At 40.1% G+C, this 71,092-nt stretch overlaps 4 protein-coding genes across 6 annotated transcripts in view; 3 read left to right on the top strand and 1 right to left on the bottom strand.

The window, feature by feature from the left end:
• Positions 1-187, top strand: part of GCM1 (glial cells missing transcription factor 1) — a 6,840-nt gene extending 6,653 nt beyond the window's left edge. Inside the window, exon 5 of the mRNA XM_056486375.1 lies at positions 1-187. This exon is cut by the window's left edge and continues 410 nt beyond it. Coding sequence (XP_056342350.1) covers positions 1-187 — 187 coding nt within the window.
• Positions 188-13,706: 13,519 nt separating this feature from the next.
• Positions 13,707-32,580, bottom strand: FBXO9 (F-box protein 9). The gene is made up of 13 exons (XM_056487774.1): positions 32,199-32,580; positions 28,849-28,926; positions 27,702-27,860; positions 27,227-27,284; positions 24,299-24,398; positions 21,057-21,187; positions 19,756-19,870; positions 19,118-19,236; positions 18,752-18,842; positions 17,710-17,805; positions 16,940-17,033; positions 16,087-16,241; positions 13,707-15,093 (listed from the first exon to the last, which is right to left on the bottom strand). The coding sequence occupies exons 1-13, from the start codon at positions 32,199-32,201 to the stop codon at positions 14,985-14,987; spliced, it is 1,308 nt and encodes a 435-aa protein (XP_056343749.1). The 5' UTR covers positions 32,202-32,580; the 3' UTR covers positions 13,707-14,984.
• Positions 32,581-32,621: 41 nt separating this feature from the next.
• On the top strand, positions 32,622-59,185 carry CILK1 (ciliogenesis associated kinase 1). 3 transcript variants are annotated; one of them, XM_056487773.1, is made up of 14 exons: positions 32,622-33,034; positions 38,416-38,596; positions 40,471-40,525; positions 42,026-42,147; positions 43,462-43,541; positions 45,927-46,059; positions 46,477-46,648; positions 47,216-47,383; positions 49,599-49,895; positions 50,961-51,151; positions 51,671-51,825; positions 53,148-53,279; positions 54,983-55,096; positions 55,557-59,185. In XM_056487773.1, the coding sequence occupies exons 2-14, from the start codon at positions 38,496-38,498 to the stop codon at positions 55,709-55,711; spliced, it is 1,875 nt and encodes a 624-aa protein (XP_056343748.1). In that variant the 5' UTR covers positions 32,622-33,034; positions 38,416-38,495; the 3' UTR covers positions 55,712-59,185. The 3 variants fall into 3 exon arrangements, with proteins under 3 accessions (XP_056343748.1, XP_056343747.1, XP_056343746.1); XM_056487772.1 differs by lacking the exon at positions 32,622-33,034 and adding an exon at positions 34,894-35,003; XM_056487771.1 differs by lacking the exon at positions 32,622-33,034 and adding an exon at positions 34,894-35,003 and having other exon boundaries at positions 38,337-38,596.
• Positions 59,186-60,386: 1,201 nt separating this feature from the next.
• On the top strand, positions 60,387-69,100 carry LOC130251608 (glutathione S-transferase 3). Its single transcript, XM_056488359.1, has 7 exons — positions 60,387-60,511; positions 62,669-62,775; positions 64,562-64,613; positions 65,307-65,439; positions 66,511-66,652; positions 67,655-67,786; positions 68,331-69,100. Exons 2-7 carry the CDS (start codon positions 62,689-62,691, stop codon positions 68,472-68,474), a joined length of 690 nt encoding a protein of 229 aa, XP_056344334.1. The 5' UTR covers positions 60,387-60,511; positions 62,669-62,688; the 3' UTR covers positions 68,475-69,100.
• Positions 69,101-71,092: the final 1,992 nt, after the last annotated feature.

The following is a 71,092-nucleotide window of genomic DNA, read 5'->3' as shown; positions in this document are numbered from 1 at the left end:
CCCGGCTCTGCCGCCCTGCGCCGCGCCTCAGGGCGGGCTCTGCGCCATGGCGAGCGGGGCACAGCCTCGCCCGCAGCTGCTGCCGCCTCCCCGGGAAAGCGGAGGGCTTAGGGGGGCGGGCGGCCACGGAGCCTGTCTCAACTACTGCAACAACGACGTGGTTTTTAACATGTACCCATTGCGGTGACTGGGTTCAAAAGTCCCTGCTCGCCCCTCCTCTGGCAATGGGTCCAATTCTCCACCCCTGTGGCAACACAGATGTGAAAGTGCTACCACAACAGGTCTCGCTTTAGCCCCCCTTGCAGGGCTCAGAAGGGGCTTTCATATCTGTTTATTTAACAGTCTTATTTCCCCTAGGTGTTTGACAGATGTAATAAAAGCTATCAGCTCTTACAGACTGCCTCGCTGCCGTTCTGGTTCGGTAGCATTTCAGCCCTCCTGGATACACAGCTTGTCCCAGCCTGTGGGACTGTGGAAGGTGTAGATGGATGATCTCAAGGATCAGCTGTCATGTGCGACCTTCTGCATTCTTCCAGCTTCTCCAGGCCGTCCCTCTTCAGACCTAAATCCCTACACTGCACCAGCCTTGCACACGTGTTGTATAGAGCTGGATGCAGGACTTCACATGGGATCTTGTGAGAATGGGGAGAATCTTCCTCCTCAACCTGTGGCCACATTTATTTTGATGCAGCCCAGCATACATTTGGTCTTCTGACCTGCATATGCACACTGCCATATCATGTCCAAAATACAAATTGCTCTAAGGCCTTGTCTGCAGGGCTGGATCCAGTTTCATATATTTAAGGTGCCTTGCTGCTTTTTCCATGCAGTTTTCATTTCTTTCATTGCAGATTGTAAAGAACCCTTCAGCATCCATTCCGTACATCCCCCTCTTTGCTGACCACTACCATAACCTGTATTTCAGCAGGACCCATCAGTTCCTTACATTTGTTTAAAAAACTAGGGTGCCAAATAGGAATTTTCTTGCCTAAACTCAGTGGCTCAGACACTTTTGGTAAAGATTCCTTTACCTTTTCCCATAACTGACATCTGCACGCCTTTGCTGCATGACTGGCCTCTGCTGCTCTCTGGTTTCAGGGGATTTCAGGGGGTTTCACCACCTTCCCCTGCAGAGGCAGGCACTGACACACACCCCTGCTGCCACCTCTGCAAGGAAGAGCTCAGTATGTCATGTATGATGTATGGAGCCACATTTCAAGACTGGTTCCTTTATCCACCAACGGGAGAAATAAACCTTTCATTGAGATGAGTCTGGGAGGACAGTATTACAAAACAAGTGGCAGTAAAAACTTCACCATACCTCAGACTGGGAGGTATCACATGTTCATCAAATAGGTTCAGTCTTAGATGTTTTTCATGGGGTTTTTTGGGTTTTTTTTGCTCCCCTAGTTATCTTTTTGGATTCTCTCTCTCTCTCTTTCTTTTATTATTATTTTTTTAAGACTTTGTAATATACTAGTTGCTAGGGAAACCACTCTCCTTGTGACGGGTCTAGTTCAGAGACATTTACAAGACAAAGATGAATTGTATTTATAGAGTGTTTCAAAATGTTTGTTGGAATTTGTGAAACTGGATGCACAGTGATTTGTTTTAAGTGGAAAAAAATCTAAATGTAGATCACAAAAATAACAGTGTACTATTGTACATGAAGGTCAACTCACCAAACTTTTTTTTTAGTCAGTGAATTACTCCCACTCTAATTCCAAACTTGGCATGTTTTATGATTTTTCAGGTCATTAACTCAAAGAAGGAAACTTTGATCAACATTTGTAACAACCTCTAAGACAGAAAAAGAAAAATTAATGGGAAGCATGAACTCTTGAGCTTCAGGAGGTGAGCTGCAGGGTTAGGGACAGGCAAGGCCCCCGGGGCTGGTGTCCCATAGCTGGGATTCCTCAAACTGGCCACACAGGTGAGGGACTGCACAGGGCATGGCCCCTGCCACGGCCATCTGGCTCTGTCTCATCTTGTCTCTCCTCTGAATTCCTTGCCTCTCTACTGCAGTGCTGCCAGCATCACCTCTCAGCAGCAGTGCCATTCCAGTGTGTGGCTGGGAGGCTCCTTGGTAATTGTTTCCACATCTAAGTTCTATCAGTTCCCCTTACACTCACCAACCACTTCCACTTTTAGAAACTTCCAGCAAAGGGGATTTGATAACCAATCCTGTTCCATGCCTTCTCTGTTCCAATCCCAGCTGTTAGCATTTTTTCACTCATCTAATTTTCTTTCCTGAAAATCAACAATTTCTTCAATTCTTTTAAGACAGGTAGCATCCAGTTACTAAATTTCAAGGCTTCCTAAAGGCCTATTACAACCAAACCTCCCTAAAAGGCAATTACTACCAACCTTTCTTCCTGCCTGAGAAAGAAGAGCCTTTTTGTTGGTTTGCCTTGGAGACTGAATCAAAAGGTTTCCAGAATGAAACCTATTCCTGTGATCTCAGCTCCCCTCTGTAGCTCCCTGCCATAGAAGAGCCATGCCTTCTTGCAGCTTCCATGCTTGTGATCCTGCACAAGCAGGACTGTCCCACAGTTTGGGGGGACCCCCAGCCCCTGTCCATGCAACGTTCCTCATGCCCAGTCTGTTTCCAACAGAAATACATTTCAGGCTCAAAGTTATTCATTGTTAAAAAGGAGGAAACAAAACCTTTATGATTTTTCTAAACACAGAAAGCCTTTCCAGATTTACAACCTGCTAGGGTCATTTTGACCTTTCCAAGCTCTTGGAGTAACTTCTGTGCTGGCAGCAACTCCCTCCACTTTAGGTACATTCAGCATGGTGGGTAAATATAGCATCAAGTTTATCTCTATTTGGCTTGAAATACAAAGATACTGATCCCATCTCTGACCTTCACAAAAATTAATTTTTCAGTGTCTTTGGGATATGTGAAAAGAAACATATATGTATTATTGCTTTAAGCCTATTTTAACCAGCTGTAAGGTACTGTGACCAGCTGGGAAGTGATAAAAATAGCAGAATCATAGAATGGTTTGTGTTGGAAGAGACCTTAAAGATCATTTAGCTCCAAACCCCACTGCCATGGGCCAGAACACCTTCCATTACAGCAGATTACTTAGAGCCCCATCCAGGCCCCCTCTAGGTACTGGAAGGTGCTGTAAATGTCATCCCAGAGCTTCCTCTCCTCCAGGCTGAACAGCCCCATCTTTCTGAGCCTGTCTTCACAGAAAAGAGATTCTAGCCCTGTGATCAACTTTAGTGGCCTCCTATAGAGTCATTCAAACAAGTCCATCTTTCTTGTGTTGGGAGCCCCAGACCTGGATGAAGCACTCCACTCTAAGTGGAGTCTCACAAGAACATAGTAGAGGAGAGAATCAGAGGTGAAAGAGCACTGGATGCATGATCCTCTGATCCTGTATTTTAGAAAATATAATGAACACTTAGGTTATTCAGATCAGCTTAATGAAGAAATGCCAATTGATCTGTGAGGATCCACCCATAGGTAGCCCTGTACCCTCATTCTCTTCTGCCAGAAAATGATTTTCTGAAAGGCCCAGGTACAGCAAAGCATTATGAAGCCAGCAGAGATGCAAGGAGGTCAGGATGTGGATGATTACACAGGCAACATGGTTTGTTCTGGCTTATTGCTGTTTGTGATGGCTGTAGCTACTGCCAAAGCTAACACAAATCCCCATGCATGGCATGGATGATCTACACCACATTCCTGAGGTCTTAGCTCTGAAAGCACTGCTCTCAGTATCTAAGGGCTAATTCTTTGGGAGCAATCTCCATGCTTGCTCTGAAGCAAGTATTTTTATAGATAAGGACTCTTTTGAAGCCATCAGAGCACTACAATGTTCCTCAGAATCCTGCATTAGGCAGGCTGTATCTTACAGAAACATAACTTTTATGTTTGGAGAATTTTGACTCATGCAGCATTTAAAGGTGAAATAGACATATAATGATAAGGAACTACCTGAATAGTACAAGGCAGAAATTGAACACCTGAATTTATTAGTGTATTTATCCTGAGAACATCAAATTGAGAAAGGGTAATGTTTTTGTATCAGTCACACCAAAGGGGAAATGAGAAAGCAGAACAGGGATTTGACCCACATCTCTCCAGCCCTGGAAAAATAGACTGTGCTTCTTCTGGCCTTCCTCTCCCTAGGATGTCTGCCTTTGTATGTGAAAGGAATTGCAGGTCAGACTGAGCAAAGACATATTTTCCTTTTCAACCCCTTGTACAAAGCTCATGCCCGTGGCAAGATTGGCAAGGCTGTGGACTATTTTCTACAATATGGTCCTAAATGCATTCTCTGTATTTTTCAATGAAACAAGGTTGTCAAACTTCTGGTGGTTGAAGAGATTCCAGCTGAGGAAGCTTTAGAGGATACACCTCAATTCATTGCAGAGAGCTTTTCTTTCCTTGTGGTCTTTGGGATACTTAGTAATCTGCATGTCTGGTACTCCTGGCAATTTGCTCTGCTTTCCCTCAGGGTAGTAATTTGAGGCTTTTTAATAATTATGGTCAAGGAGTCAGTGCTTTACTTCATTGCAAGTAATATGTAGAAGTGACCCTGTGGTGGATCTCAGCAGAGATATGACCAGGAAAAGGTGCTGTAGTGAATCAGGATCAGTCAGCATAAATTGCACAAGTCAGGTTCAACTGCTTTGGGTGTTTAGATGTGCAATTCCAGTTGGTATTCATGGTCTGCTTTGATTACTGATTGCATCTATTTTACTCTGACACCAGCAGACTTCCTTAATTTTTCTTTTAAATGAACAGCATCGTTTTCCCATCCTCCTCTGCCTCTCCTGGGTCCCCATGCCATGTAAATCCTCTTCCTCCCTGACCTGCTGCAGTCCCCAGGCACAAAGGGGTTTTTGTCTTTCAAAAGGTGGACTTCTCCAACACTGTTTATTTCCTGAAGCAAGGAGGACTGACCATCAATGCAGGAGAAACAGTTTAGGGAACACTTAAACAAACCCAACGCACATAAGTCCACAGGCCCTGATGGGATGCACCCATGAGCACATAGGAAGCTGGCAGGTGTTATTGTGAGGTCATTCTCAATAATCCTTGAAAAGTCATGATGATTTGGAGAGTCTGAAGACTGAAAGAAAGCAATGTAACTTTTGTTTTCAAGAGTAAGAAGGAGGATCTGGGAAACTACACACTGCCCAGCTACACCTTGAAATGTGCAAAGGTAATGAAAAAAATCCTCTTCATAACTCTTTGCAAACACATAGAAGACTAAAAAGTGATTAAGGCCAGTCAGCATGGATTTTTAAAAGGGAAATTGTGCTTAACCAACCTCAGAGCAGTCTACAGTGAGAGGGCTGGCTTGGTAGATGAGGAGAAAGCAGTGGATATTTTTTATCTTGTTGTTAGCCTGCCTTTCAGAACAGTCTTCTGAAACATCCTCAGAGACAAGCTGATGAAGTATGGGATTGTTGAGTGGACAGTGAGGTGGACTGAAACCTCTGCTATTTTGTGATTCTGGTAACACTTAGGATCAGCCATAGCTCTTCTCATATCAGAGCACTGCAGTCTCCAGATGTTTCCACTTGAATTAGCCATGTGCAGTGTGGCATATCCAGAAAGTAATCTGAAATGTGGTATATGAGAGACACCCTGGGGCAGCAGGACACAGCCTTTGGAGCCCTGAAGATGGCAGCATCAGCAGTGTGATTGCCACAAGCATGCATTGCTCTCCTTGTTGGATTATTTGATTTCTGTGAGCAATGTGAGATGATCTCCTGTACAGCACAGATAATCTCTTAGGGGACAGGGCAAGCGAGGAAGATCTTTGGCCAGCTTTTCACTCTGAGCTCATTTCTGCTGTTTCCAGTTAGTAAGTGAGGAAGCAGAACTGTCTTGGAGGGTGTGTCTCCGATGAGTAATTTTCATCTCTCCAAATCAGTTGTGGCAAGATTCAAACTTCACATCTTTTGGCAATTATATTATCAGTGATGTGGCTTAAGTATTGTGTTTCCAAGGGTTGTCTGATCTGTTTGTTCTTCTGAAGATGGACAGACATAAATAATACAGACCACAGCAAAAGAGTGTCCTCTTTGCTCAGTGCTTTCTGTGCCTGGTGGAAACTGTTAAGCAAAGGTCAAAGCCACATGTCAACTGGGCATCCAGCTCCTTTTTGCTTCTAGAGGAGATAGCAATTTCCTGTGGCAGGATCAGGTCCCTCACTCTTTCACCCCCAGCAGGACATGGCAGGACCAGCTGGGGGGACCTTTTGCCCCAAACAGCAGGGGAGGAGTGAAGGCACAAGGACATGCTGCTGATTCCTGTCTGCAGCCTCTCCCCTGGCACCTGTGGGTGTCAGGGTGAGGTGCTGGCAGCCTTGTACTGGACTCTAGCACCTACAGCAATGAGTAATGACTGCCACAAGAAGAGCTGTGACCAGCCTAATGTCTGTGGATACTATAAACATTGTGTGTCATGAAAAGCTGTTTGCCAAACATCCAGATTTTGTTTGCTCTAGTCACAGCAAGGACAGAAGGTAGCAAACCTTATTTTCAGTGCAGACCAGCAGTGGCTGTGGGAAGAGCAGGATTCCTGGGGGCAGGGCCCTCCAAGCTGACAGCAAAAGCAGCAGTACATTTCAGGGCTAGTTCATGTTCATTGCTTATAGACTTCTCTGATTCCCCACAGAGATGATGAGTGGGATTCCCTGCCTAAGAGGCTGGAGATGGTAGGACAAGGGGGTACAGATGGTATGACTAGAGACACACTGACTCCTGCACTCAGAGGAAAACCTAGGGGCAGGAAGAGAGCAGGAGAAAAAATAATTAATGTCTGATCTTGGGATGCCTGAATATAGGATGAACAAACAGACCTTGGCCAAAGTGAGTTAAAATAAAAAGTAAATGGATGGTTTACTCCACTGAAATCAATGATATCGGTCTCTGTATACACAGGAGAAAACTTTAGGTCAGACTGTAATCCTGCCCTGACCTTCCTGCATTTTAATGCATTTATTCACCCCACCAAGAAGGACAGAACATTCCAGAAGCCTCAAATACCTGCCAAGAGCCATGGAGAAATGAAAACCAAAACCTGTTGCTCTTTGCACAGATGGGTTAGTGCTTGGTGCTCCAAGGCAGGGAGCCAGTGGAAAGCCTCAGCCAATGGAGCAGGTATGGCAGCTCCCTGCTGATGGGAAATTCATGGCAGAGTGCAGGATTACCAGCACAGATCACCGTCACACCACTGGCATTACCGACAGTGACAGATCAAAGCAGTGAGACACACAAAGCTCACCTGAGGAGCATCACCCAGCAGGTTGCTGGGCTGTTGGTAACCTGCTCTCCTCTCTTCCTCTTGCTCAACACACAATGCCCCACTGGGAATCGGCAGAGGGAAATGTTTTCCTCCAGTTCAAGCAAGGTATGTTCTGGGGTTTTATTGTTGTGTAGCTCATTAGTTAATAATAGTTGTGTAGCTAATTTAACAGAGGTTTTGGTGTTACTTGACTTGCTCTAACTGAACTGAAGCACTTAGACTGAGTACTTCATTGCAATAATACTACTAAAACTCTTGTCATGCACCAGCCTTCTCTTGTGAACTTCCAGAAAATGCTCCTTCAAAGATACTGAATTATTTACATCTTAGCCCTGCTCCTTCCCAGTGCCTTGTGGAACCTTTCCTTGGGGACCAGAGGCATTTGCCTCACTTGTTAAATTCACTGTTAACATTCATTGTTCATGCCTTTATTACTGACAAATGTAAGCCAGATGAAACTAATCTCCATAACCATGATTTGCATGAGGAGACCACTCACAAGTGGAATTGTCTGTGTCCTTCCTGCAGTGAGTCCCAGAGCCACGGCGTGGGCTCCCAGCCCTGGCAGCAGGAGGAAGGTGCTGCTCCACGGCAAGCAGCAGCCAGGCTGGGGTGGCCTCGGTGGCTCGGTGAGGTTGCAGATCTCTCTGCACTCAGCAGATTTTGCCTGACCCTATGAAAAAAGTCTGGTTTGCTCTTTCCTGTAAAACTAATGTGTTGTCTGAAGGTCCTTTCTAGGCGTCCACCAAGGGAGTGCTTCAATATTTTCAAAAAGTTAGTCTCTTGAAAGCCATATTCTTGTAAGAGTAGAAAACCTCATTATTCAGCAAGAAGCTTAACATTTTTTAAGCAGATCTTTTTAACCTTGTCAGTGGGTTTTTCTTGGCCACCCACACCCCCTCAAACGACATATAGCTACTCTCCTCCAAACTGGATCACTCCTTCATACTGGAAACCTGGTGTCCTGAACTCCAGACAGCCTCCTCCCTCCCTCCTGTCATTGCACAGAGTGGATCTATGGTTTTCCACACTTATTCTCAAAGTTTAATTTTACTTTTAAAAGCTCATTCACAATTTTACCTACTTGATTAAAATCTTTGTCTTACATGGCAGAAATTAGGAACCTGGGCTTGGCTTCCTCTGCCAGGCTCTCCCCTGTGAATTCTTTGGGTTCTAGTAATGGAACTGTATTAAAGTATTATTAAGATAATTTGTGATGATATAAATAAAACCTGAAAATAGGTATTGTATAGTAGGGTTTCTTCCCATGGAGATACCAGAAATGTGTCTCTTTCCCCCACTGCCCACTTTCATCATTGGAACTTGGTGCAACTGAATCTTTGGTCCATCTGTCAAATTTATTTCAAAATTCAAGTTCAAAAGCTTTTGGTGGAATCTGTCAGACATGATGACTGCTTAACATTCATTTGGTTAGAGAACTGTATAAAAGGCTCTACGGAGGCATCTGGACAGGCTGAATTGATGGCCTGAGGCCAACAGTCTGAGGCTCAACAAGGTCAAGCGCTGGGTCCTACACTGGGGCCACAACATGCAGAGCTACAAGCTGGATTGTTCTGTTAGGTCTTGGAAAACCTTAACTTAGGCTTACTGTAAACCTGGGGTAACCTTTTCTCCGTTCAGGTGCTATAAATTTCAACTTGGTATAGGTCACAATTTTTCTATAGCAAACCATCTTCAAGGCCTGATGAGAAGCTGAACTGCAATTTTAGGTCAAGAAGATCAGGAATGCTGCTGTGCTGAAAGTCAGTGATCACCAGTTGATAACAGTGCACCACATTGTTATTTTTTAAAATTCCTGTGGACATTAGTAATTGCATGCTGACAATACACTATATGATTATGCTCTCATAAAAGACACTAATTTGAGTCCTTCAAGAAGAAAGAAGAAAAACTTGATTCACTCTGTTGCACACACCCAGACAAACATTCATGTTATTATCAGATTATTTTTCATGGTAGTTTTTCAGGTTCTACAGACTTTGGTTGGTTTTTATATGAAATGTTTAAAAAGGCACACTTTTTAAAGAGGGAGCAGGTTTCAAACAAAATTGTTGGCAACTGTGTTAGCCTCCTACAACCTTCCCCCTCTATTACCACTGGGAAATGTGGCTGACTTTAATATCTCTAAGTTTATTTTTCTCAGACTTTACTTGCCAGATCACCATCTGTCTAGACACTATCAATTACTAATATGTGTACTCAAGGCAAGTGTAAGGGTACTCAGTATTTTCCTTCTCAAAATTTTTGTGATTAAATTTACAGGGAGAACAGATCTAATCCACTGTATTCATGTTTGTCATTTAAGGCACATGCCAAATCATCCAAAACATTGATTCAAAGTACTGAAGTTGTGATATGTACCCTGGAACCTCAAAGGTCTTCTTGAAGGTTGTATAATAGGAACAATATTTTCCTTGAGTATTCCCTTCAACCCCCCAAAAAATCAGTGAAGGCCACTCCCATTGGGATAGTAAAGTAAGAAAAGTAAAGCTGATCCCATTGGGATCAGCTAGTAGAAAACTCCTAAAGCCCCTGATATATATACTCTCAATTAAAACTGGTTGTAACTGATTATTACTTTCATACACATTTATCAATTTTCTTTTATATGAAGACATTTGTGTATTTTACTTTACACTAAGCCACTGAATCCTGTTCCCCAACTCTGAGGTGCCTGCTCCTCAAGTTGTTTTGAAAGCAAAAATCAGCTCTTTGTGTGAACACTGTTTGACTCAGGCGGCAACAGAAAATGGGTTCTAGGGGAAAAGGAGGAAAATAATTTGTAGGTTTTTTCCTTGAAGTATCAACTGAGAGCTAATAAAACTTAATGCCCCTATAAAATATCTTAACTGGCTGTCCCAAGTTAATAAACTCTGAAGTGTGAAGTACTAGACCTAAACCAAATTTCTTATCAGCGCAGACAGAAAGAAACTGCCTGAATCCTTGCAGTAAGAAACCCCTACAGTACCCTCTTCAAAATATGAAAAAGGAATGCTCCTTTCTGCTCCTTAAAGACAGCATGTAATGCAACATCGAACTTTGGTGGAGATACACACCTTCAGCTCATGGGTTCACCTCTGCTCTCACTGAGGCAACCCATCATATCTGTGTTTACCAGTTTTACAGGGGTTCTGGGGAGGTATCTGTTGTTATTCCTTATTAAAGCTGTTCTATAACAAATAGATCCTGCAGGGCAGGATGTCCAAAAGCCCAAAAGCATGTCTGCTTAGCCCTGGCTGGGGGCCACCAACCTTGACCCAGCAAACTGAGACTGAAATGTTCAGAGCAGGGCAGGGACTGAAATGATGACCCCTGCTTTGGGAATGTACACTCTCCAAGTGGCACTTCTTTTCAGTGCATCATGCTCAATCATATAATTTTTCATATTGGCTGCCTCAGGTCCCATTAGGAAGCTATTATTCTGTGATTCAGATAATTAAAATCCCTTCTAAGAACTGGCTTTTCTGTTTATTCCCATTCAGTTGAGTTATTGTGAATGTCTTCCTAGTGCAGAAACATCAGGATATGAGTGCTTGCCTGGCTAAATGTAACACTTGCTTGGTCCATTTCCTCTATTTTTCCTGGAATGTTCTCAAACTTTAAATAAGTTGTAGGGGAAAATAAATATATTTAGTTTATGAAGTACAAATGAAAGCTTCACACTCTGGCAAGCCACCTCATGGCACAACAGCAACAGTGGGCATCATCCTGGGAAACACAGGAAGTTGCATCCCAAAGCTCTTGTTTATTACTAAGCTGCAACAACCTGCTGGGGCAGCACAACTTCGGGAATAAAGTAAAATTTAAAGAGGACAAAAATCAAGCAGGCAAATTCAATTGCCACAAAAAAAAAAAAAAAAGGTTGCAAAGTAAATCTGGCAGAAGATTTGTTTAAGCAACTTCAGCAATCTCTTACCGTCATGGTAGCAGAATTAATTAATTTTCTTAGTGTGTAAATTTAGTATGGAAATGTAGGGGTCATGGGCTTGCATGTAGGGGAAATTAATTCCTTCAGAAATAAAATGTGTGGAAAAAATGTCTACTCATCTTGGCCTTTCACATTAAAGAAGTATTTAATTTGGCAGGACTTAATAGTGTTAGTTTCCTTACCTCTGCATCATATCCAGCTGTTTCTCATAGAGCATTCTGAAGCTAAATTAATAAACGTCCTTCAAGTATCTTCAAAAGATGTCAAAAAACCTGCAGCTGCCAAGGAAGGATGCCAATCCCAAAGATGCAGGAATGTTGTCTTCAGATGCAGTCATGTCCCATGATTTTTTTTCTATTCATACTCTGAACATGTCTTCCATAAAGTTACTCTATACTGTGAAGTTAACATGTGTCTTTTACTGCCTTGAATGATAGGCTACATTACCAGAGCTGAAAGAAGTCCTAGCTAGAAAAGAATGCCACCTATATATCCTCAGAAGTTCCATTCAGTTACAGAGACTTGTTTCTCTTCCCAATCCTTTGTTTCAGTCAGTATTTTATAGGACTTCTGGCTTTAACAGTTTTTTTAAGGACTCAGGAACTAGACTCTGGACAGGCCAGAGGCAAGGCAAAGGTATTAATTGTTCCTTTGAAGCAAACAATTATGCATGTCATTTTAATAAGCAAGCTGCTAGTCTTAGCATAAAGGAAAAAGCTGGAATCCAGACTAAGCAATAATCAAATGGAAATCTTTGATTCTCTGCAGGTGTTAGTAATACTGAGTAGCATAGGTAACAGTAATTTTTGAAATCAAACTTTCACACATGTACAGCAGCCTTTGTGTTTCTCTCATACTGGACCATAGAAAAAATGGTGATGCACCTCAGTACTTCAGCCATTTTAAAGCCAACTAAAATTTCCAAATACCCTGACACACATTCCAGGGGAATTCTTTTGAATTAAAAAAGAAAAAAAAAAGCAAACAAAACAGATTCTATTGTTCTCTTCCATTAAAGAACCTCATGTAAACACCACATGTTTTTTATATCCTGACCAGCTTGGCTCAGGGCTATCAATTGACTCAGGAGCTAAACGAGCAGCTGGACAATTTCTACTGGCTGGTCCCTTGCTCAGGGCGCTGAATTACAAGGTCTTTTTACACAAAAGGTTTAACTGATGCTAATCTCCAATCAGAGTGAGACAAATCAGTGTAACATCTGAGCATCTTCTCTATATGAAACTCTGCACTCTGCTGTCTTTAATTCAATGCATACAAGAGATCTACAGCTCCAAGAATGATATTTCTGTCACCTTTTGTAGTCCCCCTTCGATTTTTATAGGTGAAATTGTCTCAACTCCTTCAGTAAACTTTTGGGAAAAAGAACTGTATAGGTGCACACCTTATTCTTTTAGTCAAGTTACTAATGCAATTAGTAAAGGGCAATTTCACAGCAGTAAACTGGTTATACCAACTAATGTCATTATATGATAATTACAAGGTCAATAAATCTAAATTATAGAAACACTATACAGAATGAAGGAAAAGCAACTAGTCACCAATTCTTTGCTGAAACGGGTGCTATTTTAATAGCTGCACATGAACAAACAGTATCTGCTCATTCATCATTTCAAAACATAAAACTAGCTTGACTCTTAAATCACTTAATGCAAGCATATTCATCACACCTCAGTCTTATATATAGAAGGCTCACATAATTTTTTTGGTGAAGGAATATTTACTATAATCTCAAAATAATCATTGCTTGAGAGTTCTATTGAATCAACATCTCTGTTTGTAATGAGCTATCTTTTCCTTACACTCACAATAATATATAGCCAAAGCAAGGAAAAACAAAAGGTCAGAAGAAGCAACTAAGTCTTGGTATGAATAAAGCTCTGAGTTAAAAGGCTCCTCTATCCAACTTGCTTACTGGACAAGACTGCACCTGAACTAATAATCACTATCATAATCTGACTCTTGTGGCAAAACTTAAGACATTTCACAGCAGGCAGAATCAGACCTTTACCTTTTACCCTCAACAAGATGTGTAGGTAATGAACAGATTCTCCTGTTTACAACCTTTGCAGTATTTCAAAACATGAAGCTGATATTCTAAGCAGTTGCTTTTCCTTTGAGCAATGAGAGCACAACAGACTCCTTATTAAACATTCTGTTGTATGAAGTAATAGTGAAACTGCAGTCTAAGGACACAGACCAAATAGGAAGAGCCTTATTACAGTAGCTAGGAACATCAGCTTTCAGATATACACATCCTCATTGAGAATTCATATACCTGAAAACTTCTTTACTTTTCTCAGATAACCTGTAAGTAATATAATAAGAAGTCATTAAGAGGTTAATTCTACCTGTCAATCTTGCCTGGCAGGTAGTTTATGCACGGTAGCTCGTAACTAATCACGATTAACTGTATGAAAATAAGGATTTCTTGGGAAAATAAGAAATTGCAAGGGATTGCATGTTCAAAATCATGATTTATTGATGTATTTTTTAATCATGTAGCTCCTTGCAAAGATACAGTTTATAAATTATAAAACAAGTATAGTTCTTTCCACAGCTTTCACATTTTAGTCCTCAAGTCCAGGTCAGTATTTTGAAACAAGAAGGTCAAAGGTAAATTATGCAAAATGGATTTAAAAAAAAAACTACACTAAAAAGCTTCAATTCTTCCAAGATCCAAGACAGACACATAATAAGCAGCATTACAATGTCTGCACTACACCCCCAAGCGATATATGCAGGAGAAGCAGCGTACAGTACCTGCACCAGACCTCAAGGAACACTTCATGATTAGCAGTACACAGCACCTGAACATCTACAGCAGCCTCAAAACTTATCATAGTAAAACAAATGCTCCAAGGGTTTACAGCACGTGTGGCAAGGTTAGATGACGGGTTGTAGCACATTACAGTCATGTCCAAGTGAGCCCTGCTTACCTGTGTATTCACACCAGGCCAGTGCACAAGCAGTACACACCAGCATTTCACCCCTGCACTGGGACACTCCTGCAAACGTACCTGCAAACTCATCCTACAGCACAAGGAAACAATTCATTGCCTGTATCCCTCTCCCCTCCACACACATCCAGTGGAAAAGGAAGGCTCCACTGAACTTCTACAAGATCAAATTACACTGATGACCAACTGACACCACTGCATTGGTGGGGATGTACCTCTGCAGTTAAATTTTGTATTTTGTGCTTGCTTGCACTTGACTTTTTCCTTAAGGTTGATGTCAACTAAATGCCAGATCTTAAAGGCAAACAAAATAAGTTTAATTTAAAGAAAAACATTTATTTGAAGTTCTTTTAAATCACACAGTTTAACAGATGACAACTTTCTCCCTTTTCACATTTCAAGTCTTCACCAGACACCACAAACACTGTCCCATGGACAGTGAGATTTTCCTATGATTCCTTTTGAATGAATCGGTATCTATGCAAATAAAGATTCACATTTTAAGCAAACTGATTTAAAAATATTTTTTAAAAAAACTCAACACAACAAAACAAAACTTTGTTATCAAATTCTTATCACAAATAAAAGGTGTTTAACACTCATAAGTTTGATCTCAAAACAAAATCCCAGTCATTCACAATCAAATAGAACATACTGCCTTCAGAAAATTTCCCAGAATTTTAAAATGCTCCAAATATATACACATTTATAACTTAAGTGCTTATTAGCTACAACCTTTTACTCATGCAAAAGTTGTGAGAGGACAAGGTGTTTCTTAGAGTGGCTTTTCTGAATATGCAGTAAAACTCTTCACTCGTGCAAAGAACAAAGGGGTGTACATTTTGTCAATGTCAAAAGTAGTAACAGCTGTCTCACCAGTCGATCTGCAAAGAGCATTGTAAAAGTTAAATTAGCACAAGTTGCTGTTTGAGTCCCTCATGCAATCATGTTCCATAGTACAGTGTGTGCATCAAGCTACAGCTGGAATAAAGTGTCTTTTGTAATGCTTTGTTCTGAAAGCATTTGAGTATTAGCTGAATCACACTATAGAGAATCTACTTCTTCATTCATACCTAAGAAACCACTTTGCCATTCCACTCTCATTATAAGGTCCAAGACCCGAGCAGTACAGAAACTTCACGCTTTCACAAAACCAATTTGTCTGTTTATGGAAGTTACCTATACTTCCAACCCCCAGCAGTTTATTTCCTGCATTTTATATTCTTACAGCTCAATAGCCGAGCTAGGTTTCTATAAAAACACTGAATATTAACAGCACTGGAAGACAAGGCCTAAATCCACCCTAACTGCCAACATCAAACATCTGGAAAGCCAACTTGCCAGCAATTTGAAGTGTCAGGAGCAAGAACAGCAGTAATGGTTCCTGCCTGGTTAGTGATCAGAACAGTTGGGCATATTCTGCACTGCTGAATTATATAGTTAGTAACATTAGAGTTCTCACATGGCAAGTACAGACATCTTTAGTCTGCACATCCACAGTGGAAAAGATATAAATCTTAAAGAAAACACACTTTCCACACCCCCTCACTAACACCACATTAAGTCATTCAACCCTGATTCAGTTCTGAAATCAAATACTCTGCATAAATCCTTTAAAAAGCTAAAATAGAATAGTTATACTACTTAGGAAACTTCCTATTATCATAAAACATGTTACTAAAATCTTGGGATTTCTTTACATAGAAGTTCATTATGGTATTTCAAATCAGGACCAGTTACTGTTTTCATGACATTTTGTTAAAGTCACCTATGTCTCAGACTCTTTACATTTTCTGTACTTAGTACTGGTCAAATTAATGTCACCTTTAATTCTACAGTTTAGTATTCTTTTTTGCTTTTGTTCTCCATTTACTCGCCTGCAAGTGATGTGACAAGAATGATGTATCCACACAAGTTTGTTGAACCTCTGGCGCCCACTAGAGCACAACTGCAGTCCTACATGGAAACTGTGATCTGTTTCTTGAGCAGGAACTCGGCGGAAATACCTGTATTTATGGTAATCAACTGGTTTCTGTACAGAGAAATAAGAAGTTCCATGACTTACAAAGGACACATTGTGCAACTATTTACCCCAAGTAACTGGGAGACCAGATAGATAAAACTCTCATACTTAAAAACAAGTACTACTGTTCCTTCAAAATACATAAATGTCTATGTTAATGATGGAAGAAGTTTCCACAGAAAGCAAAAGAAGCATGCAGAACACCACCCAACTGAGCATACTCACTGTAACACTTCTTACTCTTCACAAGTTTCTATTGACTAGCACTTTGGTAATCAGAAGAATTTGTAAATAAGTTGATCAAATCGTTCAGAGTTCAATTAACAAATACTACTTATCTAGTTTTACTAAATTATGTGGAACATAACTGCACACAGTTAAATCTATTCTCAGAAAATGACCTGTTCATTCTTCTTTCTTGTTAACAACGTTGACACCTAATAGCACCATAAATGGAAATTAAGCCTAATTCTCCCCTAAGGGGGAGAACAACTATTTAAATTTGAACCAGATGTTTATTTGTCTTAATAAATTATTACAGATTTGGGGACAAATGTAAGAGACATCACCATGCTTAATTATTTATACTTTATTTTTAAACTGTTTAAAAATTAAATTAATTTTTTAATCTTTTCGTGTAAGGCAAACATTCAGTCTGAGTAAAATCTTGTTGATCTATTTCTCCTCTATTCTATTTTCCTACCTACCTCTTCCTTTTTCTTCATTATTACAGCAAATACTTTGGTTTGATTGTCTGTTTCCTGGGATAGGCGATAATGGCCAAGCAAGATTGCATCCGTTCTGGAAAGTTAAAAAGAAGGATAATGTAAAAATATTCTGTGTCTCAAAAGTGTGATAATACAAATATCAGCAATGAAACAAAGACTGACTACATAGCATAATGATATAAACTATTTCTTATTTCCATTCAGTAAAGGCTCACTGATGATATTAAATCATGAAAACATTTCAGAAAGTTACTTCTAGTTTTCTCAAAGAGGACTTAAAGGTAAGTTAGTTGGTTCTATCTAGCCTACTGCTAAATATTTACAAATTTCTGGTGAGCAGCTCAAACCTGCAATTGTTTGAAGCTGCAAACAATTTTCTATGTTTTTATGTCAAAATATCAAAAAGTACTAATTTTGACATCTCACTGAAATCTTCACTTTCCTTCACTTAAGGAAGTGTAAGAAGGCAGTCAGAAAGGATTGTTCCATTTACTTGCCTTAAAAATTTTGAATCACATAACCAACAAAGAAAATCTAATTAAAATACCAGGACCCTAAAATGAAAGATATCTTTGCATAAAGATCAAAATTTTTTGTAGTTCTTAGGAGAGAATTATAAATATCTACAACACAATATAAATATCATTGTTTTGCTAAGCCAGGATATAGAATCTGAGACAAAAGTAAATAGAAATTGCTAGGTAAAAGCAAAATACAAACTGTAGATCCAAATACTTTATTTCAATAACCTTGTGTTTTTAGTCCGTAAGCGAGGAACTATAGATTGAGGATCTTCAGGAGTTGTTAGCATCATAACTTGACCATCTGGAAAGAATCTCAAATACCTGCAAAAAGATATTTACACAATGCAAACCTAGAAAAAGTATAGTTTTCCTGTTTCTTTGCTTTTAAAATCACAGGAAGTTACCCAGAAGGATTCAGTACTTAATTGGTAGTAGCATTTGAAAACACAAATAACAGAAAAAAAGAGATCAGAAATCAAAAGAGAGTTACAAATATTGAAAGAGGAAGTTATGAAGAGTTTTGTCACCTGTCAAAGCAAGGTGGCTACCCTGGGATCAAACTGACCTCAAGTTTCTCCATTTCTATCCACTGAGATCAATGCAACAAAACCTCAATTACAGTATCAGTACAGAATTAGCAACTTTATATCAACTTTTTCAGGTTCTGGAATCTGATTGATTTTTACAGTACTCAAGTACTGTGCTAATGTTTGAGACTATAGCAATAGCCACCTGGTTCAAAAGCTTCTTTCTATGAACAGCTTTCAGCCTCAGAAAGGACAGCAGAATGAAACAATTAATCTGGGAGCAACAAGATGAAAAACGACAAAAAAAAAGGCTGAGGAAACAAATGGCAAGGCATTTACAGCAGCCTCTTGATTTTTACAACTGATTACACATACACTAAATTACTAATCTTGTATAATTATGTATTCTCTTTGCTGAATTGTGTCATGTGTTCTCTGAGACATGTAAAGCAAAAGTTGTTTAAGGAAAGACATCTGTAGATAAGTAATAATTGTTACAAGTGTTCACGCTTTCACCATGTGACATGGTTTAAGCCAGGATGAAACATGTTTCTAAGCTCATTTCTAATTATCATAATTAATCCTATTTATAAAACCTGTTCTCAAAAAATACACATTGCTTTACACACTGTAGCAGTTCCATTCACTTTTACAAAATGATTATTGTCTGTGATAGCCAAGAGTGAATTTAAAGAACTTAAAGAGAAACATTTCACTCACTCATTGTACTACAGCTCTACCTGTAATATTCCACTTGGTGCCATGCTCTATAGAAACCATCAAGAGACTGTTCTCCTTGACGTATGTATTTTGTCTTGCTGACATACACACCTACAGAAAAGGAAGATATATGAAAAAAAACTAAGAACATAAAATATTTATGATGAAAAGCCAATAATCTAAAACTTTTGAGTAGGTTTTGTTACTTAAATACATGCAAGTTTTTATTTTCATCCCTTGTACCTTCCCCTTCTCTTGCAGATATTTTGCAAATTGAAGTGCACAAACAAATTCACATCAGGTCTAACAACAATATCATGAACATCAAACCCACCTGACTGTTTCTCTCACACACAGTTACAACTATTTCCAAAAATACAGCTTACCATCAAATCGAACACGAGGCCTTTCCAAAAACATGTCCCTCCAAGACGCATATGGAACAAGTTTATTGCAGCTCCTGCCCCATATTTTCAAACAGACCTGATGCCAGATTTCAGGATCTCTAGTGAAAATGAGAAAAAGCAAACCCCATAACTTTCCTACAAACACTGTTTAGATTTCAAATATCGAAGTAACACTCTCTTACTTAGTTTGGCTGCAACTAAAAAAGTCTTTCTTGAACAAAAATAACCCATAATTTAAAACCCTTGACTAATTTACTTAATTCTGGAGTATTTGAAAGCCTTTTCCTCTTCCCAGTGAAACTGAAGAACAGAATGTCATTTTCATCCAAGTACAGAACCACAACACTGCAGCATCGTGGCACTTCTCTGTGTGGCTGTATGAGGATGACAACATAACAGACCATATTTTGGAGACCTAATTTCCAAACAAGGTAGAGCAAATAATAATGCTAGATTTTTATTACGGTAAAGTCATCTATCTCACCTACCATTTAGTAGTGTATTCAAAAACTGATTAGCACTGTGAGGAGCTTAACATGAAAATGTCCATGGGAAGGAAAAGCAGGACATACTCAGTGCAAAGAGAAGTTTAACTCTAGGTAAATTATCTACAATACCTGGCACAAATGTAAAATCCTCGACAAACAAGAGATAATTGCTCCAATGATCTTAGATCCAAGTCACTTGAAACCACCCATCGGAAAATGTACATCAGTACTTCCATAGGCAACGCTAAAAAGAAAAGAAATCCTTGTTAGACGCAACCTGTAAACCAACAGGTTATTTATAATTTCAGGTTTAACTTTTCACTTTCTATTAAAAAAAAAATCCTACTTTTCACATTGTATGTGAATGCCAGAGAACAAAAAAAAAATTAACTTAAAAGGTCACTATAGATTAGATGCAATGTCCATAAAGGATCTTTTTCAGCCTATTAACTTCTGAAGGAGATAAGACTTTTTACATCTTTCCATTCTGCTAGAAGAAAGTCAGTAAAAAATATACTGTAACACCGGCTGAAAAGCAGAATATAAATCTAGAAAGAGACCAACATTGCTGCTCAATGGACACATCTCCTGAGACCATTTTAGACTAATGTCTGCAACATCTTGCCTTTACTGACAAAAAAAAGAAAATACATTTTCTCAAGAGTACAATGCAACAGTTATTAAAATATTTTTTAAATCTCTGTTTTCTTTATGCTTTGGTTTGCTGCACTTATTTTATTTTCTTTTCTTGACCAGAACAAAGGAGGCCATGATTTCAAAGTGGAAGTGATAATTTAGGATGCAGAACAAAGGGGCATCTGTTTTTAAGAGAGATCATAGCTCATATACACTCTCTACAATTTAGATCTCATTAGGAAGTCTCAGGATAACTGTCCTAGAACTGAAGCACTGAAAGTCATTAACCTTCAAAAGACCTTTTAGCTTTGTTATATAGTCTTTCTGACCCTGAAAACACACTTGTTGCAAAAATCTCACATAGACTCAGATAAAACCAAGAAATGTTAAAATGCATGGTCTACAAAACAATTGTCTCTTACTCACATTCAAAAATTGTAATAATTGTATTTGCAAACCAAACCAAAGAACTGGAAGGAAAACTGGAATATGCTTACTTCAGCAAGTCTTAGAAGTTGCTTCTTTTAGGTATGCCTCTGATCCTGAAAATTCTAATCAGAAATACTACATGGAAAAAGCTTATGCAATAAAGACAAGATCTTGTATGAAGACAAGATTTGTTTACTTAGTTGGTAATTTTTTCTCCTTTGTATGTAACTACAGAAGTAAACAAAGAGATAACGTATGCACTTCTTCAAAGGTGGCTTTTGAATGAATGAGACAAATGTTTTAATAAAGTGAAATGTCTATATAAATTCTGCCTCTCAAATCTTACAGCATATCTTAATTCTTACCTGAGATGTGGGTCTGGCTGACATAAACTTCAGGCTGACAAAGTTTGACTGAAGATTCCTGAAGAGTTAACTGCTGCTGGAAATCTGTCAGGAGATCTGCCATTTTGTCATCCTCTTTGGTATCCTCAACACTAGAAAAGGGGCAATGCCAACACTGTAATATTGGACAAAACATAACAACAGATGTCCCCATCTTGGCATCAATCCACTGCCTTACTCTCATTCAATGGAGTTGTTTCCTGTACGTTTTTAAAGCAATCTCATTTCATCATACAATAAAACAACTACTGAAATATGGTCATTAAGATGTTGCTGGTATGTAAGGGTTTTTTCACTAAATTTCCATCCCAGTGTTTTTTTTTTTTTGTTTGTTTTTTTTTTTGTATTTGAGAGTTTTTTATTGAAGTCACTGAAAAACAAATCTCGTATTTTACTTTGTCTAAGATATGGCATATGCAAGAAATAAAATGTTGTTAATGAAAAGTTGTATTTTGTAATCCATCTCATGATGTAAGATATTGGAAACAATTCAGGATTATTTTTCATGCTTGTGTTATTCACTAAAGAGTGATCCTTGGTGGGTTTATTCAAAAGTAATGAAGGAAAACTGCTTCTTTATCTATTCTGTAAATAGGCAAAAATAATAAATTTCAGGAGTCAGAAGAAGATAGCAAAACAGAAACAATAAGCTTGCTACTTATCAGAAAATTTGAAGGATTATTAAGTGATAAAATAACATTACTACATTAAAAAAAAAATCTAAATTTAAGTCATATGCCATAATACAATCTTTTTAATAGCTGCCTGCTTGCTTGCCCCAAATAACCATAAACAACACAGAACTCCTTGGGCACATCACAGAACACTTTCTTTCCCCTGACTTGGTATATGAGCTAATTAAGAAACCTTCCAGTCACTTTTTAACACTATTCAATTCTACTCTAAACAAGCTAATACAATGAGTTGAGAATATACACAAGCACCTAGTAGACCTACCAATGGATTTTGAAGTGTCAAAGAGAAGACAATTATGTTTGGGCCTGTCCTAACTAAGATTACAATAAGGTGTTGCACTGAACATACCTTCCTTTATTTTGGTGAGTATTATGGTCAGTCCCAGTACCTACTGGCCATACTGTAAACTGTTTTTTCAAAGCTAATTGTGTCATTTGTTTTTTCTTATCAAGACTGTATGAAACACCTACAACAGTAATTCAGAAAGCACAAACACCACAACTAAAATCTTTCCAAAACAATACATCTCTACAAACACTGCTTTTAAACAGTAGAGCAACAATTGAGACTACTGGTTTCTTTTCCCTCACTGACACAAAGTACTGGGAACAGTACAGCAACATTTAAAAAAACACATAAAAATCCACAGAATTGTAGAATCATTTAGGTTGGAAAAGACCTCTAAGATCATCAAGCCCAACCATTAACCCAGCACTAAACCATGTCGCTGACATGTCACATGTCACATGTACACATCTTTTAAATATCTCCAGGCACAGTGACTCAATCTCTTCTCTGGGCACCCTGTTCAAGGGCTTGACAACCCCTTCTGTGAAGATTTTTTCCTAATATTCACTCTAAAGCACACCCTAAGGCTATTTCTTCTTGTCCTGTCATTTGTTATTTGGGAGAAGAGACCAACATCTACCTCAACATACCCTCCTTTCACGTGATTGTAGAGAACAGTAAGATCTTCCCTGGAGAGATCTTCCCTGAGCCTCCATTTCTCCAGGCTAAGCACCCCCAGCTCCCTCAGCTGCTCCTCACAGGACTGGTGCTCCAGACCCTTCCCCAGCTCCACTGCCCTTCCCTGGACTCTCTGCAGCCCCTCAGTGTCTTTCTCACAGTGAGGGGCCAGAACTGGACACAGCACTCGAGGTGTGGCCTCAGCAGTGCTGAGCACAGGGGACAATCCCTGCCCTGCTCCTGCTGGCCACACCATGGCTGATACAGGCCAGGGGCCACTGCCCTTCCTGGGCACACCCTGGCTCATGTTCAGCCAAATATAAACCAGGACCCCAGGGTCCTTTTCCACCAGGCAGCTTTCCAGCCACTGTGTCCCCAGCCTGTAGTTTTGTGTGAGGTTGTTGTGACCCAAGCACAGGACTCAGTACTTGGCCTTGTTGAAATTCACACAATTGGCCTTGGCTCATTGATCCCGCATGTCCAGATCTCTCTGCAGAGCCTTCCCACCTTCCAGAAGGACCCCTCCTGCCCAACTTCAGGTCAGAGAGTCTTAATGGAGTAGAGAAAATTATGCTTAAGTAAGAAAATAATCCTATGAAAACCAAGGTTTTTACATGGCTATAGTGCATGATCCAGTAGTTTTCCTAGTGCACAAACACAGAGCAAAGATTTCATGCCAGCAACAAATTCAGAAATGAAACTACTGGATGTAAATAAAGCACTTAGCTCATCTTGCACTCTTTTATATTAAGTCAACAGCTGCATTGGAGCTGTCCTGTCCTGGGGCAACAAAACTGAGCTAGTAATACAACAGCGACATGGCTGTGCTTTCCTTTTTCATTCTCCATGTTAAAACTCTTGTTTTTTTGATGCAGCTATCAGCAGCACCAGTGGCTGCTAAAAGTAAGCAAGAATTTGGGAAGCTGCTCCATAAACTTGTCTATGTTAGACTGCAGGGGCTGGAACAGAAGTTTTGGCCCTCCTTAAACACAAGTCTTGGGCTCAAGTTATGCCAGCTGTAAGACACTACACATCCACCGTACTGAGGCCAGGGGTATTCTGAGCTGTGTGATGATGAAAGACTAGACTACTCAGATTGCAGTCTTTGAGCTTCTAAGTGTGCTGCTCTACTGAAAATGCTCTTATTTCACTGTGTTAGCACAATAACAGATTATTCCTTTACTTAATTAAGATGCTTATTTTATTAGCATGAAGCTTTAACCAATTTATCTTTTTGCCATCTACAACTTTGTATATGATCCTAAAACTGAAAATCAAATCAAAATAGTGACTGATGTTTTTTTTTTACTAAGTAAGAGCATAACAACAGATTTGTAATCCTTCCCCTTGAAATTAGCTAGCTCCAAACAAGCCTGTTACTGTCCTTGAAAAATATAGTTTACTCAACTGAGAGTAGGTAAATTTTCCAGATACTAAGAGACTTACAACTTCGTATTATAGCAGAATATTGACATCCTTCGGAAACAAAATGTCATGTTTCAGTACTCCTATGCACTTAATTAGTAAAATTTCATACTTACCACCTCTTTCCAGCTCCATCACCATCTGGGGACCGTGTATAGGTGATCTTAAACTCTATATCAGGTACAAGCTGCATGGCTAGACGATAAAACTTGATGGCTGAAAATAAAGGTTTGATGTTAAAACATATCTGATGCCCATATTAGCTTATCAAAGCAAAGATTGGTTTCAGAGATATAGTTTCAGCTAAAAGCACAAAAAAAGGTGGAAAATGCCTTTGCCTAGGAAAGCTTATTTAGTCAAACTGTTAGGTTTAAATTCAATACAGAAGAGAGGAACAGTAAGTATCTGTTTTCAAAACTAAATCCCTCGTGCTTTTTTAGAATAACGAGTTATCTCAGATGTGTTTCAGCTTTTACAGATTTACCTTAATTACCACAAATTCAACTATGAAGTAGAAAACATTATGAACTCCTGATGTTGTTTGGTGCCCAGCACTTGCAAAGATTTCCCAACAAGCTGTAAAGATTTTAGACAGTAGATCCACAACTAGCCATAAATTAAATGAGAGAGAAAAATTATGCAGGCAACTGAAGTCCCTGGTATAGCACAGACAGGCATTCAGACATATACAACACTAGGAAGGTGAGAATGATGAATAAAATATTGTTGCAATTTAAAAATTTCAACAATAGATGCAAAATATATAAATTTCTCTGTGGAAACCCCTGGAAACTAGAGAAGGCACAGAAGCAAGCCACCAACACACTGAGGATGAGGCAAGCAGCCTTGTCACAAAACTGTGGGACATGAAGGAAAACCTGACAGCTTGGGTTTTGCACACTTTTCTCACACACACTGAAAACACTTCTGCCCTTAGCATTAGAAAGATCCTGCAAGCACTGAGTAGAGAAAGAAGTTCAGGAACATCACTGGGGCAGCAAACTGTTATTTCAGCTGCAGAATGTCTTTCTTTTGATTCAGCTTTGTGAATGCTTTGTACATTAAATAAATTTGATGTATTCACATTCAATCCATTTCCATACCAGTAGTAAAATCATGTATGCATGTGTATGTTTCTTTATATTCCTACATTGTGATACCAAGATCAAAGGGCAATTCTTCTTCAGCGTAGACTTTTAAAACCAAAACTCAAATGAAACATCACTGAGTGTGGAGCTGTTTAGAATTTGTCTGATGAGTCTGAGAAACTCGAGTTTGGGGCTAGTAAATATTCCGGTTTCCTTGAGTTCATGTGAGGGCCAGTGACTGACAAATAATATCCTTTGGCTGTTGAAGATGAGAAATAGCAGAAGCCAGCTAAATAGAGATCAGTCTCAACCTTTAGCATTTAATCTTGCAGACAAGGCCTCTAGTGTACTTAAGTAAGAAGAAGCTGCAGAACACAATTGTCTCACAAACATCAGATATCAGCAGCTTTCAGAAGAAGGCTTGGATTCTGGTAACCTGGGCCAGGTCAGCAAATAAAAGCCTGATGTGAAAAGAGATGTCCCAACATGTGCTCAGTAACATATCTGTGTCTGGCATAGGACCATGCCTCTAAGGTCTCACACAGATCTATGTGTAGAAGTAATTCAGTTTAATTTCTCTAAGTCTCAAATCAAATTCAGTTGAATTCATATTCATGCAATCCAGATGTCTGAAACACTTTTGTGAATGAACTGTTAGATATTACTATTTCTTTGCTGCTATGTTCAGTGCACAAGGAGTGCACTGAAGCAGATGGAGCTATAACTTTCATTTTATATACACAATGTTTAAACAGACTGTTTTCCTCAATTTTTTTTAATTCATTCAGAAAGAACCTTCACAATCTACTACATGATTTCCTAAATACATACCAGATTTTTACTTCTGACATATTTTTTTACTATGCATTTAATCCTTTACCAAACAACCACCATATATCTTAGCATAAATTAATTTTTGCCTGTAAAAACACAGAAATTAGAAACTGAGACAACTGATTTTATTAACTACAGGGGACTTGTATTTCTCTCAGTTAATACGAGATACAAAACAACAACCAGAAATCACTTGAAAATGAAAGAAAATTCCCATGGTGAAGTGGAAATTTTGTATTCAGCAGGTGGCTGACTTCAGGAGCTTCCAGAGCTCTCTCAGATTTCTGTATCTTTACTTACTTTGCACCTGAACTTTACACACTGTGGCCAAACCCTCTGGTGGATGAGCAGGATGGCACACACATTCTGCTTTACTTTCTTTCTTGCATGAAAAAAACAGAAAATTGGTATCTCCACTACTGACCTACAGGACTTGGAAGTTAGGACAGACTTCTTACTCTTTAGATTCTGAAAACTAAATATGAGAAAGAAAACTTTGAATTTCCATTTTTACTAGTGCTGATAGCAAGAGTAAAGGTAAGGAAACTAAGCACCTTAAATATTTATGACAAACCTCAAAGACTACCAGACTTGAATGTTCACTGCAGGAGTTCTTGAAAAAGCTATTTTAGTATGCTGCGTTAAACAAATAAAAACCCCCAAACCCAAACAGCCCTCTCAAAAAAAAAAAAAAAAAAAAAAACCAAAAAAAAAACCACCCCACAACCAAACAATAAAGTTTTAAAGCATTCCACAGGTTAAGTAGTTTTGTTCACAGTGGAATGATGAGAACTGTGAGCACAGGACATATAGTTTATTGCCTTGATTAATTACTATGCTAATTTCATGTTACAGAAGTCACATAAAGAGGTGCTCTAAGATAATGTTATTTTGCCTGAAAGCTAGAAATTCTTTGATGTCATTTTTGCTTTATCTCAACCTTAGAGCTATGACATAATGGTTCCTTCTGTAGCATGTTTGCTTGCTTATCTGAATGATGGAGCTTGCAAATCACTGTTAGCCTGTAGCTTAAGTTCACTGGCACCATGCAGATTTGCCCATAAATCACAGGGTGTTAGATTTCTCTACAATAAGGGTGTTCATTGTAGACTTCCATATTACCTTCATAAAGGGCCCCATTTCGTTCTTCTTCCACTGCCTTCAGGAAAAGTTCTTTTGCCTGCACAATAAATTACACAGACCATTGTTTAATTCCTTATAAATACAAGTGCAATGTCACTTAACTTAGAATTATTTTTTATTTTACCTACTGCACCTATGACAGAGATAACAAAATAACTCCATAAATAGAAAAGACATACTCATGTACTACAAGACATAACTGAAATTCCCAGTCAACAAACTATCTGTTTTCCTGCTACTCACCCCTTACCTACAGTCTTTCAGAAAGCAGATTGTGAAGGTGACACCAAGGCAAACATAAAGACTAGAAAAATCAGTGTAGGATTATGTAGACATTAGTATGGAGAAAACAAGATAACCTCCAGATTTAATTCAGCATTAGCTTTTAGAAAAGTTATAATGGAACAGTAATACAGACAAATAAAACCTCAAAATTATGGATCTTTTTCTGTACCTTTTCCTCTTTTGCGATCTCCTGTTTTCCCCTGGCATCAACAGACTTTAGTCCAGGTTCTCTTGACGATGCTCTGCATGGCAGAGGTTCCAACCCACTAGAACTCACACCTGGGGCAAGCTCAAACATCCACTGAGCTCTGAACATCTGGAGCTCTGCCTAAAAAACATGATTAGTTCTACTTAGTATCACATATTCAGAGAGTGTATCTTCTGAGGAGAAATTATAAAGTACAAACACAAAAAAGAATTTCAAAACTATGCTTTACATTTTCAAGTCTTACATGGCTTCAGTGAATTTAGGTACAGAGAGTTAGCAATTGTTTTATGGAAAATTAAAACAAAAAGGTGCACAATTACTTGTTCAGTCTCATTCAATAAGAAAAGTGCTTTTTTCTAGACTGTTCCCTTCAGAAGAAAAATTAATGTTTGAAGAAGTGGTTGTTAGTACTATGGTTATGACCTAAGATTCCATAGGAAAGTGATCTTTCCAGACATGTTCATGTTTGTTCTTGTTTATACAGAATTATCATCAGCAAGAAATCAATTAGCTCTTAAAATTAAAATTTAGAAACTCCAGGTTTTTGTACACAAGTATTCTAAGGTATCTAGCATTCAAAGATGGTAATTTATATAATATACATATAAGACCTTACTCCTTTCTCTTTTAAAAAGTATGGACTACACTCTGTGAAATAATACAAGTTACAATTTCTGCTACACCTTTTTTTCAGCATCTTTGAAGTTACACTTTGCATGTCTCTTCCAATCATCACAACTTCTGGGGAGCAACTACACAGAAATCTAAGAGAACACACTTTTTTATTACACTGCTTTTATCCTCTTTCTGGTCCAGTAGAGAGTGACAAGTTAAACTGGAATTTGATCACAGGAACAGCTGTTCAATTCCTAGAGTTCTTCAAAGAAATTCCAGATCTGTCACAAGCTTTCTTTTCATCTACACAGATAGCCAAAGACTGAATTTGACACTTGGAACACATTGCAAAATTTATCTCACTTTTTGAGGGGCAGACAGATTAAGCATTTGTCAGATCAACAAATGTGCGGTAACTAAATGAGGACAAGTGATGCAGTTTAAATCACAGCAGTACTATGTTTGTAAAAACCCACTAGCATGAGAGACATACCTGAAGATTTGCTTCACCAGATCTTTCACTGTCATCGGTTCTCACCAAATCAGCGTGACAATCTTCTTCGGCTTCTGCCTAGTAGAGAGCAGTCAAATGTGATTACAGGGTATGCATAAGGCCCTACAGCACATTCACAAACAGCAACTCTCATGGACATGCATTAAAAAAAAATTAAGAATACTTTCCTTTTGATTATAAAAATTAATTTTAAAACTACTGAGATCAGTTGTACTTATGTGTTAAGTCAATGAAGATGGGTTTTGCATTTTAGACACGTTAATCCAACACAGCTTAGCTGTGTATCACTTGAAGGCTTCCACACTTCAATACACAGGCCTACCTGACTAAATACACTCAGTGTCTATGTAAAAGCACAGAGCAAAAGCTTCAGTATGAAACAATAATGTGCTTTGTTCAACTAATTAAAATTTAACCACTATCTTCTAATTATAAAGATAAACCACTATTATATTGTTTATTAGTATTGTTTAATATTTGCAAGAGCACAAAAGTGCTTTGAATAACAATATATACTTTATATATACATGTGAAACTAAACAAGAAATGTGTTGGAAAATAAAATAAAAAGCTACCATGAGAGCTTGACAGTTGGTTTTATTTACAGTACAGCTGTGAGACAGGTTAAACAAATAAAACCTGAAATAAGACCTTTGACTAAACATAACATGGCTCTATATAGGAAGTTAAGCCAGCTAAGAGGAAAACTTTAAAAGATGCAAATTAATTATCACAGTGAAATATACTGAGATTTATGGAGTCTGTACTAAAGTAAAGGAAAAATAATTTTGAGCATCAGTGACAAGCCACTATAATGATAACAACAGCAAGATGCCAGTAAGAGGGAAAAAACACCAGATAATTTATAATTTACAATTGATAGACATGGTTGGTTGGCTGAAGATAAACAGATATTGCATTTATTTCTACACTCTGATTTTTAATTTCCGTACATTTTTAATTTCCAGTGGAGGAAACAGGTGAGCCAGAACACTGTAAAACACCAGTGGCATTAGAAGTAAATAACTTGGAAATTTCATGGTCTTTGATTCCAGAATTTAATTGCAGGCAGTTAATGCCCTATGAGTTGTGACAGTCCTACCACATTATTAGCATCCAGGAATATTTTGTTGACCAAGCAGAGCCAGCTAGGAATGAGCTGGCTCTGAAATGTGTGTCTGTAAGTGCATTATATTATGGCACTGGGCTGACAGAAATAAGACCTAATTCTGTCTGTGCAGAGTGCAAGGCTTCTGGTTTGCAGCCTGTATTATGTCCAGTCAGCTCTCCAGTCTGGGCAATAAACCTGGTTTTATCTGCAACATGCAGAAACTAGCAATTTCTAAACTAAATCAACACACTATCTTCTTGTGCATAAAGGCACGCCCATTAAAATTTTAACTCCTGAAGTCTGTAAACAAACTGATTTAAATGTTGGAACTGCTTAGAAGATTAGAAAGCTGGATGAAGTTTACTTCATTCAAAAAATTTTTATTTCACTAACCTGTTCCACTCTTGATTTTCAATCCCTCTTCTTCATTCAAGGCTGCCCTTGATTTTTGAGTCACAGTCAGACATGGTAGTGGATCAACTCCATCCAAAATGTAATTTGATGCTATTTGAAACCCAAATATGCTCTCAACTCAAACCAAAAATACTATGAAGACCTGTCCCACAGTCTAAAAGCTGTCAAAAACCATCATGAAATTGATTACAAGCAAAGTTTTGTCATTACCTTCCCTACACTGTATGCATGTGCAATCTCCAATCTCTGGTATCAAAGATTTGTCTTCTGGCAGTAGTAGCAACCTAAGTGGCCACCTCTCTAAATTTACCAGTAAAGCAATTAATTCACATTGCTACTGCATAGGAATGAACTAGAAAACTGATCTCTATTAACAACCTTTCCACTATTTATTTGATCTGCTGAAACCCTAGGATTTTGCTAGGACAAGTGAGTAAACACAGGTCCTGTGAAGCAAGGACCTTCACCAGCAGACAGCTCATGAGATCACACCTAAAGCACTTTGCAACATGTACAGATTGGCTCCTTGCCCCCACTATGAAAATACTTGCGTTATACTTAAGAGTTTCTGAAATTCACAGAACACTGTGCTCTAACTGCTACTTAGGGGATAAATCCAGACTGGTCATCCTTGTGCTCCTGGCCTTTCTCCTGATACAAGTCAGCTGTCACATGGAACAGTGACTTCATCCTGATTGAAAGGAAGACATCCTACTGAGTACTGGTTGATTGGCTTGACTAATTTTCCACGAGGAAAGTAGTAGCCTGTCAAGCCACCAAAAGGTAATATGTCAAAAGTAAACACCTAATTTAGGCTGCAACTTGTAAAAAACGAAATCAGCTGAGAAGATTCAATTCTGATTTGCTTGCAAAGCTTTAGAAACCATTTGCCAAATGCAGAACTAGTTTATTTGCACAGTTCAGTTTTGTTTTGCAATCAATAATTGCATGCTGATTTCCTCAGACTACATTACTCACTAAACTGTCTGTAACGTCAGACAGTTTAATAGTTCCGATCTCTGTTTCAGCAAAATAAAACCAAGATCAGTTCGAAGCTGAGTGTCACCAGTTGAACAAGGCTATGTGTTATGTGTGAACCATACAGAACTCGGGGAGGAGCAAGTACGGCAAAGCCAAACAGTGACTGCCTGCTAACATTCCGCTTGGTTCTATAAAAAAATGAGAGAGCCACCCTATTTTTCAGTAAATGTGGTAGAAGCAACACCGTGTTCAAAAAGAAGAGTTTTGATAACCGTGGTGAGACATTTTAACAGCTCCCATGTGATATAAATGGTTTAACTTTGAATGATCGAGGTCTCATCATGGATACTTGAATCCATATTGAGGCGCAGTCAATAAAGCAATACTGAGTCCAGGAATATTTCGGATATGTTAAATGACAAACTCAACTCGAGTCCCCGGCCCACAGAGTCCTTGAAATGACTGAGTGACTTTATGCCACCACATTTTTGAGGCAAGAGAGGGAAAGGAAGGGCACGCTTCCCTGTAATGACACAGGGATTTTGTTCACGCGTTCCTACGGAGGGCTAGCTTGCTCCAGAACCAAGCAGCCCCGCTCCTCACCAGCCTCTGCGGGAGGCGGCCGTGTCTGCCGCGGTGGGGCGGGATCACAGCCCGTTTCCCACAGGCATCACCCGGTGCCTGGGGGCGGACAGGCGGGCAGGGCAGGGCTGCCTGCCAGCAATTCGCCCGGGGGCCGCTCCCACGCACACACCCCCTCGTCCCGGTGCCGCCCGGCCGTCCCTGCGCGGCGGCCGAGCCCCCGCCGCCCGGGCCCGCTCACCATGCTGCCGACGCTCGGGCGGCGCTGTCCCGTCCCGGGGGCTCTGCCCCCCCGCTTGGTCCGTGTGTCCTCCCTGCCCGCGGGGGGCACTTAGCAGAGTTCTCGGTCGGAGAAGCGCACCACGCAGCGGGAGTCCCTGCGGGCCCTGCGGACGGCAGCCATCTTCCCGGCGAGCAGGGCCGGCGGCGGGAGCGGCGGGACACGGCCCGGGCGAACCCGCCAGGTCAGAGCGCCGCCTCCCGCGCGGGCCGCTACGACGCGCGACAGCACGGACTCCCCGCCCCGGTGCGCACCGCGGCCCGTGGCGCCTCTGCCGCCTAAGGCGGCGCGCTGCAAGGCCTGCTGGGGAGCGTAGTCCGCGGCCGCACACCACGGGAAGAGCGGCAGAGCAAAGGCTGCCGGGAACTGTAGTCTCCGTGAGTGGGAATCCCGGCAGGCGCGATCCCAGGGGCGGGAGCCGAGGTAAAGCGGCGATGTCCGGGCGCCGCGATTTCTGCGGTGACTGCGGCCAGGCCGGGACCCTGTCGCAGCCGAATCGCCGACGGGGTAACGGGAGAGCGCTCAGTGCTGCGGCTGTGGAGATAACAGCGGTGCCGAGGCCATTGAATCTCGTGGCCCTGGTCATTTGCTCGTCCAGTTCAGTAACCTGCTGTCAGCACACGCCTCATCAGGCTTTCTAAAATTGGACTAAACCTATTTTTTTTAAAGCTAATCACAGTCTTTTTGTTCCAGAAGAAAACCAGTGTGTATGGATCTGTGAACCTTTGTGCATGTCTGCTGCCCTGAGGGTTTTCAGGAGGAGGATGAGGAGGCGCGTGGCTTCTCTGGAGGGGCAGGTGAGCTCAGGCTCGGGCGGCGGGAGCAGGAGTGGGGATGCAGGGGCTGTGGGAGCCGGCAGCGGGTTTCGGGTCAGCGACTGTAGAGCTGCTCTGTGGAGAGGAGAGAGGCAGGGGGCTGCCCGACAGGCCGGGCGCCGATCCTGAGCGGGCAGGCGGAGGTGGTGGGGAGCGGGGGGATCGGGTGCTGCTGCCATGCTGGTGTCAGCATGACCGCCGGAGGTTTTGAGATGGGGTGCTCATGGCTACAGCTGGGTATCATTAGTGCTGCTTCTCGTTTGGAGTCGGAGGCATAGCTGCTTTTCTCCTACCTGGGTGTGCCTCTTCTTAGACATTAATCATTATATATTAGTAAAAACTTATATCCTGTGAGTGTGGTGAGGCACCGGCACAGGTTGCCCTGAGAAGCTGTGGATCCCCCATCCCCTCCAGTGTTCAAGGCCAGTTTGGGTTGGGGGTCTGAACAACCTGGTGTAGCGAAAGGTGTCCCTGCCCATGGCAGGGTGGTTGAAACTAGATGATTTTTAAGGTCACTTCAAATCCAAATAATTCTGTGATTCATTTGGGAGTGAAGAAGCCTTGCCTGTAACAACAGAAAAACGGTGTCCTGTGGTTGCTGGCCTGAGTGCTAATTGTGATCGTGCACGTGGGATGTAATATGGGTAGCTTAAAGCAGAAATCTTATGTAAGTGTACGCTGCTCCTCCTGGCTTCACTGAGAATCATGCCTGTCTGTTTTGGAGGCAATTTGCATCTTTATTATATATTCATGTAAATATAAAGATTAGCTTCTGACTAGATGGGCTTGGGGGAGGCACCCAGAGCTTTGTTTTTCCCCACACTTGTTTTAATAAATGATTGTCTTGTCCTATACTGTACTGAATTACAGCACCAGCTCATCCTGTCTTTCCAAACCCTGGGAATTAACTCTATGCTTTACTTTCAAAACCTAAGGGATGAAGTGTAAAAAGAAGTTGACACTTCCTGAATCACTATTACAGTCCTGATAATCAATTGTTTTAGAATAATTTTTTGTTCTTTCTTTTCCTTTTTCTGCCCTTCCCATTCCGTTTTAGGTTGACCCTGTCAGAGCCAGCCTGAGCTGCTGGTGCTTGGGTGAGGAAGGCACAGGCCCACCTAGCAGCACTTAAAATGTCGAAATCTTTCCCATTTGTTCACAGTTTGGTATTGTAGTTTTGTTGTTTAAACTCCTCTCTGATATGTGAGAGAGGCCCATCATCATTGTGGGGTTTCTTTGTTCGGCTAGGTTTTGTTTTCACAGAACCACAGAACTGTTTGGGTTGGTAAGGACCTCAGGAAGTCATCTAGACCAACCCCCCTGCCAAGGCAGGGTCACCTAGAGCTTGTTCACAGGAACATCTCCAGGGTTTTAAATGTGTCTGGAGAAGGAGACTCCACGACCTGCCTAGGCAACCTGTCCCGGTGTTCTGCCAGCCTCAATGTAAAGAAGTTCTTCCTCATGGTTAATGGAACCTCAGGTGTTTCAGTTTGTGGCTATTACTTCTCATGCTGCCCCTGGGCACAGATGAAAAGAGTTAGGCACCATCTTATTGGGACCCACCTTGGAGATATTTCTACACATTAGCGAAATCCGCTCCCTGTTTTCCCCAGATTGAACAGGCTCAGCTCCCGCCGTCTCCTAAGAGAGATGCTCCACAGATGGTCTGGTTTTTTTTCTCGTTGAGTTCCAGCTCAGAGCCCCTCTGCGAGGGGCCCGGCGCGGCTCCCCGGCGGCAGTCGTGGGGCGCTGTCCCCCCGCGGGGAGCCCCGCCGGGCCGGGGGCGCGGGGGCCGGGCCGGGCGGGGCGGGGGCCGGGGCCGCGCCATGGGCCGAGCGAGGCCCGCGCGGCGCCGCTCTGGGCCGCAGCCGCTCCGCGGGGCGGCGGGGCCGCGGCGCCGCCATTCCGGGCCTGTGCGCCGGCCGGGCCGGGCCGGGGAGACGCGTCCGCGGTGAGTCCCGCATGGGCACGGGTAGGGCCGGGGGACCCGCGATCCCGTACAGCGAGGAGCGGGAGCAGTCGGGTGTTGTACACGGGCTGAGGCTGGGGATCGGGCCCCGCCTCAGCGCGAAGGCCGGGCAGGAGCCGAGACGTGGCCTGAGCGGCGGGCCCGCCATCGCAGCTCTGTCCCCGCCTTGGTGCGCAGCTCTTGGGGCACCCCCTGTGTAACAAACAGCCCTGCGTAACAAACGCGGCGGCCGCTGGGACCGCACCCAGGCACACCCACGGCTTTGAACCGCTCCTTTTCACTACTCTCTCCTAGTAATACCTTCGAGTAGTTGCCGCAGCGCACTACCAAGTTTCAAAAGGCACATGCTGTTTGTTTACTGACTGCGTTTCTCAGCTGTGAGCCAGTTTCACTTTCAGTTCTCGGTGCTTCAGCGCTTCAAACAGGAGTGAATACGCATTTGAAGGGTTTATAAGCAGAATAGTAGGTTGGAGTTGCACTTAGTCAGAAAGTACTCTCCATAACTTGAATAAGCCTTGGTGTTAAAAGGCCTTGTAACTGATTTCTGCGGGGAAAAAAGTGTATGGGTGAGGTAAAGTCTGAACACGGTGTTAAAGCATGGTGAAAATAAGGAGTTTACATTTTACTCTTTAGTATCAACACACTTTTTACTTCAAGATATTTTTACAGCTTGTATTTACATCCTCTAACGATGTGAATTTATGTAGATATTATTTTTAGCTTGGATGATCCATGTTGTAGTGCTGTAGCTGTAAAGAGACTCATGCTCTTTTACAGTGATTTCAGTGGGACTCAGGCAGAACAGTCTGAAGGCCTACTAAAGTAAATTTTTAAAACAACCTTACTAAGTTCAACAAGAAATGATGCTGATTGAGTTAACCAGAGAACACATAATTTAGTTTTTGTCAGTGGGTTTTCATACAGGTGGGCTGTGCTTCCATGGGAGCTGGGTTAACTTCTCTGCATCCTGGCACAGTTTTTTAACATGCATTCCTCACTGAAATAAGTGGTTTCTGACTGGTTTGGTATTTTATCTTTTTTATTGTTGTTGGTTTTGGTTTCATTCATTGTTGGGGGGGGGGGTGTTTATTTTTTGGAGGTTTGATTTGGGTGGGAGTTGTTTTTTTGGTGTTTTGGTTTTTTGTTTGGTTTTGGATTTGGGGGTTTTGTTGTTTTTTGGAGTTTGTTTTTTTGTATGTTTGGGGTTTTTTGTTGGTTTTTTGGATTTTTTTGCTCTTCTCACTTTTATTCCTCAAAAATATTTAAATTAGTCTGTTTTGGTCACATTTGACACCAGAGGTGAAATTGCAAAGATAGCTTCATACAAGTTTAGTGAAAATTAGTATCCTCAGTAAGGAATAAGCAATTAGGTTCACCACTTCATCTGTTCAAGAAACATCAGACAAACAGTCTGTCATTGGTGATTATTGCTAGTAGTGTTAAATATCTTTAGTTTTGCTGTGGTTATAAAATATGAGGGAAGGGTGCTCCTCCACTTTTCAGTCACAGTTCCCTGAAAGGGATATTTGAATGGTAATTCTGGGACAGCATAGGAGTATGTGAATTTTAAGACATCACAGCTGTTAGGATCACAGTTTCAGATCTCTGTTGTCAGGTCAGTATATGCATGAAACGTCCACAAGTCCCATCTCTATTGATTTGAAATTACTGTATAAAATCGTTTGGATATTTATTAATTTTAGATCTTCAGACTCGGAGAATATGCAAGAAGTTGTCATTATTCAGAACCTTGGCAACAAAATTTCAAACAAAGGCTTCTGAGTTGCCATCTGGTCACTGACCTGTTGGAGTAAGCAGGTTAAAGCTTTATAACCTGGATGCAGACCACTGAACATAGCTTTCTGCTATTCAGGTGCACAACCTGAAAACCAGTCAAAAAGGAGCTGGTGCTCCAAACTGCTGACAGACAGACTACAGACAGACTCTGTGTTCCTTGGCAAGTAGTACAAGATGTGGGATTAGATCTGTAAGGTGCTCAGTCCTGGTTCTCTGTTTTAGTGACTGTGTGGAAAGAAACAGGTACTGCTAGATGGCAGTTCCTCCTGCCTGAGACACTATCCAGTGTCTGAGATAGATTTAGAGGCATGCTGCACAAGGGGTGAATTGTCAAATGGTCTTTTAACTTCAGATTTCCTGGCTTAGAAGACAGAAAATAAAGGATGTTCACAACAACTTGCATCTACAGGATTGTGACTCTGCATTGATGTCACTTCAGAGTTCCAGCAACGTGGTCACATTACTTCTAAGATCATAATAGGGCTTTGTGAAGTAAGGGAGATAGAAGGCTACCACAAAGGAAAATTGTGGAAATGTAGCTAAAATACATGTTACAGAAGGCAAAAGTCACAAGCCATAAGTATTGTTGTCTTTTTAAAGGTAAAGAATAACAGAATGCAGTGACCAAACCTTCATTTTAGGGGAATTCTGTTTTATTTCAAATGTATGGTTAGTTTACATAGAATAGCTTACATTTTTTTTCCTAAACTATAGGGGAGGAAATACCAGCAACAGTTACATTAAACTAGAAACAAGAAGTTTTTTGCTTTATTATCCAGCAGAGATTATTTGAATGGATGCCCCATCCCTGGATGGGCATGACTGTGTCAGGCTTTGAGCAACCTAGGTAGTGGAAGGTGTCTGAGCCCCATGGCACAGGGGGTGGAACTGGGTGATTTTTAAGGTGCCTTCCAATGCACAACAAAAGATCAGATAGATAATCTGATGTAGCTGCTACTTCTAGAGACTGATTCATGCTGATTCAGTTACTGTAGTGAAATATATTTGGTCTTACCTGACAAGAGTGTAATACTCTTCCTCTGCACACTTTGTTTAAAGAAATGCATATAGCTATGCTCTCTCACATAGGACCATATGGAAATTCAGGATATTGGTTTAACTGATGGCAGTGTGACTTGTAAGATGGTGACTTACATGCCTAAAAATTCTACTAGAACAGATCTCCCCAGTTGTATTGTAAAACTTCATTTTTTTTTTTTTCTGGTAGCAGACTGTTTTCTCCAGGCTGTGAGACTTCATCCTGTGACTTTAGCAATAGTGTCTCCAATCAGGGCTGCCTGCAGGCTTGCTGGAAGGTACCTTTAGCTTTAGTATAGGAGTGGCTTTGGGGATTACATCCAGTCACATCCATATACAGACTGGCCCTTCCTGGTGAGAGAGCAGGATGAGTGTTTGTGTATGGCTGACAGGGACTGTTCTCTTGGAGGAGAGTGGAGTCTGGAAACAAGCAATCTCACAAGGGTACAGAAATCAAATGATTGTGTTCTGTGCTTTCAGACCAAAGGCTAAGTCTTGAAAACATGATTCCTGCAACTGTTCACACTGTCCTGAGTGCTCTATATTTATGCTGCCACAGAAAGAACTGGTTACACTCGGAGGAGAGCAAACAGGAAACGCCAGGGACTGAAATGCACTTGCGGCTAAAGTATCCTCATCATGAATAGGTACAAAACTATCAGACAGCTTGGTGATGGGACCTACGGCTCTGTTCTTTTAGGGAGAAGCGTTGAATCTGGAGAGCTAATAGCCATTAAGAAGTAAGTGTTTTTATACATTACTTAATAATGCATTGTCCAGGTTTTTCCTTTTGACATCCACATCAACTTGGTCATGCCGATTTGAGTACATCACATGCTGTACAGCTTTTTAATATGGAGTTGTATTTGGGCAGCATGAAAAGTTCCTTGTATCTTCCAAAGCCTCAGCAGGACATAAAGAGGGTGAGATATATAGACATTGTGTAACACCACTTTGCTGCTACGTGCATAGAACATGTGTTTTATTATTTAGAGTATTCTGCCATGCTGCTTTGGAATCTATGGCCCTTGTGCTGCTGCTTACATGGAATGTATTTTTTTGTATATGGGATATTAATACTGCAGTGATAATTAACACAAGTGATCTCATTGTCCATTATCTGTATCTTTTATGCTATTATATATTGGTCTTTTCAGCTAAAGATTTTATTGAAATTCCTTGAGAAATTGATTTGATTTTCTCTTCTCCTTCAACAGTGACCTTAGTTTGTAAATGGCTTATTTGTGCTAGCTATGGTGAGAGACAGCTGTAAAGCATTGCAGGCACCTTCCTGAAATACTGACCATGACAAGGGACCAACTTGTCAAAAGAGCTTTCAGTACAATGCTGTTTTGTATGAGCAGTCAATAGCTGGCTTTATCAACTTTCTAAATCCCCTATGCTGAGGGTATTTTGCCTGTATCAGACCTTGCTAGAAGTACCTTTAATTTTCAGTTTGCAATATGGGAAAAACTCAGAAAAATCAGAACAAGCCGGAAGTATTCTTTTAGCTTAGGTGTTAATGCCGGTCCTTTGTTAAAAACAAAAGTGGCCCAGTAAATGAGTGCACAGGACAGTAACTGCAAAAACACTGCACTGTCAAAAAAAAAAAAATCCAGACCCCTTCATGACATGAATGGGTTGTAGTTCTTAAACTATTCTGTAAGTACTCTATTTTTTAACAGCTTATTTCAAACTGGAAACTTGCTACAATAATAAATAATACTGTATTACCATTAAGGGCAAATGTTCAGGTCTTCAGAGAGTACCTAACTCCCTCTGAAATCCAGACTCTGCACAGCTGGGCATTTTTGTGAGTTTTAATCTGTAATGTTCTGTGTGCATCTCTGTGAGCCTTCATCCTTTTGGTTCCTAATGCCTCGAGTTACATCTCAAAGAACAGAGTGGTAATCAAAATGTGTATGCACACAAATAATGTGTTCAGAGTTACAGTATGGCTTAGGAGAATGCCACACAGTTTGTTTCTGTTAGAGCAGAGCTGCTTATAAGCTTGAAGGGGAAAGCAGGATCAGAAAAGCTGGTGGCATGATAGATGCACCTTGCAAGGGAAGAAGAAACATGGGGAGCAATGGACAAAGGAAAATGTGGAAATACAGCAAGGTACTAAAATTTAAGAGAAATCAAAATACAGAGAAGAGGGGCAAGGAGAATATGATGAAATTGGTGACCCAGTAAAGTGATTGGCTCTTCATCTGATTTGTTTCAGAACCTTACTCTGAGTTGTTCATAACTGTCAAAACTACCCTTGTTCTTTTTTGCCAGTTAAACTGTCCACCACATTGTTATACCAGAAAAAAAAAAACAAAAAAAAAAAAACACAGCATGCCTGGGCTTGCTGAAGGCTCTGAATTATTTTCAACAACATATATATACAGAAAAATGCAATCCTGTGTAATAATAATTATTATTTGACTGTAATTCTATTTGTGTGTGTATTCTGGTAAATCAACTTGACTGTAAAGGTTTTTGACAAAGGGCTAACATTCTGCATTTTGATGGAAGAACTGAATTTTTAAGATGCAGAGACTTGTGGTTCCAAGAACAGCTGATATTTTCAATACATTAGTCATTATTTTCCCCTCTACTTTTGTAGAATGAAGAGAAAGTTTTATTCCTGGGAGGAGTGCATGAACCTTCGAGAGGTTAAGGTACTTGTTTTATTCAATGGTTGACTCCAAATTAGACAATCACTGTCGCATTTGGGGGTAACATGAAATGTTTTACAGCTCTTGTGTCAAAACATTACTCCCAAAGTGAGCTGTAGCATATGACATTACAGTTCTGTTTCCTGACTCTGCATTGGAAGGGAGTGTCGGTAGTCTTATAAAAATGCTTATTGAAATTCTGTAGCTTTACAAAAATTTCTTGGCTGTAGGGAGCTGCTCTCTCTCTGCAGTCAGGGGTGTATGAGTGAGAGCATTCCTGTCACAACACCTGGTTGGTGTTTGTTTTTTCAGAGCTTGGTAACACATGCTCTTTGTGCAGCATGAACTTTTGTATGTGCAGTTGTTTACCTATAGTTGGCCTGGGGACAGACATTTAGCATGAAATTCTGACGCTGACAAAACACTGGGGGTAAGCTCTAAGGACCTCCTTAATTCATAGTCAGTACTGAAAACAAGCAGGAAATCTAGGTAATTTTTCTTATGGTACCATGTAAAAATGGACATCAGATACACTGCAAATCTAAAAAGAAAAGAAGGAAGACCCAAGTTTGCTAGTTTTGACTAGGGTAGAGTTAGTTTTCTTCGTAGCAGCTTCTATGGGTCTGTGTTTTGGATTTCTGACCAAAACAGTCCTGACAACACAGGCATGTTTTAGTTACTTGTTGAGCACTGCTTTCACAGCCTCAGCCCTTCTCTGTTTTTCATGCTTCCCTGACAGTGAGCCAGGGAAGTGAGTGGGCTGAAGGTGGGCAAAAAGCTGGGAGGGGACATAGCTGGGACAGCTGACCAAAGGGACATCCCATGTGACATTGTGCTGAGCAGCAAAAGCTGAGGGAAGGAGAAGGAAGTAGAAGACCTTCAGAGTGATGGCATTTGATTTCCAAGTAGCCATTATGTGTGATGGAGCCCTACTGTACTGGAAGTGGCTGAGCACCTGCCTGCCCATGGAAAGGAATGAATGAATTCCTTACTTTGCCTTGCTTGCATGCTTGACTTTTTCTTTACCCATTAAACTGTATCTCAGCCTATCAGTTGTCTCACTTTCTGCCCTTCTGATTATTTTCCCCATCCCACTTGGAGGGCTGAACAAGCTCAGCTGCTCGCAAAGGTTAATCCAACAATACCAAGGAAGACTTTCCTTTTAGTCTTGACACTAACCTGACTGTGGCCAGTGCACGTGCAAGAAGAGTGTGAATTCTGCCATTAGGAGGTTTCTTACAGAGAAAATGCAATTGTTCTAGTGCTTACAGTGATAGCAGATAGCTGGCTTTTGAATGACCAGCATATTAAATTGCTGCATAGATTGTATATGTATGTGGTAATACTTGGAGATCTGGTCTTTGTTCCCGGAGCTGTCTGATTATTTAAGACACTAAAGAGGTTTTGAAGTTAATTCTTCTGCAACAGTGAAATAATTTTTTTTTCTCCTACTTCATTATATTAAGACCCTTATAAAATCCTGTTTGTATTTTCTGTTTCTAGTCTTTGAAGAAATTAAACCATGCCAATGTGGTAAAGCTGAAAGAAGTTATCAGGGAAAACGATCATCTGTATTTTGTGTTTGAATACATGAAGGAAAATCTTTATCAGTTAATGAAAGAGAGGTATGTAACAGCATCGCCCATTCCTGATATAAGTTACTTATTGTTTTAATACACTTTTAACACCCTTGATACAGTTCAAAGGATTTTGGATCATTTGTTTAGGCTTGGATCACTATAGCTTAAAGCTGCAGACTGCAGTAGGAACTGTGACTGTCACCTTTGAGCATATCCCAGCCAGTCTAGTGAGAGTTTCCAGTGTCTTGTCCCAGATTAGTGTGGTAGGGGGAGTAGGGTGTTCTCTTGAGAGGCAGGAATTGTGGGATTTTAACAGTCCTCACAATAAGGAAGTATTGGACCTAGAACTTCTGATTTCTAAGTACTCCAATGGTGCTTTTTTATAAGACAGTGGTATCACCACCTCTTCTTTTCTGGCTTCCTCAAATAAATGAATAAATTAAAAGTAATTGGAACAGTAATCAAGAGGTATCAAATTTTGGATTGCTTCCAGAAATTACATTTTTTTGCAGTGTGAACTGACATGACCAAAGACTGCTTGTTTGATTTGTCAGCATTCTGAATAAAATCTAGCCTTTTGATATTTGCTGGAGCATTAGTAAAGTCTTAATTTTAGCCTTTGGGCCATGATAACATCCACCGGAGGATAACTAAGGACAAAATTTCTGGCTTTGAATTCTTTCTGTCTATGGGCCATAGTTTCAGCCTGGCAGATTACAATAATCTTCCTTGATTTAACGAAGTAAGGTTATTGTTATAATATATCTATGTAAATGCCTCATAAAATACCTTTTTAAGAATAAAAATGCTTACTATGTGTGCACAGGTATAGTAAACTGTAATTTAATTGGGCGCATATATATGAATATATAATTATGTATAATTATATATATGGATATATATTATATGAAATAATGAACTTTGAAGAAATTATTCTAGTCTATAACAGAAACCAACTATCTTTGAGAATTTCACAGAAATGCATGATATCCTACCTTATGAAAACAAAAAGTCCAGATGTCTCTAAAAGTATGCTTCGCATCATGCTCTCTACAGTTTAGCTAGGCCATGGACTTGTTAGACATTGACTTACTCATGTTTAACAAGTTTAACAAACCTTTAAGAATGTGATTTATTTCCTTAATTCTTAGTTAAATGGGCAGTTTTGTGCCAAGGGACTGTAGGAGAAATACAAATTTCTTATGTAGCTAGAAAAGATAGTAGGCAAATAAAAAAAAAAAAAAAGCTGACTAGCAGTTTTTTTTGTCTTTGCTACCTTTTATCTTTGGTTTGTTAGACAGCATAAGCTAATATATGAATTTTATAATTAATATTTATTTCTTCCCTTTTATTCCACAGAAACAAACTGTTCCCTGAGTCTACAGTTAGGAATATTATGTATCAGATCCTGCAAGGGCTTGCATTTATTCATAAGCATGGTAGGTTATGTTTTAACTATAAACATTCTGAATTAGAGACAGGCAGTGTTTGTGTAAGTTTTCTGATTAATACACAATCAATTACATTAATAACTTTAGTAGAAGGAATGATCAAAAGAATGGCTTGTATGAGAGATTCAGATTACTGAAAACACCTGTATTTTAAAGTTGCCTAGTACTTCATTCTGGAGGTTTGCTCAGTTCTTTTTTTGTAGATTTCCACTTTGTCAGTGTGGCAGCTGGCCACTCTCAAACTCTTTGGATGTTAATGAATACATTTCTTGATAGATTTAAAGGTCCCCTGAGGCTGAGAATAAAGAAATTACTCTTTCCTTAAGGTAAACACAGATACCTGAATAAAATACACATTGTCTATAAGATACATTTAAAGTAATAAAGTGACAAGCAGCTTTTGTTGCAAGGGCTTCCAGCTAATATTTCCAACAATGATAAAAGCTAGAGCTGATGTACCAGCCAGTAGTAACAAGACCTCTTTAACTAATAAAAAAATCTCAAACGACCTTTTTTTAACAAAAATTTCTTCACAGTTTTTTGCTGACCTTTGCAATTCTGCTAGATACGCTGTAGGGTCTGTTGCTGGGCAGCTCTCTGGGTTATCAGAAGAGATAACCCTTTTCTGAACTGACATCAGTGGCCCAGGTCCTGGAAGTGAAATGCTTACAAAGACCAGTAATACAGTTCACTTGAAGAACACATTTAAGTGTGTTTTGCAAAATATTTTCCAGCTAGTGACTTTATTCACTCTTCTAATGGGGCTTGGATACTCAGCTGAAACCTAACCATAAATTCCCATCTGTTTTGGTGACATACATAATATGTAAAAACAGAAAAATATTATGATTGATCTGCAAAAATCTAAGCCAGCTTTTTCCAATAAATTGTCAAATGGATCACAGCCTTTCAGAACAGCTTTTATTGCTATATAACTTACTATAGCTGTGAAGACTGAACAGTTTTATGTCAAAACTGTCCTTTTCACTAACCTGCTGTCACATTAGATTTGTATTTCTGCCAAGATGTTGCAAATCATAGTTGAGAACACCTGGAAATGTTTGGCAAGCCCAACAGGATGGTTGTGATGATATGTGGCTCACAGTGTAAAAATGAGTGTCCCAAGATTCTCTCTGCAACAGTTTTGCAAAAAAATCACATTAACATTTTTCCCTCTCTGTATTTCTCTGTTCTCCTTCTGTGTGGCATAGAAATGCTTGTTAAGTAAACTTCTTACTATCTTTGTCCATCCAAACTCTTTAAGCATCTTTTTATATTTGAGTACACTATGGATTGCTTTTTTTGAAGTTTGTCATGAAATAAATTGCCTCACAAGCATTCTGTTGGTGCATGTCTGTGCAACAAAATACAGAAGTGATTATATGAAATGCTAAGGGCAGCCTTGATTGCTTTGCCTGATACCTTTCCCAAAGAATCAGTACTTCAAGCCAGCACCAGGATATCAACTCAACATTCTTAGGAGGATGCAGTCTCCTAGTTAGATACCTACAGCACTAAGTCTTCAGTGCTGTTATACATTAATCTAACAAAAAAAAGCTAATCTAGTTATACTGGGCAATGTAGACACATTCTATGTCCATGTTCAGTCCATTCTCTGTGGGACCGTATTCAAAGCCATGGAAAAAGTAAGCATATTGGAGTCTCTGAAAAGGAGCTGGGAGAGCTTCAGTTAGGTACTACAGAGGGAGCTGTATTTAGGAATGATGGTTCAGATGCTTGCAAGAAAGAAGAGTAAGGACAAGATTTCTGGGCTAAGCATGGAAGCAGAGTTCAGAGACAGTAGTCAGTGCTATACCAGCCCTCTTCTCTCATTTGTATTAAAAGAGCTCTGGCCAAACATTCATTCATGATCAGTTTTTACTGGATGCAAGGAGCACTAAGAAAATAAACTGATGTCCTCTGACATGGTGTTGAGTAGCTGAGTGCTTGCAGATTATGTTCGCAGATTTAAAAAGTTCAAAGTGCAAAAAATCCCCTCATTTTAATTCATATTCTGTTTACAATAACATTTTATGTAACTGATAACTTTATTGCACAGTTTCCAATTAGAATGAAACTAGCTTTAAAATGGTGGAAATTTTTTTTTTATGTTACAGAAGTGTCACTTGAAAGCTGTCTGAATAAATGCTCTGAACTGTTACAAGATAGCCAACTTGTATATAGTGTTCTTCACAATCTCACTGAACAACACTGTACTGATCAGCTCTGCTGATCACATAAGACTTTGATGTCTGTGTGGTGCTGTTCCAGCTTCAGCGCTAAGAACTAAAGCAAAACAATCCAGTTGGAAAATAAGTGATACAGCTGTGAAGTGGCATTGCAATCCACATCAATATTTCATTTGCATTTCAGGGTTCTTTCACAGGGACTTGAAACCCGAAAATTTGCTTTGCATGGGACCAGAACTTGTGAAAATTGCAGATTTTGGCTTAGCCCGAGAGATCCGATCTCGACCTCCTTACACTGATTATGTATCCACAAGATGGTAAGTGCTAGTACTCACCTACATTATAGAAACTTGCAATCAACACTTGAAGGTATTACAGTACTGAATTTGTGCTGATTGTTATACTACTTTTAATGCCTCCTTGTTATGAAACTTTCATTTAAGTTTGGTGTAATTTGAAAAGCTTTAGTTAGTGCAAGACAGTTTACAGATAGCAGAGTGGGAGTGTGGTAAGGCAGGTGGGAGCATGCCAGGGTTGCTGTGTGTCAGGAAAGTGTAAGAGAGTTTGCAGAAGCTTAAGTAGTTTTAATCAAAAAAAGTCTGCATACAGGAGAGGAGAGGGAAGTTTTTAAGGAATGTTTGCTCTTAATAGCAAAGAATGAAGAGGTGAGTGATTTCATGTATGTTTGAATTCTGTAGATTGTTGGGATTTCCTTTTCTTCCTTTCCTCTACAGGTACAGGGCTCCTGAAGTACTTCTGAGATCCACCTGCTATAGTTCTCCAATAGATATTTGGGCTGTCGGTTGCATAATGGCAGAAGTTTACACGCTGAGGCCTCTCTTCCCAGGCGCCAGTGAAATTGATACTATATTCAAAATTTGCCAAGTCTTAGGGACGCCAAAAAAGGTAACTGAAGTGATATTCCAGACTACAGTAATCTGGGAGTTGTTCTGCAATATACAATGCCACAGTAGCAGTAAGCATTAAGAAAAAAAATCTTCCCACTTACTGTTAATTTATGATAATGATGTCAGATATAATAAACTAAATTAAAACTTATTTTCTGTTCAGTAAGCATTTCTGTGCAGTAATTATGCTATAAAAGCTGACACAAAGAGGAGAAATTGACCCCTGCACTGCAAACAAAGTCCTTAGACTGTGGTTTCATTAAGTGGGAATTTAATTTTTCTTACACATTGCATATAAACCTATGGTTTAAGAGACTAAAAATAGGGATCATGGCAAGATCCCTATTCCCTGATTCCTTTTGTGCCATGACTCTGTCAGATATATAGCAAGACTCACCTCTCACCAGAGATGTGAGGTGAAGATTTTTAATGAAATTCTCAATATAAGACCAGAGTTAGCTGGACATGGTCTACGGTCTTTACTGATAGATTATGTGCTAGTGTTCTTAGGCAGTGATACTTTACAGCTGAATTTTTTTTGTGTTTGGAAATCTCACTCTTCCAGAATGACTGGCCTGAAGGCTACCAACTTTCAGCTTCCATGAATTTTCGCTGGCCTCAGTGTGTACCTAACAACCTGAAAACTCTCATACCTAATGCTAGCAGTGAGGCGGTGCAGCTCATGAGAGACATGCTGCAGTGGGACCCCAAAAAGCGGCCAACAGCTAGTCAGGTTGGATTTTGTTTTCTTTTTCTCTGCTTGTGATTTTTTTCTTTTGCTGCAAGGAACAGTCATTTAGCAGTTGCTCAGGGTGCAGTTTTTAGAAGGGAGGAGAATCCAAGAAAAATTTCCAAGAAAAGGAGGGTAATTAAGAGAGTGTTGTCAAGTCTTTTGCATGAAACATCAGCTGCTTGAGTTAAGCATAATCCAGTCACTGAATAGCAGTAGTGTGAAGGTAGGATGTATAGCTGAAGACTGTAATGCTGTTCTTTCACTGCCGTGCCACAGAATGACTGGAATCTGGTTCAGCCACCTTGCCCTAGGCAACCTGTGCCAGTGCTCTGTTACTGTCAGAGTGAAAAAGTGTTTCTTGATATTCAGAAGGAGCTTCCTGTGTTTCAGTTTGTGCCCATAGTCACTGAAAAGAGATTCAATCTTCTTTGCACTTCACCTTAGGTTTTTTTGCATACTTTGGTAAGATCCTCAATAACCTTCTCTTCTCCAGGCTGAACAGTCCCAGCTCTCTGTTTTTGCTCATATGGGAGATGATCCAGTCCCTTAATCACCATTGTGGTGCTTTGCTGGACTCTCCACTATGTCCATCTCTCTTCTGCTGGAGAGGCCAAAACTGGACACAGCAGTCCAGGCACGGCCTCATCTGTGCTGAACAGAGGGGAAAGATCACCCCTCTTGATTTGCTGGCAGCACTCCTGTTCAGGCAGCCCAGGAGTTAGTCTTATTTGCAGCAATGGTGTATTTGGTAGCCCTTCCATGTTCAACTTGGTGTCTACCAGGTCCTTTCCTGCAAAGCTGCTTTCCAGGTAGTTGACCCCAGCATGTACTGGTGCATCTGGTTATTCCTTTCCAGGTATTGGTATTTATCCTTGTTAACTTGATGAGGTTCCTGTCAGCCCATTTCCCCAGCCTGCCAAGGTCTCGCAGGGTGGCAGCACAGCCAACTAGCGTGTCAGCCCCTCCTTCCACTTGTCACATCAGCAGACTTGCTGAGGGTGCACTCTGCACCACCAGTGACATTATTAATGGAGGTGTTGCAACAGTATTTGCTCCACTATTGACCTCTGGGGAACACAGATGGTCCTAGCCTCCAACCAAGACTTTGTTCCACCAGTTGCTATCCTTTGGGCCTGGCCTTTCAGCCCACTGTCAGTCCACCCCACTCTCTCTTCCTCCAGCCCAGTGTTGCCTGGATGAGGCTTACTTTTGCTGGGCAGCCTCAAGTGCATTGCAGATCCATTCCAACATCCTGTACATAAGCATTGCCCAGGTCATCAGTATTGCACACATAGTGGTGGTAGCCACTGTTTTCAGGTAGTACTCAACTAATACAATGAGCTGGGTACCTTTTGGAAAACAGATGTGATTCTGGGTTCAGATCTGGCACTTGTCTTCAAGGGCCATAGCTGAACCTTTGTGATTTAATTAGGCCTTCAGTACAAATTGCAGTAAAAAGCTTGAAATTTAATTAAAACAGTTTAAAAGTGAAATAGATTAGGAACTCTCAAGGGTAGTGAAGAATAAGAAAAACACTGACTGTAACAGTTTTAAGAGCATTAATAAATGTTTTACAATAAAGGACAAATAGAATGAGGAATCTGAGCTCATGAAAGCTTTTTGCAGTAAGAAGTCTTTGTGAGGGGAAGATGAGTATGCCTGAAACAGCAAGATAGATTAATTTCCTTTACTGACAACTTCCTGATTAGTTGTAAGGCAGGGTAAAAGTACTTTTATTAACTGACTTTACTAACTTGTCAGAAAATGTAGAGGCTAATTTCCATAAGGGTTGTATTTCTTTCACTTAATTCAGTCTCAGGAATGGAGAATGGAAGAGATGGGATGTCTCTTTGGTTCACTGAGTTTTGCTTGCTGAATCTGTAATGATGGGGGGATGTGTTTCCACATGCACATGAAGAGACAGCATGTAATGAAACATGCCTATAGATGCCATATACCTGTTTAGCTATCTGAACTCTGCAGAACCTTTTGTTCTGTACTAGTCCACAGAGGATTTGATAACTCTATGTCTTGAAACTTCTCCACTATTTTTTTGAAGTGAATTTTGCTCACTAGAATCTAGTGTTGAGAGATGGGTCTTCTGCTGTTTCCTACCCCAGAAAAAAAAGGAAATGAAACATGTACTGACACATAGGACTAGAGTAAATCAAAAACTTCATGTTTTTCTAAGCCTAATGTCTTTATTACTCTTTAGGCACTTCGCTATTCATACTTCCAGGTTGGGCATGCCCTGGGCATTCAGGAGCTGGGAAAGCAAAAGGAACTGCATAATAAATCATCTCTGCATATTAAGCCTGTCCCTCCAGCACAGCCCCCTCCGAAACCTCATGCCCGAATTTCATCAAGGCCTTTTCAACAAAGCCAGTCTTCTCAGCGCGTGGTGTACGCGTGTAAGACAGACAACTCTGGGACTGAGCACAGTAACTACTTACAGGAGGACAAGTCTAACCAGGTTCTTCTGCCTGCGCTTCACAATAAGGTTCCTCAGCAGGTAAAGGTCAATCTAGCTTAAGATAGCTTTCTGATATACTGCCTTTTTCCCATGTGTTTCTTGTTCTCTTTCAAGGTTCTTGTACTACACAAGACAGTGACTGGAACTAAGAAATGGTTCTAACATTCCAACTTTCTTCTAGAAACTGAAAGTTCCTCTATTGAAATCTAAATCCAGTTGCTGTAAAACAAGCAAGTCAATTTCTCGTTTTAGAGCCATTTTGTGCTTCCCTTTGTTGTAAAGCACCACTTACAGGGTGACTCTGATGTCATATGAGTAAAAAGGATGTACAGTGTTCAAAATATTAATGAGATTGATGCTAGAGAGAAAACTATTAAGCTAACTAGTATTGAAATGAGGGAAAGGAGACTATTGCCTTCATCCATTTAAGGCATCCTATTTATTGACTGGGAATAATAGTCCCTTTGGTCTTCCATATTGGACATGGAAACAGATTATTCTTGCAGCATGAGAATGTACCCTTTCTGTCTGCTGATGAGGCGACTGGATTCTAAAGTAGGTGATGAGAGCAGACAGTGCAAATGCTGCTGCTACAGGGTCAGTTGTAAGCAGGGTCTGTACTGCCCAGTGTCACACAAAGTCAAAATGTACTGCTGAGCCTGCATGACTGAAGGGGCACAATTTGTACCTGTGCTGTCTTGCAAGAGAAAAAAAAAAAAAAATTAAATGTGTAGACACAGGCTTGTGGAAACATAAGTGTTTATGTAGTTTTATACTCCCAACTTGGGTAAAAATTGAGTGTAAGGTAATGGTTTGGGAGTGCCTACTGAAACATGAATAGAATGGGAATTGAGACCCAAGAAATTTCTTCTTCTGTCAGTTCAAGATGCTTTATTACTGGACAAAATGCAGACAATGCATAATAATATCAGCGGGCTACAGATTGTGTTCTTAAGCATGTTTAATGGAAGTTGAAGACTGTGTTGTTATAGTTCTACTACTATTATTACTCTTTGAGATAGAGGAAAAAAAGTCCTCTGTGTTCCTGTCACCTAATTTGTGGTCTAAGCATGAGAGTTTGTTTCTTTTCAATCTTTATAACAGAAAACATCTGCTGGGTGTGAGAATATAAGCAGTGAACTTAAACCAAAACCTAGGCGAAGATGGGGTCATCTTCCCAGGACAGTTAAGAGTTCTGAAGACTGGGATGACTTGGAAGACCTTGATTTCAGCTCTTCCATCATGAGAGTGGACTTGAAAAACAAGAAGAAGCAGAATGATGAACCTCTTTGTAGGCAAGTTGTTTATTGTGTGTATGTGCTATTTGGTCTATTTCTTTGACCTTTTCCTCTGTCTTAGTAATGTTGCTCTTCATGCTTTCTTTGTATCTAGAAATGTATATCTATATAATTTTGTGTTCCCCCATTGAAAATGATAACTGGCTTAAGTCTCTCCAGGTTAGTTTTTTGACTATATACTTTCGATTTTGCACATGGACCATTTTGACATATTCCACACATATAAACTGTTTTGGACAAGTCTAAGCTGCAGTTTCCATGGATGGTGTACAGAAGAGAAACTTACTCAGCAATTTATAAAAACTTTAAAAGCAGTATATAAGGGAACTAGAAGCACAACTCTGATTTTCAGGGTCGCTTGTATGACTTTGAGTTGATAATATTCCCTGCTGACTGATGTAGCAAACACATTGTAAGGAAATGATTCCTGGTGATGGGGTGGAGTTGAGAAAGTCAGCTGTGAATAAACATGGTGCTGAAAGAGTTGGACTGTATGTACCAATTTTTGAATTGCAGATTTGAAAGCATTTTGGACCTGAAGCCTTTGGATGCTGTAGGCTCTGGCAGCAGTGCACGAACTTCCCATGCGACCTTTTTGCGGCAGGACACTCCCACATTGCGAGTTTCTGCAGCAAAGCAACACTACTTAAACCATTCTAGGTATCGACCTGGTTAGTAAAAAATACTTTTTTCTTCTTTCTGCAATTCCAACAGGAGTATGAAATAGTCATTGGTACATTACCTCTTATCCTTTTAACGTGTGGAGGGGGGCTGCTGCTGAAATAACATGAGGACAGAAAGAGCTTTCCTAATGTAAATGGCCATGACACAAACTACATTCTGAGAAGTGCTGCTTACAAACAAGGGGACAGGACTGTTGGTACTTCTTCCTCCTGATGGATACTCTTATACTTGGAAGTGCATTAGAAAATGTCTCCCTAAAAAGACTGGTCTTCTAGACTGGAAAAAAGTGCCATGTGTTTACCTCATGGAGCATATAACGCCATGAACAATAGGCAGACTAGTAGCGGGATTATGCTTTGCTGTAGTTTGGAGTTAAGTAAAGTGCAGATCCATGTCTATAGAGAATTGCATGCCTGTCTTCATGATAAACTCTGCTATCTGACACCACTGCTGGGGTAGGATGAAGTACAGGAGGCAGACACGCTGTCTGCCAGTACTTAAAATGAGATTAATTTAAGCATATTCTTTCTCATAATTTCTGTTCATAAAGGTAGTGTTAGCTATTTAGTCATTTGTATTACTACTTCTTCAAAATTAAGTAAACTAGAAGGTATTATGATAGCAAACTCTAGTCTTTTTTTCCTGAAATAATTGACTTTCACATTGTCTCAGAGTTTTGGTAGCTAAAACTTGTTTTACTAGAGGAGATTGTAAAACACATTGATCCCAAGACTGCTTTAGCCATATCATAAATTGTGAGTGCATCCTTGAATGTTAGGTATCCTGCTTAAAAATGGGATCTTAAAAATGGCATCTAAATACAAATAATAGGTCTCATCGGAACTGTAGTGCAAAGTGTTTGCATAGTCTGAGGTTTCAGTAGAGACACCAAAGAAGAGTACAGTACTATGAGAAACAGAATTCCATTATTGCCTCTCAGGTTATCTTGTTGCTGTTAGGCTTTTATAGGAAGCACAGATTTCATGTACATAGCAAGGTTCACTTTCTGTGACATGAGAATATTCATGGCCTTGATGTAAGGATCCTGTCTTGTGATATGAGCAGCCATTGAAGCTAGTGGAACTACCTTACATTGTGATGTTCACAGGATTAGAGCTTGTGGCTATAGTTACAGCATTCCTGTATTATGATGGGTTGGAGGGTGACTCAAGAGAGTTAGTGAGAGGGAGAGGTTTTGGTTAAGTTGAACCAGATATCTGCTCTAAGACTGTGCATCAGGTGGAATAAATGTAGGCCTGTGCGGCAGCAGGGATCTTAGTGAAGTAATTTTTGCATTTTTGTAATATAGGAATAAGCACCAGGAATAACATAGTCTCCGCTTCAAGCAAAGAGCCTGTTCCATCTAATCAGTGGCCCAGTTCTGGTTTGTCTGGGAAAACTTTCGGTTTGGGAGGAAGCACTACCAACAGGATGAATTCAGGTAAGGTGTTCTTAAGACTCCTGAGAAATGATAATAAGTCATGTCTGTGCAATTCTCCACTAGTGTATTTTGGAGTCATCCATTTCCAAAACGTTGTCAGCTCCCAAGATACCTGCTAACTCTGTCTTATCTATGTGTTAAAATAGGTGTCTTCTTTGGGACACTGCCTTTAACTGAAATATAGCAATTTCTTCTAATTAATCCTCACAGGTCTGAAGTACCCCATACATAGAAGGCTGGACAGCTTAGGTCTGTTCAACCTGAAATACTTCATCTCGTTTTCAGTTTCCATCTTCAATTTCTTTAAGTCATATTTTCTGGTTTCAAATTTATATTAGTCCACCTGGTGCATAAATGGCTGTCATTACAAGAGGAAGCTGGTATAAACTTGAACTAGCCATACATACCACTCTTGTTACACGAATTAAGAAAAGAAGATCTATCATTATGTCTTTCAATTGATGTTGTTAAAAATAATGTCATAATTATAGTTTAAAAAATTCATACAAAAAGCAAAACTTCCATTTTTCTTCTCCAGGTTTTTTTTTGGCATTTGGTATTTCAGGTATTTAATCACTGTTGTTTGAGTTGAGGTAATTAATTTGTAGACTTTTACATGAGTTTTTATCAGATATAACATGTTGATGTTTTTAGACTGTATCTGTGTATTTCCTTTCTAAACCCTGGCATCAGGTTTTCATGTGATACAGTTCTGCAGTGCCATACTTCTTATGCATATGGTGTTTTGAAAGTGTTTTATTGCCAAAGTTTGTGTTGAGTCTTGGCCCAAAAAAATATTTTGGGCCTCTAGAAACTCGGGTTAAAAAAAAGCACAAAACAACAATTTGAAGTTTTGGATGTAATTTAATCAGAAAATTGTTCTTTAAGCTTTCAAGATGGGAGGACACTGTAAACAGCTAAACTACATGAGAACCTTTATAGGTGTAGCATGTCTCCTTCCTGGCTCTTTTAGAAGGTTTGCTTCTTTTGTGACAGCATAGGATGCCATTAGATTTTTGTCTTTTTTTATTTTATTACCATCATTTCCCACATTAGGCTTTGCCACTGCTCTAGTACAGCCGAGGCACATGTGTGATGGCTCTGTTCTGTGCATGATATCTTGTTTAGAGTCCCTCTGTGCTATAACTCTAGACTGTTTTGTTCCATTTCTGTGGCTTACCCTACAGATCAGTTAAATCTGTTCCTGCTCATCTTAGGGACAAGTTTTGTAGTTGGCTTTCAAAATTTGAAATGTGAACCTGTACCACATTTTTAAGTTGTGCTCTCACAGGCTTCACTAACAGCTTTGTGTAGCACCAAAGCCCCAGACTCAGTACATAGAAACCAAGAGTCAATATATTCATAGCACATAGTTGGAGAAAGTCAAGCAAGATAATTCCAACTGAAATGCTGAGTTCTGGAACCTTTGAGAAGTCTTGAAAAAGCTGAGATGTCAGGGAGAATTGCCATTCTCCCTGACAGGGTACAATTTGTACCTGTTTTTTATTCATCTGTAATGCAGTCAGATACTGACAGTCTCCTGAATGCAGGTGTATATATAGGAGCTGTGGATTTCAAGTGCCTTCAATTAAGTTCTTATTTTGTTCAGTCCATGATCAGGGTTGGTCTTGATCCCTCAGGGCACACCTGTTGACAGTATGGGAGATCCATTGTGTTCAGGTGTTACTTGCCATTTCTTTCAGGGCCCATAGGATCAAGTGGTCTAACGAGTGCTTATGCCCCTTCATTTCTGAAGAAGGAAGTAGGTTCTGCTGGGCAGAGGGTTCAGCTAGCACCAGTTGTGGATCCATCTTCTGGTAAGTCCTGTACTAAAGTTCTCTTGGTCCCTTGGTCAGTACTCCAGTAATGCTGTATGTATGCAGCACTGAACTGCACTTATCTTTGCTTTATTTTATTTGTCACATATGACTGACTGGAAGTGTTGTTTGTGTAACCTTGCAGAACTTCATATGGAGAAGGATTTGTGTTTACTTTTGTTTATTAAATATGTGGGTTTATGTACAGCTTATTTCAATGGCTCCTAAAGGTTGGTGTGAGAGCTGGCACAGAATTCACATTTGTCATATCAGTGGTGTAAATCCTCTTTGCCTGCTAAGGTTTTAGGGATTGAATCCACTGTTGTTTCATATCAGCAAACTTTGTTTAAAAAGGAGGCTTATTTCCTGAAGTAGTAATGATCTGGATCTGCACTCAGTTATTGCTCAGTATAGACAGCTCTCACTGAACCTTTATATCACAGACTTTTTTATCCTTCAGATTTTGCATCTCTGCCATCAGTCAGACCCCTTCTTGGATGGCCATCGTTCAGCTCACCTACCAAAAGCTCGCCCAGGTTAATGCCTCTCCCGCCGGCAGCGGAGCCGATCCATGGGCGCGTTGACTGGTCTGCGAAGTACAGCGCTCACCGGTGACCTGGGAGACACCCTGACCACTGCATGCTTCCCAGGAAATGGTGGCCAACCTGAGACCATTTCACACTGGTTTATATATCTGTACATTTAAAAGGAGCAGATCTTCCGTGAATGAGACATTTTGAAGTTGTTTTTTTTTTTTTTTACTTATTTGGATTAATCTGAATGCAATCTTGTACTTTTTGTATAAAAATGTTTTGTTATATACTTGGGTCCAGTTATTTTCATAAAAGTGATACATTTTGTATATAAGGCTTAGGGAATTTGGCATTTTTATACAGCAAATTTTTATAATGAACTTTTAAAAAATTTATCTTTTTTATTCAACTTTTTTATAGAAGTGGATAAAAAAACGTGGTGCAATATTGCAGGGAGGGAGAAGTACTGAGGAAGGGGCATTCATTAGACATTTTCTGAAGTTTATTTGCTAATTCAGGCCATGTAATTTCAAATGATGCCATGTCTCAGTGCCACACTTCTATTGTCCTATGCTCATTTCTTCATACTGACATCAGAGGAGTGAGTGACTTTACAGTCTAAACTCTCCTTCGCAGTCACTGAGAGACTGCTGAAAGATAGTGGGAGGCACCTTTTTTTTAATTTATTTTTGCGTTTAAAAGGTTTTATATTGGACTGCTATTCAAATTTGCCAAATCTGAGGACTGTTGTTTGGTGAAGGGTAAATACTGTTCTATAGAACTGTTTTCTGACACAGTGTTCCTTTTTCCTGCTTAAAAGTTGTTCTTTGGCATTGTTCACTATGAAATAGAATGTAGACCTACCTCTGTTACATTCATGTAATGGTCTAATGATTTCTAAGGAGAAAAAACAAATTATGTTTCTTCTTTTTCTTTTGTTGTAAGATCTGAAGACATATTAAAGACCATATTAACAATTAATTAATACAACTAATAAAATTGCTTTCAGAGTAACAAAATATGAATGATATGCCAGCAATATAGTTTAAGGAAACAAGATCTGTGCAGCTGACTTACTTTTCATGACTGTTTTTTTTTTTTTTTTCATGACTGCTGCTTTAAGTCACTTGAGGGAAGAAAAAAAACCCAAAAAACCAAAACAATCCAGAGGAAATGAGCCAGTCTAACATTATTTATGTTTATTCTCAGTTCTTCTTCACTCAATGCATCTTCATTTACAATTTGAAGAATATGTCAGCATCCATAAATTAGGCCCAGAGGCTCTACAGGAAAAAATGGGATCTTATGTGGTCCTATTAAGGAAATGTTGTAAAACTGTGGTTGATTTCACTGAAATTGATACAGTTCTTAGAAGAGCAGTTTAACTCAGTTTATGGAGAGTAGGATTTATATCAAGTTATAGAGAAAAGAAAGTAGCCTCATAATCTGATTTAGTTCTGCTCTGGAAAGGAGTGCCAGAGTCCAGCCATCAGCAGAAAATTCTTTTAGATCACAGTCAGCATTTGTCTGTTCCTGCACCTCCTTATACAGAAGAAAGATAAAACTGTTCAGTCCTGTGGGGGAGCACCTTCCATAGGTGTGTTCTGGAGCAGTGCTGCCAAAGCTGAAGTGTGCTGAGAAAATGAATCTCCTTCCAGAAGTGTGCAGAAATGCTCATGTTTCTGAGCTCATTGTGTGATTAGCTCAGGAAAATTTATTTATGAGACTTAAATCCAGGCTAAAGGGATCAGAGCAGGTACAGTTCTGTTTCCAGCCATTTCGCAGGAAGTGAAGGGCTTGTGTGTCAGAGAGATCCTCTCCATGGGATCTGCCAGCACACATGGGGCAGCTGCTGTGGTCTTGAGACTGACAACAGATTCTGACCTTTTTGGTGCTTCCCATGGCAAACGTGGGATTTTGAGGAAATTGTACCCTAGGATAGGCTGCTGGCTCAGTGCTACAGGGGGAACCACAGGGAGCTCTGATCACTGTTAGCTTTTTTGGGCTCAGCCCATAGTAAGACAGTTCAAGACAAACAGAGCAAAAGTGTGCATGTAAGACTTGCCAAAGACGTCTGTGTCCTGCTGCTCTGTTATCTGGGCATAGCAAGTACTAACTCCATACCTAACTGCTTCCACAGTAGTGGTTCCAATGCTTACCACAGTAGTGGTTCCAATGCTTACCACTAAAGCAGCCATTTGATTTCTAAAGCACCCACTGATGGGTGTCTGTGGGTAAGTGAAAAAGGAAATATGTATATTTGTGTTAGAACTGGAAAGATAGTTGTTTCTCTTGGTGGAAATAAATACCTGTATTTATGCCTACATATCATTTAATTTATTTTATCACCAGGTAATTTGTCTCAAGAATGAGCACCCTGAACCTGTCCCAGTATCCCTAGACCTACGTGTAGGCTATTTCAGTAGTCTGGTCTGTACACTCAGACTTCCTACTATTGGAAGGAGACAAGTCATGAGAGCAGGCAGCTAAGGCTTGGATTCATCATACCTAAGTGTGAGCTCCTTTATTGTGATGTGACTCACCCCTGGTGAGTGAGAATCATGTCAAAAGAAATCTGTTGCATTTGGGTACATACTAACATTCTGGAGAGATAGCTGAGTCTCTCCACTAAGGACAGGGACGGCTCTGTGAGATTCAAATAGCACAGGATGAATTTGAGCCTGGCCTGTAATCTCTGAACCTTTATCAGACTGTCAGTGATTCTTTTGACTATAGTGTTCAGGCTTTAGTCAGTCCAGTGAAAAGATTAGAAAAATAAGTTGTACTACTAATTTTGGTTTTTTTCAGTATCTCCTTCTTTCCTAAGTTAAAGCCTTTTATTTTTGGGGTGGAGGAGGGGGGGAGGCTAATAATCTTGACATTCAGAATCAAGTGAGACAGAAAATTAGCTGTATGTAGTGGCTGTATCCTTCACTCAAGCAAATTCTTACTGAAGCTGGAAAAGTTCTTTTTGAGCAGGTTGGAGCTGAGTTTATGTATTTTACCATTCTATCTCTGTGCAATACAGATATGGAAAAGATGGAGGTTTTTATATACTGAAATCTGGCCAAGCAGCATATCTGAGACTTTATGATACGTAACCTACTACATTGTGCTTTAATATTTAGCAGCATCTTTGTGGAAAACGTTTCTAGAATTGTACTGTTTATGTTTTCTCAGGCTTAGGCATAACATGTAATAATAAAGGAGTCTGACAGTGGATTAATTCACCCCTGTAATCCAGATTTTCCAGAAAATAGTGTGTAAGTGCCAGTATGTTAGCAAGAAAAAAAAAGCCAGAAAACCCACTCCCATGGTGTTCCTGTACCTGATGTGGCTGTTGATATGAAGAGGATGTTCCATAATGTGAGGAGGAAAACATACTGAAAGAACATCTTAGAACTTAATATGGAAGAAGGGGGGAGAATTTTCTGAGATGGGGAGAAATAATGGTTCTTGTTTATTCAGTGTTTTTGTTCAGAAACATTCTAAATGCTTGTTTCATTCATTTTGTGTCAAATGTCCTGCCCAGAATAAAGTTATCCTTGAAGAAGTACTGACTGACTGACTGACTGACTGACTTGCTCTTTCATTCAATTTTTAAAGAAAGCACTTTTTGCCTTTGGTTGTTTTTTTTTCAGTTGGGGTTCAGTTTTTTAAATAAGCCGCCTTGGAATGGCACTGCACATTCACTGGCCACATGGTTTGAGTCTAAGCATGTAATTCCTGCAATAATACTACGAGCTCCCTGTAAAACTGATCACTTACACTTCCTTCCATGTCAGCTCCTCTGAAACTACATGCAAGACTGAATTATAATATGCATAACACTTCAGGGGAACAAGCAGCTGACGTAGATTGTTGTGGGTCCTTTCCACAGGAAGTTCTTGTTCTTCTTCTATTCAAAATTGTTTTTAGTCTCTTGTGTTACCTCTTTAGCCTTCTCACCAGGCTTTCAAGCCCAGTGCTTTTAGCTGTTTAAGTGGGCTGAAAACCACTTGCACGCACTAGGTGAACTAGGTGAAAAAAAATATGTTTACATGTGAAAGGATTTTAGTTTTACTTGGGTGCCACGTGAGGAGCTTGTAAGAAATTGGAGAAGCAATAAAGTGAAATAAAAGACAGGATTTGCATACACCCCGCCGTCACTCAATGTAAGGAATGTGCTGTGAGGCACAAAACAATGGCAAACTGCCCCATGCAGCGCCTCACTTGGATGTGTCTGCAGTCTTGGAAGCTTGACTACCCTACGTTCTCCTACAAATGGACCTTGAGCTTGTTTGGAGGTTCTAGCAGGGGAGCGCAGCTACCGTATACCCTTGACCGATGAACGGTACCGTCTCTATCGGGGAGGTCGTCCTCTTCGACCGAGCGCGCAGCTTCGGGAGGGACGCACATGGAGCGTTGAGGGAGGAAGGGGACACCCGCCTAGCCAGCCAGATCAGCCGAATCAACCCTGGCGATCAATGGGGTGACAGATGTCGCAGCCAGATCGCCCTCACATCCAGGCAAGCTACTCTTGCAGGCAGGTATTTATAGCTCTGCATTGCCGATGCTCTTTACCTCATGGTTGCCAACAACGGCTAAGAATCTAGCGACACAGCGCATGGAATCACCATTTTGCGGCGCCACAACCTCTCGGAGAAACAGTTCTTACTCCAGTTTAAAAATTTTAGCGAAATTCTTTGTGGTGAGACGTCTTTCCAGAAGGCTTTGCGAAACTTGCAAATTAGCGGGTTCCCATTGGCTGCTGCTCCGCCCGTCACCGCCCCGTGGCCTGCGCGGGCCCGGCGCTGATCGCGGCTCGGGCGGGGCCGCCGGGAGCGCTCTGCCTCGGGGCGTCCTGTGCTCGCTCGGCTTCGCCGCTTAACCCTCCGTGTGTGTGAGTAATGTGGCATTTCCCTCTTCCCGTTCCCCCGCCAGACAGTGCCCGTGCCTCGGTCCCGGACTCCCCGTGGCTGCCAAGAGCTTGTCCCCGGGAGGGGTGGGAGCTGGTGGCCCTGGGCTCTGCCTGTCCCACGCTGAGCACGGGGCGGGCCCCCGGTTGTGTTGTGGGTGCAGAGTGGAACCGCTGTTCCAGGGGAACCTGCTGAATGCAGGCAGGGAATATCGGGTTCGAGAGTCCTGGATTCGCGGGACGTGTGAAGCACGGCTGGTCCCCGGCCCTCTTCACCGATGTTCTTCTGGTCCGTCTTCTTAGGAAGATGCGCGGGAGCGATTGCTTCTTGGGCTGATATTTATGTTCCCTCATTCCCCCTGTTAGCTCAGATGGCCTTCATAAATCACAGCAAGGGATCAAATTTTTCACCAAGTCCCTTTTCCTGTTGAGGTGTCAGGCTGAGGGGAATGGACAGCAACCTACCAGCAATTGCAGCTCCTGACTGCAAATTGCCACTAAACCTCTTTCTGATGAAGGGCGAAGAAGGCAGAAAGAAGCTCTTTCCATCAGATTTTAGTTCACAAGTTGGACTTTCTTCCGGTATGGCACAGCAGGCTCAGTCGTAGGAGCCTAGAATGCTACAGCTCATTTCAAAGCTTGTTGATCCCCTGGTATTTACAAAGCAAGCACCTGCTATGCCTTTACCTTCCTTTTGCCTCTGCTGCATTGAGGTGTGTTGAGCATCAGTGACTTGTGATGTCCTGTGACCTCTCCACTGGCCTGATAAGAGCAGGCAGTGGCACTGAGGAAAAGTGACTCTTCTGTTTCCTTAGTTTTTTAAACTACAATTTAAAAATCACCTTTGGCTTTTTTTTTTCTTCTTCTTCTGTGAATGTAGCTATATTACAAGTAGCTCCTGTTTCATTCTGTTCTTTTGTGTAGTTCACAGTGATACTTTTCTTCAGTCTTTTGGTGTGTTTCTAATTCACTGCTATATTTATCAGCGGTAGAGATACTACTTGGCAGTGTTTGAGTTCCCTGTGACTGAGCTAAGAGCAGTCAGAGGCCCCTGAGCAGGCGGGGGTGGAATAGCCTGGCTCATTGGAATTCCCATGGCCTGATGCATCTCATGTTTTGTGTTCTCTTTTCTTGCCTGCTGGCTAGCAAGCAGATCACTTTGTGTGTGCTCAAGGTCTTTTTTCCCTCCGCTTATGAAGGAGCACTTGAAACATTGGAAACTGGAGGTTATTGTTCACATGCCAAGACCTCTTTTCCAGAATTGCTTGAATTGTGGATTGAAGTTGACCATAAATCACCTTACAGAGGGAGAACAGCTCTCAGTTGCAGCAAGAACTTGCTGTTATGGAGTTCTGCATGTGAAATGCCAGTATGATTAAATTTGATTGCTCTTGGCTTACGGTTCCACAGTGGAATCCAGCTCCTGCTGAGGCTAAACACTAGTCTATTCAATAAAATAACAATTAATAGCCTCATTTATGAAGTCATTAAAGAACTAAAATGCTGCTTGCAAAGCATTTGATCATCTGAAAAGTCTATGAAGTTTTGCATAGCAACAGGGTTTATTAATAGAAAGAAATGCGGCCTGTACAAGGATAAGTAGTGCAACACTCTGAAACACTGTATTTTAATCTGGATTATTAAGAAGAAACAGGCCATTCTTCTAAAGTTTCTACTGATCTGATGGATTACCACAGCTAGAAAAAAAAGTGAGAGGTTTAAAATTACATTCCCATGCTTCACCTAAACCAGTAGAATTAATGTTTAGATGCTTTCGGCATTCCTTGTTACAAGGTCTACTAGTTTTGGAAACTCGTGTTTACAGCCTCTTCTCTTTGATTAAGACCTGGCTTTTAGTGGTGAGTAACTTCAGTGCTAAAACTGTATTTTCTAAAAGTTTTAAGAATTTTCTTTGGGGTGATGTTTTATTTTTTCTGTTATCTCCTACTTAGCAACTTGATGCTTACTTTTCCTGAATTTCAGGGAGATGAAAAGTCTATGAAATAGTTTGACTTGACTGTGCAGCAATAAAATCAAATCAGTTTAGACTGAAACTTTGCTAAAATATTTTGTCAAAAATTAACTGGCTGCTATTGGATTTCTGTATAATTATTAACTTACTATCTCTTGTAATTCCTTTAGGTAACAGAAAGTTTGAAGAAATGTCTGCAAAACCAAAACTTTACTACTTTGATGGAAGAGGCAAGATGGAATCGATTCGTTGGTTGTTGGCTGCAGCTGGGGTCGAGGTTTGTTTTAGAGTTTTTTACTTCTAGCTGCACATTGGTAAGCTTGAGGCAGATCACATGTTATTAGTCAAAAAAGAAAAGGGATCCCAAGATGCAATAGTAAATGAACTTGGGCTATTCAGTGTAATTAAATACCTTTACTTCAGGTACATGAAAGCATGGCTTCAAGTTACATGTTTTCTGAGCAGTGACACTGTAAGCAGTGACACTTGCTTAACACAAGACTGTGTAATCCTTAATTAAGCACTTGATTACTGACCCAGAGCTGCTGAGCTGATAGATGTGTTCCTCACATAGTGTTATCTGTGCCCAGTGAACAGCAATTTACTTTCTCTAGTCTTTCAGTTTTCAGTTGAATGCTCACACATGCTGCATCCTCCATAATAAGCTTAACACAAAATATGTTGTCTTGCATCATTTAGAAGATGAAACTTAGCAGGGTGAAGTGAGCAAACAGACCCACATGTGTAGGGAAATTAGAAATCTCTGTGCAGGAGGAAAAATACTTCGCTACAACAGAGAAGGAAGATACCACTTTAATTTTTTCTGATTGTACGTAATTTACTTATTCATTTGCTGTCCATTTTGGTGGTAAACTGGTAGTACAGTTTGAGGACAAAAAGGACTACTATTCACTCTGACTGTCCTCTTTTACACAATAAGCTGTTACAGTATATACAGTTACTTGTGTACTGAGCCAAGGAATACAAGTTTTTTAAAAAGACCACCAGTCTTTTTGTGAAGGCCTTGCAGAAGGCAGAACTGTCTGCTTCTCTCTATCATTTGTTCCTATATTTGAAGTCCCTCTCTCTTCTTCTTCTTTTTTTTTTTTTTTTAAGTTTAAAAAAAAAACTGTTGATGAATATACACATGTATTACTATATTTGTTTTCCTTGGAATATTGTTTTCTCAGCTTCTCATCAGCAGAAACTTGAGTTCTGAATTTTAGACTGTTTTTACACTTGCTATGGTTCAACATTGGCAGTATGTTAATATGCCTAATCTTCTGGGGTTTCCCTTGGATAGCAAATCTTAATTACTAACATGAGTGGCACAGATGTTATGAGGGAGGCTGATTGAGCAAGGCATTTGGGGATTGGTAACATCAACCATTTTCTAGTCTCCATGTTCTGTACTGATCACAGACATGTATGGTACATGCAAACACATATGTGGATATCTAACTTTGCTGTCTTAATCTTGAAGTCAGTTTCTCCATAACACTGATTGGACTGGCCATGCTCAACCATATTGAATGCAACTACATCCATCTGATCACCAGCAATTCTGTATCTTTTTGTTTCTCATCTTGTGAATAATTAATCTTCAGGTGTCTGAAACATGCATCTGTATTGAAATTCCTGCAGGGCTTGCTACTTGCTACATTATTTTGTAAAAGCTTTGTTTTAACTTCCAAAGGATTTGTTCCTGTCTAACTCCCAAATCAAAATATGGCATAGATTTTTTCCACATTCCAGAAAGCATCTTAAGGACAGCCTAGACTGTATTGTTGATTGTTTCCCATTACTGCCTGTTTAATACCAAACAAACCATCCTCACTCAAGTTCTTATTGCCTGTTCTTCTGTTAGGGTTACCCTTAGCAGCACTTATCAAGTGTGACAGTCCAGCACTTCTGTCCTAGGTGTGTTCTCCCTTAGAGCCATATGTGAAATGGAAAGAACTCTGATGTATATTATTTTTCTTTTATGGTGCTTTAAAAGCTTATCTCTTCTAGAAATGTGAAAAGATTCTTACTTCCTCTTCTTCCTCACTCTCTTTTGTCAGTTTGAAGAAGAGTTTTTGGAAACTCGAGACCAATATGAGAAGCTCCTGCAAGGTGAGTCCATGTGAAACCTCAAGAAAAGTGTAACCAAACTTGGAGAAAATGTGTAAAGTCTTTGAAGGCTGTGTGTCTTCCTTTCCACACAAAAGAGTAAAGCTTGAAGATGAAATTGCAAACTGAGTATCTTTCCAATGTGGAGGGTTTGCTAGGCCTCTGAATTCTTCTCTTCTCCATTTGTCTACAATCTTACCTGGTCCCATAAACTTAACCATGGGCTTCAGTAACCAGAAAATATGTATCCCAAAATTTCATTTTCCATCCTGATAGAGCTTAAATATTGGTCATAATAGAGAAATCTGTGAATCTAACATTTGCTTCAAATTGTGTTTGAATAATGGAACAGATTTTGATTTACCTTGTTTAGAACTCAACAGTTTATTCAGTTGAGATGTTTAGTGTGATTGTCTCCACTGCATTTGAATTTCATTTTAAAAGCAGCTGTACACAGTCCTGACTGCAACTACAGTGAAATTTTTTTATAAGGAAGGATGGTAACTCACAATAATTTTGTTTTTCAGTTTAATTTGTCTGCACCACTATAATTTATTCTGTGCAGGGAAGAACTCTAGTTTAATACAATGACTACCGACAGAAAGCTCACCATAAAATCAGTGTTCCACTGAAGACAGCAAGAAATCTGACATGGAGTTATTAGATTGGTCAAATAATATGTGTCCTTCCTTTTAGGTGGATCCCTGCTGTTTCAGCAGGTGCCCATGGTGGAGATTGATGGGATGAAGATGGTGCAGACCAGAGCCATCCTCAGCTACATTGCAGCAAAGTACAACCTCTATGGGAAGGACCTGAAGGAAAGAGCCTTGTGTGTAGCAGTATTACTCTTCTTGAACTTAGCTCAGATGGATGCATGTAGAATTAATGGCATAGAAGCACACACACCTGTGCACAATCACCTCGATACACAGTTGGGCCTCAATGATACACAACTTGCAGTTAGATGAAAGCCAACTGATTTGTTCTAACTCAGTTACTTTTCACATAAAAATATTTGAGTCATATTGTGCCTTTATGAAAGATTAATACAGCCTGACACAGGTATTAGAGATGTGACTGGCATGTAGATGCTGAACTGCTTTTGTAACCAGAAAACTCTGGAAAGAAGTGGTTAGTTTCTAACTTTTGACTGCAAAGTAAGAGCTGTCATTGACATTATCTGTGGTTGCATGATGTCCCACTGCACTGTACAAAGTGTGTAGTTTAGATCTTTGGGAGCTGGGGCAAGAACAGCTAAATGCTGTTGAAAAACTATTGGTTTCATGTGCAATAACATCCATGTGAAATTACATCTTGATATTGTGTCTATGAAGAAAAAAAAGTAGGATCGAGCTGTCTCAGTATGTAGCATTTTAAATGTCCATCTACAGTACAAAACTTGCTGTCATAGCTCTGGAAAAGGGACAATCCAAAGAACTGCTGTACTGGTAATTTAGCTGGATGAAGAATCTGGTATGCCTTAGACTTTAACCCCATTATTTATCTATTTGGCTGTACTTGGACTTTGGATGAAATTCTGAAGGTGGGATACATCCAGACAATTAAGTCAGTTGGGAATTACTTCTTGTGGTGTTTCTTTGGTGATTGTGAAGTCATCTGTAACACCAAAGTTACAAACTTAACCTCTGTGCAATCCTGTTTAATTGTTGCACAATGAAGCAAGTAAAGAGCCAAAATCACTGCAAATACAAATAAGACTCCCACTGTGACATGTTTTTTTTAATTGCAGAAATTATTTCCATGAGGGGGTGTGTTTGAGTGGGGGAAGACATCAGGACAGGGGGATGGGAAATTCAATGTTTACTATCCTAAAACAAATATAAGGGAATTCTGCTTGTGAAACCTTTTATTTAAGGTTTTTGTTTGCTTTGGTTTTAAGGATTGATATGTATGTTGGAGGAACTGAAGACCTTATGGGCTTCATTTTGATGTTCCCTTTCTTATCAGCAGAGGACAAAGAGAAACAACATGCTCTTATAGTTCAGAAGGCAACAAGCAGGTATTTCCCAGTGTATGAAAAGGTATGGAGGAGGATAATTTTCTTCCCTGGTTCTGGAGGGATAACAATGGGAACACTGGGTATTTCAACACAGCCAGAAGCAGAAGTGTCAGTGCAGTGCTTTACACCTGGACATCCATACTGTCTGTTGGCTGGAGGGAGGTCAGAGGAGTATCAGATATATTGGGGTGGGTTGGGTCAACCCATGAGACTTTCAGTGTATTTTCTTCCCCATGTCCAGGTGAGGAAGGGAGCAGTAGAGCAGCTTTGAAGGGCTTCTGGTGCCCAGGCAGGGTCAACCCACCACAGTAATTTGCATTGCAAAAGCAGTGCTAATTGTCTTCTTTGTTTAACATTTCAAATACATCTTACTGGGTTTTTGTAAACACAGTAATACACAGCTATCACTGCTGACTTCAAGCCATACTGGAATTTTGGTGTTTTTCTAACTGATAATTTGATAGATGGGACCCAAGAGGTACTCTCAATGGAAATTAGTATGCATGGACAGGATGATCTAGCAGGAATAGCTCCCTCCTCTCCATTTTAGAAACTAAAGAAAAGAGAGGTTTTCACTTAGTGAGGCCTCCTATTGGTGGTTGCCAGGGTGCATTCTGCCCTATATTCCACTTGTTGCATCTTAGCCCTAATGCTTTAGGCTGATCACCTCTCTTTTATACTCTCTGTTTTCCCACTGAAGCTGTAAAAACATATAAAAAAATTCCAGATAAATTAGACTTGAAAGATGTGAATACTAAGAAGGTATCTGACCCTATAGCCTAGTACACAGGGTTACCTTGAGCTATAGGAAGAAAGCAATGGTAAGAAAAACCCTGGGATTCTAGATTTCTGCTATAAAATGATCAGTGACTGCTGGCACATCCCCTGTTCCCCATTAGCTACATGGGAGAGAAAGGTAAAAATGAGACAGTAGTATTGTCAAAGAAAGTGTGCCTGTGCATTTTGAAAACATGAACCTCAACTGGCTATTGACACCTGAGTGTTTCACCTATGACATTTTTAGGTTTTGAAAGACCATGGGCAGGACTTCCTTGTTGGCAAGAATTTTAGCTGGGCAGATGTTCATCTTCTTGAAGCCATTTTAATGGTAGAAGAGAAGAAGTCAGATGTACTCTCAGGCTTTCCTCAGTTACAGGTATCTTAAACTAAAAAGATTCTCATATGGCTGTAAATGTGATGAATGATATTTCAAAGTCTGTTATGTGTAAATAATTCCACAAAACATTTGTTACCTTTTCATTGTAGTCTTGCTTTTCCTGCTTTGGGAAGAGCCATGTAAGATGTTTCATCTAGAGAAGCTGTTATTTCCTGGAGTAACCACTGTACACATCTGAAGAAATGCACCCTTCCTTTTTTTGACTCTTACCAGTTCTGTGATTATGGGGAAGATATTTTCTGGATCACAAGAACTGATCTGAGTATTGTACATATTATAAACCACAGATAACTGTTAACACTTCATCCCATATCAATACAAGGCAAAAGGCTCATTTGTAACTGTGGAAAATAAAAGGGTTGAAGTGAGTGGGAGTAAAATTCATCCACAGTTAAAACTGGATTTCCTGTCTTGTCTCCACATACAGCTTGTTAAAGGATGTTAAACAAATTAGTAAAATAGGGTTTTTTCTTGTGTTACTTTCTGTTCTTTCAATACCATGTACTTACTGTTTGCCTTTTAGGCATTTAAAGCAAGGATAAGCAGCATCCCCGCAATCAAGAAATTTCTTGAGCCAGGAAGCCAGAGGAAACCTGTTCCTGATGATAAGTATGTAGAGACTGTCAGGAGAGTTCTCCGCATGTATTATGATATAAAAGCAAATTAGTTTGCCTGGCTGCAGGCTGTAAGAGAACTTCCAGATTGCACACATCCAATTTCACCACAAAGGAAGGTGAAGGGATGTTCAAGAGGTGTTTCAGTGGGCAGAAGGTCATGCTCTTACACAAAATACAGTAGGCAGGTATTTTTTATAACACTTCAATACTAGCCTATTTTCTCCTTCATTCATCTTGAGATTTTTTCTGGTAATTTTAAGCAAGTGAAATGGCAGCAACTGTCACACTGTCTTCCTAGGGACTTTGTGAAACAGCAGAAAAGAGAAATGTGAGCAGCTGACTGATAGCTTTAGTAAGTCATTCTACTTCTGAGAACTTTTTTCTAGATCCAGATCAGAATTTTATATTATAATTGTTTCCAATGTAGCCTTTATTCTTCTTTAATATCACTGTTGGAAAACGAAACAAGTAGTTTTTAAAGGAAGTAGGAGTGAGGTCATTCTCTTGCCAGTTCTACTGGACATCAGTGACTTGTCTCAATATCAGCACTGTGCCTTTATAACTAAGCTGCACTTTTATTACTGAATTAGGAAATAAACTGACTGCCAAATGATGTTTTATTTAACTGCTCTATCTAGAGGACCTGTACTAATCAAATAAACTTTTTATGTAGTCACATTGTAGTCCTGTTGTCTGGTGAATGAAAGCTGGGGCTTGCAAACATAATTTTTCCTTTTCTTGGAGGATAAATTCTTCATATTTGATTTGAGGTCATTAACTAACATGCCTTCTGGAAAGGCTTATTTTGTTTGTGTTTATATACAAGAGAATGGAGATGTGAAGGAGATATAGTAAACCATCACACAAACCTAATACAGCTCCTATCTACTACCAACCAAACTCAAAATGTTGTTTCTTTTACTCTTTTTTAAACTCTATGGTTTCCACAGACAACTAGACAAAGGAATTAAAATTGTTTTAACCCCTTCAACAAATGGCACTTTGGTTTTGAAAAGCTGCTCTGCAGGATATTACCTTGGTGTTTCATACTTATTTTTTATAGTTCTATATTGATGAATGTAGAACTTTACAAGAAAAGACTTTTCTCAATCTCTAATGGCCCTGGTTTATTTCTGTTAGCTATTGGTTGAGAAATAAGATGCTGCTTGACACTGGGATGTAGTAAGTACACTCATCTGATATTTGATGAACAAGTTGCCAACTTAGAGAGCTCGCCAGACTCCCCAGGTTCAGCACAACTGCAGTTTTGAGTGCTACAAACACTCTCCCCTCCTTGCCAGGTATACAGTTTGTATTGACCTACAGTAATTGATCAGCTAGTGTAATGTCAGTTGCAATTACAATTTAGTCCTTGGTTTAATCTCAGATTAGTTTAATAGAAAAGTTTGGAAAACGCTGTGATAATTGATCATAATTCCTTTGCTGAGTGAACTTTTTCTCCAAAAAATAAGGGAAGTTGTGGTATAATGCTGTTCAAGAGTTCCACAAGCAAAGATGCAGCAGATGTAGGAGGTGCCTCTGCCAGTACTTTTTGGTGATAAGCCTAACAGCTGATGGTTAGGCTTAGCTGGTGGTACAGCAGCAATGAATGTGAGCAAAACAGTTGACACTGAAGTCTTGCCAGGGTTAACTTCAGCTCAAGAGTGATTGTGTAATTTGGTCCACCCTTGGAGCACATTTTTCAGTTTAATTTCATCCAGAAAGAATCCAGTTTGTGCACTCCAAGATCACACTGTGATGGAAGCTAAAGCCCAATTAAGAAATTAATTTTTAAAACATCCTCATGTTCCAGACCACTACTATAGACGTATCCGTAAGGCTTCAGGTCTGGCTGAAGTGATGGCTCATTTCCTGATATTTCAGTAAATTGCTTTTAAGAAGTTAATTTTATTTCATTATTTTTTATTTATCTTCTTGATTTGTTTTGCAATGAAAACACCTGACAGTGTTTATACATTGTGTGGACTTCTCCATACAAAATCTACTGTGGTGGCAGGGCTACATAGTGTGACACAGTGCTGTGGGTTAACTCTGTCTGATAACCTTCTTATTTTAATATTCCCATGCAGGTTTGTCAATTTACTTTCTAACCTATAAAGAGCAGCAGGTTTATAGACTATTATTGTGATATTTCATTTTGTGAGCAAACTATAGATGAAATCAGCTTAAATCTAAGCCTTTCATAGAGTATCTTATTTTACTGAGCAACCTTGAGTCCTGGTAAGCACTCCAGCAGTAATTATTTAGGGTGTTAGCTGACTTCAGTAATGCTTTTACATGTAAGAGCTCTTCAGTTCTGTTACCAGCCTTCATGACAGTAGTAAACAAGTAAGATATACAGATGTTTCTTGCTGTTTCTCCTATGTCTCTCAATGTTGTCAGCCCAATAATTCCTGGGTAACAATTAATTAACACATAATAGCATTGAGATTTGTTTCACTCTTACCTGTCACAAAGCACTTAGGTGTTACACAGGCAGTTTTGATGTGTTTGAGAAGGACTAGGGGTTTTCTTCAGCTCTTGCTCTGGTAAGACCTATTTATGTACAGATCAGCCTGAGCACCATTCTGATAGCCACATAAATTATGCTTAGTGGAGATAAGGGTTGTTATCCTACACAACCATTTTTGGTTTAAAACACCCTGCT

The sequence above is a fragment of the Oenanthe melanoleuca genome, chromosome 3 (genome assembly GCF_029582105.1).
Source record: "Oenanthe melanoleuca isolate GR-GAL-2019-014 chromosome 3, OMel1.0, whole genome shotgun sequence".
In the NCBI taxonomy this organism is placed as follows: Eukaryota; Metazoa; Chordata; class Aves; order Passeriformes; family Muscicapidae; genus Oenanthe; species Oenanthe melanoleuca.
This window is presented reverse-complemented; position numbering and strand designations above follow the sequence as displayed.

Coding starts and splice junctions, on each gene's coding strand:
- FBXO9 (XM_056487774.1), bottom strand. Junction 27,861..28,848: donor CTGGTGAAGCAAATCTTCAG/GTATGTCTCTCA, acceptor CATGTTTTTTAG/GCAGAGCTCCAGATGTTCAG. Junction 19,871..21,056: donor CAGCCAGACCCACATCTCAG/GTAAGAATTAAG, acceptor TTTTCTTTTTAG/CGTTGCCTATGGAAGTACTG.
- CILK1 (XM_056487773.1), top strand. CDS start 38,496: ATGAATAGGTACAAAACTATCAGACAGCTTGGTGATGGGACCTACGGC. Junction 49,896..50,960: donor ACAATAAGGTTCCTCAGCAG/GTAAAGGTCAAT, acceptor TCTTTATAACAG/AAAACATCTGCTGGGTGTGA. Junction 53,280..54,982: donor TACCAACAGGATGAATTCAG/GTAAGGTGTTCT, acceptor CATTTCTTTCAG/GGCCCATAGGATCAAGTGGT.
- LOC130251608 (XM_056488359.1), top strand. CDS start 62,689: ATGTCTGCAAAACCAAAACTTTACTACTTTGATGGAAGAGGCAAGATG. Junction 65,440..66,510: donor GACCTGAAGGAAAGAGCCTT/GTGTGTAGCAGT, acceptor TTTGGTTTTAAG/GATTGATATGTATGTTGGAG. Junction 67,787..68,330: donor CAGGCTTTCCTCAGTTACAG/GTATCTTAAACT, acceptor TTTGCCTTTTAG/GCATTTAAAGCAAGGATAAG.